This window comes from Mesocricetus auratus, unplaced genomic scaffold (genome assembly GCF_017639785.1).
Source record: "Mesocricetus auratus isolate SY011 unplaced genomic scaffold, BCM_Maur_2.0 Super-Scaffold_100008, whole genome shotgun sequence".
NCBI lineage: Eukaryota > Metazoa > Chordata > Mammalia > Rodentia > Cricetidae > Mesocricetus > Mesocricetus auratus.
In genome coordinates this window covers 69,748,873-69,813,553 of record NW_024429192.1, presented here as the reverse complement: position 1 = coordinate 69,813,553, position 64,681 = coordinate 69,748,873, and the positions used below count along the sequence as shown (strand labels likewise).

General features: G+C 40.5%; 1 protein-coding gene and 1 long non-coding RNA gene across 2 annotated transcripts; one reads left to right on the top strand and one right to left on the bottom strand.

Annotated features, from left to right (window-relative positions):
* Positions 1-6,203: 6,203 nt before the first annotated feature.
* LOC121142002 (rho GTPase-activating protein 20-like) lies at positions 6,204-50,034 on the bottom strand. Its single transcript, XM_040751083.1, has 14 exons — positions 47,095-50,034; positions 45,827-45,976; positions 43,406-43,447; positions 42,769-42,853; positions 32,976-33,053; positions 30,247-30,313; positions 26,191-26,376; positions 23,646-23,818; positions 22,085-22,246; positions 14,456-14,565; positions 13,361-13,550; positions 10,319-11,855; positions 8,477-8,649; positions 6,204-7,084 (listed from the first exon to the last, which is right to left on the bottom strand). The coding sequence occupies exons 1-14, from the start codon at positions 47,241-47,243 to the stop codon at positions 6,875-6,877; spliced, it is 3,312 nt and encodes a 1,103-aa protein (XP_040607017.1). The 5' UTR covers positions 47,244-50,034; the 3' UTR covers positions 6,204-6,874.
* Positions 11,904-26,192, top strand: LOC121142003. The gene is made up of 4 exons (XR_005879012.1): positions 11,904-11,931; positions 12,081-12,272; positions 20,940-21,026; positions 24,881-26,192. It is a non-coding gene; the product is annotated as an uncharacterized LOC121142003 (long non-coding RNA).
* Positions 50,035-64,681: the final 14,647 nt, after the last annotated feature.

The window sequence follows — 64,681 nt, the reverse complement described above, 5'->3', positions numbered from 1 at the left end:
ACCTAGAGTAGATTGTCATGGTGGTGGGGACGTAGATGAATCTCTTCCCAGATCAAATTTCCTCTAGGATGTTTGCAAAATCAGGTGCAAGTGAGACAGGCTGGTGCAATTGTGCAGCATGTATAAATCTTCAATAAATTAACATGTGCATTTTGTTTATCGCTTTTGAATTCAGCTTTTACTTCCTCGTCAGAAAAGTTCTAAGACAAGTGATCTAAATGCTGTCTTGAATTATAGGTGAGGACTAGACTGTCCTATGTTACCTGTGTTCTCCAGGAGTGACAGAAGTGCCATGATTCACTCCTTATTGTGTAAAGTTCAGTTCCTTAGGATTAAAGTAGCAGTTTGTTGGCAAAACATGAACAAGGTATTGTACAAAATATTTTCTAAAAAGGACAATCAATATTTACTCCAATCTCTGATTTGGACCACTAAATATCACTTTAAAGATATAAATATGCTCCACTCTCAGATCCCCTGGCTTGGGGACTGCAGCAAGGTAGATGCCTTCTTCCCAGATAGACTATCTAACTACCAGCAACTGCAAAGAGAACTGCTCCACTTCTGCCCAAACTCAGGGCAGAAGGCAGAGTTGAGCACCGGGTCCCCATCTTAGACCCGATTTCCTCCCAGTCGCCCTCACTCGGATCACCTGGCTTGGGGACTGCAGCTAGGTCGACTGCAGTAGAGCTGGTCCACTTCTGCCCACACTCAGGGCAGAGGACAGAGGACAGAGAGAAGAGGCAAGAGAATATTGGATTTGCTTACACCCTCTGAAAGGGAGCCCTGGTCGCCTGCACTCCAGATGAGGAAGAGACTCTTTCTACAAGCACTGGAAGAAGTGATGTGGAAGAGTCAATATAACAACACACTCAACAACAGAAAAACAAATATGACACAACCAGAGTATAGAGATTCTACACCAGTAAGAACTGAACACCCCAATGCAGATGAAGCAGAAGGAAATGTCCTTAAAAACACCTTCATGAAAATGATACAGGCCCTTAAAGAGGATGTGACAAAGTCCATTAAAGACATGGCAGAAGAAACTAATCACAAAATGCAAGAAATTGGAGAAAAAACAAAAATCCAACAAATGCAAGAAACGGAACAAAACACGAAGCAAAAATTACAAGAAAAATCTCAAAGAGTGCAACGGTTGAAAGCTGATATGGAGACAATAACATAAAAGACAGTCTGAAGGAATGCTGAAAATAGAAAAACTGGGGAAATGGTCAGGTACTACAGATGCAAGCATAACCAACAGAATACAAGAGATGGAAGAGAGAATCTCAGGTGTTGAAGACACACTAGGAGAATAGATTCACCAATCAATGAAAATCTTAAGACCAACAAACCCCTAACACAAAATATCCAGCAAATATGCTACACCGTGAAAAGACCAAACCCAAGAATAAAGGTATAGAAGAAGGTGAAGAAACCCAACTCAAAGGGACAGAAAACATATTCAACAAAATCGTAGGAGGTAACTTTCCAAACCTAAAGAAACACATGCCAGTGAAGGTACAAGAAGCATACAGAACACCAAATAGAGTGGATCACAAAAAGTCCCCTTGCCACATAATAATCAAGACTCCAAGCATACAGAATAAAGAAAGAATACTTAGATCAATTAAGGAAATAGGCCAAATAACATATAAAGGCAATCCTATAAGTGTTACACCTGACTTCTCCATGGAAACTCTAAAAGCCAGAAAGTTCTGGATACATACTCTATCAACACTAAGAAACCACGGATGCCAGCCCAGACTACTATACTCAGCAAAGCTTTCAATCACTACGGAGGGTGAAAACAAGATATTCCATGACAAAACCAGACTTAAACAATACATATCCACTAACCCACCCTACAGAAAGTTCTTGAAGGAAAACTCCATTCCAAGGAAGTTAGCTACAACCAGAAAAACATAGAAAATAGATAATTCCACTTTACCAACACCCAAAAACAGAAAAGGGGTGGAAATACACATACAATTTCACCACCAACAACCATTCCAAAACAAATGAGAATGACTAATCAAAGGTCATTAATATCTCTCAATATTAATGGTCTTAACTGGTCAATAAAAAGGCACAGGCTGGCAGAATGGATTCAAAGACAGAACCCATCCTTCTGGTGCATACAAGAAACACACATCAGCCTCAGACACAGACATTACCTCAGAATGAAGGGTTGGGAAAAGATTTTCCAATCAAATGGTCCCACGAAACAAACAGGGGTAGCAATATTAATATCTAACAAACTAGACTTTAAACTGAAATCAATAAAAAGAGATGAACAGGTCATTTCATATTCATCACGGGAAAAATCTACCAAGATGAAGTCTCAATTCTGAACAACTATTCCCCAAATCAAAGGCCTCCACATTCGTAAAAGAAACATTACCTAAACTCAAACCATAAATAAAACCTCACACATTTAGAGTGGTGGTCTTCAACATCCCACTCTAACCACTAGACAGGAATACAAGACAAAAACTTAACAAAGAAACAAAGGAACTAATAGAAGTTATGACCCAATTGGGTTTGACAGACAACTATAGAACATTCCATTCAAGCACAAAAGAATATACCTTCTTCTCGGCCCCACAGGGAAGCTTCTCAATAACTGACCACATCCTTGGCAACAGAGCAAAACTCAACAGGTACAAAAAATTGGAATAACTGCATGTATCTTATCAGATCACCATGATTTAAGGTGAGAGTTCAACAACATCACAGACTGCAGGCACCCTACAAACTCATGGAAATTGATAAATGAGCTATTGCACCACTTCTGGGTCAAAGAATACATAAAAAACAAATTAAAGGCTTCCTAGTATTCAATGAGAATAAACACACAACATATCCAAACTTATGGGATGGGACACTTTGAAAGCAGTGCTAAGAGGAAATTTCATAGCACTAGCTACCCGCATTAAGAAACTGGAGAATAGTTATATTATAGAATTAACAGCACACCTGAAAGCTCTAGAACACAAAGAAGCAAATTCATATAGGACGAGTAGATGCCAGGTAAAAATCAAATTGAGGGCTAAATCAATAAAGCAGAAACTAGGAAAACAAGACAAAGAATCAATGTAACAAAGAGTTGGACTTTGAGAAAAAAGCTATAAACAGCAAACCAACAGCCAACATCAAACTAAATGGACAGAAACTCAAGGCGATTCCACTAAAATCAGGAACAAGACAAGGCTGCCCCTCTCCCCATACCTCTTCAATATTGTACTCGAAGTTCTAGCTAGAGCAATAAGACAACAAAAGGAGATCAAGGGGATACGAATAGGAAAGGAAGAGGTGAAACTTTCACTATTTGCAGATGATAAGATAGTTTACATAAGTGACCCAAAAACTCTACCAGAGTACCCTTACGGCTGATTGACACCTTCATCAAAGTGTTGGGATACAAGATCAACTCAAGAAAATAAGTAGCCCTACTATATACGGAAGATAAGAGAGCTAAGAAAGAAATCAGAGAAACATCACCCTTTACAATTGCGACACACAAGATAAAATACCTTGGGGTAATGCTAGCCAAACAAGTGAAAAACCTGTATTGCAAGAACTTTGAGTCTTTAACGAAAGAAATCATGAAGACACCAGAAAATGGAAAGATCTCCCAAATTCTTGGATAGGTAGGATCGATGTAGTACAAATGGCCATCCTGCCAAAGGAAATCTACAGACTCAATGCAATCCCCATCAAAATCCCAGCACAATTCTTCACAACCTTGAAAAAACAATTCTCAACTTTATATGGCAAAACAAAAGACCCAGGATAGCCAAAACAACCATGCTCAACAAAGAAGCATCTGGAGGCACCACCATTCCAGACTTCAAGCTCTATTATAGAGCTGCAGTCCTGAAAGCAATTTGGTACTGGCACAAAAATAGACAGGCAGACCAATGGAATCAAACTGAACACTCTGAGATTAATTCACAAACCTATGAACCCCTGATTTTCGACAAAAAACTAAAATTATACAATGGAAAAAAGATAGCATCTTCAAAAAATGGTGCTGGCATAACTGGCTATTGGCATGTAGAAGACAGCAGATAGATCCATGTCTATAACCATGCACAAAACTTAAGTCCAAATTGATCAAAGCCTCAACATAAGACCAGTCACACACAACTTGGTAGAAGAGAAAGTGTTAGGTACTCTTGAACGAACTGGTACAGGAGACCACTGCCTGACCATAACTCCTGTAGCCCAAACAATGAGATCAACAATTAATAAATGGGACCTCCTGAAACTAGGTAGCTTCTTTAAGGCAAAGGGCACAGTCAGCAAGACAAAAAGGCAACCCACAGATTGGGAGAAGATACTCACTAACCCCACATCTGACAGAAGGCTGTTCTCCAAAATTTAAATGAATTCAAGAAGCTGTTCTCCAAAACACCAAAGGACCCAATTAAAAAGTGGGAGAATGAACTAAATAGAGAATTCTATTTGTAATAGCTAGATCCTGGAAGAAACCTAGATGCCCCTCACTGAAGAGGGGAGAGAGAAAATGTGGTACGTTTACACAATGGAATAATACTCAGAAGTGTAAAAAAACAAACAAACAAAACAAGGGAATTTTGAAATTTGCAAGCAAATATACGCCACTAGAAGAAATCATCCTGAGTGAAGTATCCCAGTCACAAAAGAACAAATATGGTTTGCACTCACTCATATATGGATTTTAGACATGGATCAGGGGAGTGTCAGCCTACAATCCCAAGGCCAGTGAGTCAGGGAAACAGGGAGTTTCCCAAGAGATATGCATTATATCCCAGAGAAGTGGCAAGAGGCAAGATCTCCTGAGCAGATTGGAAACATGGGGGGAGAGGAGAGGGAACCAGAAAAATGAGAGGCGTATAAGAGAAAGGTAGAAGAAGACATGGGGGAGCAGGAAGGTTGAGTCAGGATAAGAATAGAGGAGACCAGGATGAGCCATACCATAATAGTAGGAGTCATTATAGCTTTGAGGAGAGAGCTGACACAAGTGAGATTTCAGATGTATACAAGAATAACACCAACTGGGAAAATATGTAATAGGGGAGATACGATATGAAGAGCCCTACCTGATGATAAGGTTGATGACTACCTTATATGACATTCTAGAACCTTCATTCTGTGACTGATGGAAGCAGAGACAGATAGATACTCACAGCTAAACACTGAACTGACCCCCTGGATCCAAGTGACAGAGATGGAGGAGTGATGAGCAAAGGGGTCAAGACCGTGCTGGTGGAACCCACAAAGACAGCTGACTGGGCAAGGGAGAGCTCTTGAACCCCAGACTGATGCCTAAGAGTCCAACAGGGGACTGATCCAAACTCCATGAATGCAGAGTCAGTGAGGAGGCCTCAGAAATCTCTGGAGCCTTCTGTAGTAGATTAGTGTATACCATGGCATACAAATGAACTCTGGGAGCCCATTCCATGTAGATTGATGCTATCTCAGCCTGGAGACATGGGTCCTGCCCTGGATGAAATGATTATCTCTGGAAATTCCCCCAAGGAGGGCCTCAGCCTCCCTGGGGAATAATGTGGGGATTTGGCTGGGGGAGGATGGTGGGGTTGGGGTTGGTGGAGGAAGAAAGGGAGGACTTGGGACTGACATTTGAAGCATGCATGTTTCTATTTTAAAGAAAAATAATTTTAAAAAGATGTCAATATGCTGGCTACTTTAATGGCAACACGAAATATGTCAGTATGTAAAGGTGATGATGATTAAATCATAAATTAGCAAATCTACCTCCTAAAATCTGTGAAACTGAGGCAATTTTGGTACCATGCAGGTTTAAATCCAGAACTCAAGAAACAGAGGCAAGACAGCTCGACATAGATGCCAGCCTGAGTTTTCATCTTATCTCTTCAATGAAATGTTGATTTCCTATTGAGTTTTCAGATTCTTCCTGATAACCTGTTTATGCTGGTCCTTCTACATGTCACTGAAATGCTTATTATTGTCTATCTCCAGCAATGCCCTCGGATTAATTATCATGATTGTGTAACTTAGTAACTGCTCCGGCCATCAAACAGGTACGGCTGCCTCAGGTACTCATAACACGTGACTCAGCCCTCAGAGGGACCACCCTGCTAGCGTACATATTCCAGAAACAGACCTGTGGCTTATCTAGGGCATATGCTTAATAGAATGTGGAATGTGAAAGATAAGTTAGAATCTGTAGGTAGGTTACCAGAGGACACACTATGCCCTACCTATACCACTGACCTTCGCTCCGCCAGGTTCATCGCAGCTACAGCACATCACCCATTCCTTCCCCTCCTCCCTTCCATTATATAAATCCCTTTGGGATGAATAAGGTTGTCGCCTTGATCAGATTCTTGTCTTGGCATCTGTCCTTGTGTCCCCTGCCCCCCCATCTTTTTCCTAGGTGTTCATCAGACCCACGTTGAGTGTCCTGCGGGTCGGGACAATTCATAATAGTGTGAGCTGAGGGTATGTCATGATAGAAGAAGTGAGAAAACGAACATAACAGAGTGCATTTCCTATTAATGTAATACAAAACCATTGTAGAAGATAGAGTTCTGCCATGGTTTTCTTTATTTGTGGTCCCAGTGGTTGGAGGCAGAGAACCCAGTAGCCATGGCGACAGCTGAGAGTTTGGAAACATCAGATATAATTTTTCATCATGTAAATTAACATAAATCATCTCAGAGCACAAATCCCTCTTGTATGGATTTTTGGGGCAATGACTGCAGAGTTCATTGCTGAGACAGGAATCAATTTACTCAAAAAATTGTACCAAGATAAACTCCAGTGTGCCACTGCTTGTAATGAACTCAGGGCATGTTAGGAGTGCTGCTGACTGAGTACTCATTAGTGAGTTATGCAAACTCTAGCGCTGGCCATGCCGGTCGTCATTCTCAGGCACCTTCCCAAATACCTTTAAAACTGAAGACACAACAACAATGGATTCCTCCCTCAGATTTACGTCTTCTCCCAAATCCAGCTTGTCCTTAAGGTCTTGGCATTCTGCAATACTTCCTGATTTACTAAAAATGCCTTCAACAGCAGGTCCAGTTTCCTCCAGGAGAGACAGCATAGTCTGTGTGGGGAAAGATAAGAACCTGCCATTATAGATCCACACTTGCAGGGCAGCAGCATGAGTCTTCATGAGTCCCAGGGCAATGGGTGTGTGGTGGTTTGAATGGGAATGGTCCCCATAGGCTCATATATTTGAATGTTTAGTCACCAGGGAGTGTGCTATTTGAGACTATTAGGAGGTGTGGCTTGTTGGAAGAAGTGTGTCACTTGGGTTGGGATTGAGGTTTCAAAAGCTTCTGTCAGGCCCAGTCTCTTCCTGATTGAATCTAGTGATCCTACAGGTGTTCCTCTCTCAGAACCACTCTAACATTTCATGCTGAGAACTGGGAACACGTTGGAAGCAGATTTTCATCTGCAGTGATGGATGGTCTCAAATCAATCTGTCTCTAGACCTGGACACTGTTTCTTGTACTTTGCTGTTCTTCCTATGAATGCCCTTCCCCAGGGTGTCATCCTATTTCCCTTTGGAGTCTTTTCTGATTATGACCCTATTCCTACTTTCATTATGTCCTGGGCTCTAAATATAACAAGGCTCAAACTGACATTTACAGTGCCCTTTTCTACTTGTATTTCTTTGAGTCAGCCTTTCATCTCCTTCTGCTGTCTTCATAGTTTCAACTATGCCATGAAGCCATGGGAATCACAATTTACCCAGTCTGTGATTTACCATGGAAGCTTGGGTACCATACACAATGATACTAGGGCTTTTGGTGATTGAGTTGGCATAGGCTGGATGGTGACATCATGGGTTACTTCCACGTCTTATGACTTAATTAAGGTTACTCTACTATCATTCATGAGTCTGATAATTATAGACTGGTTCCTATGCAGTGTAAACATCACTACGGTGACGGTGTTGGGCATTCTTTGTTTCTACTGACAATTTGGTTACTTTCTAGAGTAACATAGTTCAAAATTTGAAAGACGTAATTCTTCAGGTTAAGAGGATTAATACATAGCAAATGGTAAGGTTTTATATTTAAGCTCTTGGTATGCAAACCAAAATATGCCAGATATTTAGATTAGAAGAGTGGTCAGGCTACAACGAAATGATCATATGGTTATGTCTGATGACACTGTGGGTTTCAAGAAAGAAACTGATTATGAGGTGAGGATGCTTCAGAGCATCACATCTTAGGGGCTGATTAGACTCAGAGAGTCAGTGTGTACCTTGCTGGACAGGAGAAGGAACTAGAAGGCATTTTCCTGTTGTGATTTCCATGATTCATCAAAACAATCTCGGGATACTTTTCCTAAATTGTGATACTTGGAGGCTTCCCCATCTAACTGATGTTTGCCTATAATGTCCTCTTAGTGCTACTCTAAGGAGAATGCTTTCCCATTTGTAGACTTTCCTGCTCACACGGCCACAGAGAAAAAACACCATGCTCACCAGAATTGAAGTCGGCAGATTGCCATCTTGACAAATAGCCCCTAGAGGGTTATTAAAGAGGCGACCAGGAGTTGGGGCTGGAGCACGAGAAGATACACAGTCATGGCAGGTGGACGCTCCACGGCGAAATATCTGACTTAGGAGGGAGCTTCTCCTAACCGTTGTCTCTGCATCTGAGGAGAACGGAGATCATCATTTCAGAATTCTGATGGTCTCACAGCAGAGCACACTAAGGTGTATATAAATGGTCACATGTGCTAAGTAGGTAAACCTGTACAGACAGGTCATGTAGAAGACGCTGCAATCCCACAAATACTATCATTTAAATGTTCACATGGCCTTTGGGGAGGTTACTCCTTAAATGTACTCTGCTCACTGTACAAGGCACTGCATAGGAGGGTAGTGCATCTTGGCTCTACAATCTAACAGTAAATTGGGTACTCAAAACTGTAGATAAGTGTAGTTTTTTTGGAATTGATATAGAAGCTGGGAACTAAGTAAGGACTTTGGAAAGGCATTTCAAAACAGAGTATATTAAACATATGGGGCAAAGGGAGTAATGTAACACAAAGGTTAAATAGATTAAGTATGAGAAGGTAGAATAGGAGAGTTTATAAAAAGGATAATTAATCCTGAACATGTTTTGAAATTGTGATATGGAAATATACTGCTTTATATGCTTCCTAAAATATATACATTTACTTACTAAAATGTTTAAATTGAGTTATCTTATGTTTTGGTGATATTGTCCCCAGTAGACTCCATAAGCTAACAAATAAAACCTCCAATGCCAGAAATAGGATAATGCTTGGAAATTGTTGGACTGAGAGGATCTCACAGAACCCCAAACCATACAGACCACTGCCAGTGATCTGGCTTACTCTCCAGAATTTGGGTTAGACTCTATTGCTGGACTCACAGAAGCAGAGAATACATTTGAAACTGATATAATGCTCTAACACAGCTCTACTGTGCTATGCACACTACGGGAAGAGTAAAGTAACAGAAATACCCAGTTGTGACCTTATGAACTACTATAACGCTGGCCTGGCAAGGTATAGTCAGTGGAGAAATAGGGTCACAGGTGACATGAGGCTTGCCAACCTCATTCTGAATGGGTTTGAGGTTCCAACAGGCAAGATAAACCCCATACTATAAACCTGTGTTGGTACATGGGTCAGGAGTTATACTGGAAATGCTAGTGCTTAACTGTGAATAGTATTAAAGTGACTGCTAATTGTGTGCCTTTATACTCATAGATCAGCCTATCACACAACACTGCCAGAAAAGTGTCTTTGCAGTTAATGGTGATTAACACAGATTTCCACAAATGGCCGATGTGCTGAGTATAAGAGTCTTTGGAAGAGGACTCTTGGTAAGAGAAACACAGGGAGTCAAGATGTAGCCCACCAGAGATATAAACATCTGGAACTCTTCTCCGGTAAGAGAAATACTTAGATTAACAATTATGGGATAAATACTTAAGTCGGAGCTAGCCAGTAAGAAACTAGCAAGGCCAACAGCTTCATAATTTGAAAAAAAAAGAGTCTCGGGATAGTATATCTCTTATTATGGTGCCTTTATCTGGGTGTTCTCTGGGACCACTGGGAAGAGAGAAGACAAATACAAACGTGTCTCTACCGGGCACCTCACATAGGTTTCAATAGGGCATATTGACCGTGCACAAGGCTGAGCTTCCATGTACAGTTTTATTGAGAAAAGTTGTCTAATCTATGCTGATATAGTATGTTTTGATGCTGCTGTCAGGGAAACAGCTGTTACTGAGTGTCTGCGTATCCTCTAACCCTGATTTTCATTGTCAGAGTGTAGATGAACTCTCACCTGTGTATTCACCATCATGAGGAGCAGCAGGTGGATGCGGTGGCTCTGCCTCATGACTGGGATGTGTCTTTTCACTAGCACAGGTTTTCTCATCTTCCTGGACAACATCCAACTCACGCAAATCGATGGAGTTATCCAAAACCTCCTCGCCTTTAATGGATATATCCAAAGTCTCCTCACTGTTAATGGAAGTATCCAAAGGCTCCTCTCCTTTAATGGAAGTATCCAAAGGCTCCTCACCGTTAATGGATGTATCGAAAGTCTCCTCACCGTTAATGGATGTATCGAAAGTCTCCTCACCGTTAATGGATGTATCGAAAGTCTCCTCACCGTTAATGGAAGTATCCAAAGGCTCCTCATGGTTAATGGATGTATCCAAAGGCTCCTCATGGTTAATGGATGTATCGAAAGTCTCCTCACCATTAATGGATGTATCCAAAGGCTCCTCTCCATTAATGGATGTATCCAAACGCTCCTCGCCATTAATGGATGTATCGAAAGTCTCCTCACCGTTAATGGAAGTATCCAAAGGCTCCTCTCCATTAATAGATGTATCCAAAGGCTCCTCATGGCAAATGGATGTATCGAAAGTCTCCTCACCATTAATGGATGTATCCAAAGGCTCCTCTCCATTAATGGATGTATCCAAAGGCTCCTCATGGTTAATGGATGTATCCAAAGGCTCCTCACCATTAATGGATATATCCAAATGCTCCTTGCCATTAATGGATGTATCCAAAGGATCCTCACCATTAATGGATATATCCAAAGTCTCCTCGGGGTTAATGGAAATATCAAAAGTCTCCTCTCCGTTAATGGATGTATCCAAAGGCTCCTCACCGTTAATGGATATATCCAAACGCTCCTCGCCATTAATGGATGTATCGAAAGTCTCCTCACCATTAATGGATGTATCGAAAGTCTCCTCACCGTTAATGGATGTATCGAAAGTCTCCTCACCGTTAATGGAAGTATCCAAAGGCTCCTCTCCATTAATAGATGTATCCAAAGGCTCCTCATGGTTAATGGATTTATCGAAAGTCTCCTCACCATTAATGGATGTATCCAAAGGCTCCTCTCCATTAATGGATGTATCCAAAGACTCCTCACCATTAATGGATGTATCCAAAGGCTCCTCACCATTAATGGATATATCCAAACGCTCCTCGCCATTAATGGATGTATCCAAAGGCTCCTCACCATTAATGGATATATCCAAAGTCTCCTCGGGGTTAATGGAAATATCGAAAGTCTCCTCTCCGTTAATGGATGTATCCAAAGGCTCCTCATGGTTAATGGATGTATCGAAAGTCTCCTCGCCATTAATGGATGTATCCAAAGGCTCCTCACCATTAATGGATATATCCAAAGTCTCCTCGGGGTTAATGGAAATATCGAAAGTCTCCTCGCCGTTAATGGAAGTATGCAAAGGCTCCTTGCCGTTACTAGGCATCACTGAGCTTTCTCCTAAATGTATATTCGTGTTGTCTTCAAATATCTTTTCAAAGTTCTCAATAAAGTACTGTACAAGAGAAATCTGTTGACAACAAAGGACAAACATGGCAGCTGTCATCTGATATGGTTGGGAACCACATTTCACATAGAAGACTGAGGTAGGGAACTTTGAAATTCAAATTTCTAATCAAAATTGCTATAAAATATATGAGTTGTTTTCTTTTAAGAGTAAACTGTGTAAGTTACAATAGTATCTAGAACAGATCTTAAAATACAATCAATAAAGTGTAATTTGTTAATGTTCTAGGTATTCAGTATGATGATCAAGCTTCGCTGTACTAGAATGGCATTATATTCACTGAGAAGACACAGCTCCGTGTCTGTCTCTGAAGGTGTGTACAGAGGATCAGTTAAAGACGAAGACTCATCCTGACAGAGGATGCACAACCTTTGCACATGAAGTCAGAATGAGCAGAAAGGGAGTGAATGAAGAAGCCAGGTTAGCACTCCTCCCCTTGTTCTCTGCTTCCTGACTGCACAGCCAATTGTACAGTACTTCAAGTCCCTGAACGTGTACTTCACATGTAATGGACTGTATCAGGTCAAGCTGTGAGCTAAATCCCCCACATTCTCGGGTGTTTTTGTCCTTACAAGGAGAAAGAGAACTAATAAACTAATATGGGGTGAGCTGGCCATTGGTAGCACACGCCTTTAATCCCAGAACTAGGGAGGCAGAGGCGGGCAGATCTCTGTGATTGCGAGGCCAGCCTGGTTCACACAACGAGTTCCAGGACAGACTCCAAAACAATAAAGAGAAACCCTGTCTCGAATAACGAAAAAAAAAAAGAGTATGGGGTGAAGAATAGAGTTTTTGTTGAGATTTACAAACCACCAAATGAAAGGAAAACAAGTGAACTCAGGTTTTACATGAATTGTGTATACTTTGGGCACCAAAGCTCCCTGGGTCTTCTTGGTAGGAAGAAGGCATCTGCAAAGAAACACCATCACTGCCTCCATGCATTGGTGTTCAGCAGCTGAATGTTTAGTTGAGCTTAGTCAATTGATTAGCCACTTTTACTTCCAGGAAAATCTAGAAAATTTGCTTGGCTTCTTCTTCCATTATCAAAGATGAAACGTGCCCTAGTTTAGTTTTCAATGTCCCCCAAGAGGCTTACATGTTGAAGGCTTGATCCTGGATTAACGTGGAGGTCTGATGGAAGAAGCAAGGCCTAGAGATGGATAGTAAGATGGGTCCCTAGCCTCTCTTCATTCTTTTCTGATTCCTCACAAAAGTACACAATTTTTGGATCAGGCAAACTATTTAAAATATTCTTCTCATGGGATGAAAATGTATAGGATCAATTATGGACAAGTTAGAAATTTGAAAAATGGGTGAAGATGAACAATTCATCTCCAGATAGAATAGTTTAATCTATTTTTGTTATAGAACGAGGAAGATGCCTAACTCAGAAATGGTTACTCTTCTGTCTCTCTTAAAGGGAAGAAATGAATAAGAGAACCTTCCTTGCAAAACACTAGGGCAGAATATTGTACTGAACCAAAGCACAAAGTTATACATATCATTACCTGTTTTGAGATTCCTTTTTCTAATTCCAACATGCTACGGTTAGGCACACACAGAAGACTGGGTGCCATACACACAGATAAGTTATAAGATGTCATATAGTTAGTTGACGAATGTCTCTCAATGCTGTGTAAGACCTGGAATAGCTGTCTCAAGAGGACCACGTTTGGTGTTGGCAGCTGCTCTAAAAGACTGAACAGAAACAAATTTTTTTAAATGGGAAATATTACTAATGAAGTTCTAAATATGGAAAAGAGGAACTGAAAAAAATTTGTATACCATATAAAGTTAATTGAGATTAAAAAGAAACAGTAACATGTCCTAAAATATTGCTTTGTTTTCATTTGAACAAAATTTATCCAAATATATTTTTTGTTTTTTTTTAGAAGGGTTTCTCTGTGGCTTCGGAGACTGTACTGAAACTTGCTCTGTAGACCAGGCTGGTTTCAAACTCACAGAGATTGCCTGCTCCTGCCTCCTGAGGGCTGGGACTAAAGGTGTGCACAACCACCGCCATATTTTTGGTAAAATGCATTTCTGTGTGGAGATTAGAACCCAAATCTTATCTGGTATCTGAGAGTTCATTCCAGGAGTTCATACACACAGAAATGTTTCATAGAATTCAGTCCATATTTGGACATGGACCTGTCTGTTCAATAATCATTTAAGACTATTTAAATCATTCACTAACAGACTGGAAGACCAAGTATGTCCTGTGGGACAGTGAATTTCTTTTTCACTGTGTCATTTATTCAGGCTGTATGTATTGGGTTATGTTCTATAATAATTGTACTAGGAGAAAATCAATATAATCATAATAGTAAGACATTGGTTTTGTTTTCTGAGACTGTCTCATAAAGTAGCCCCAGCTGTCCTAGAATCAGTGAATAACTCTGAGGATAATCTTCACAATCGTCTGTCTCATGCTTAGATTACAGGGTTTGCTACTCTGAAGTGCTTAGACATTAGTTCTCCTTTAAAAAGATGCACATTATGTGTGGACTAAATAAATCTTTGTTGCTGAGCATGACTTTAGTCATATTTATAAGAATACATTGTCTGCATTTTGTTCTTCCAACTCAAGAGTGCATTATTACCTCTGGATGGAAGATATTCTTTCCTTCTCATTGTCTAGATCAGTGACTGCCATCCATTTATCATAAAGGCTAGATGAGAATACTCCTCCAGGGATGTTTCGAAGAAAATCCTTACAAAGATGAAAAATTCACATTTTACTTATGAAAGTTTACATTGGAAAATTCTGAGAGAATTGTCAATTGAAGAATTAAGTTTAACCCCAATCCTTTCAAAACTCCCCAGGTTCTCCCCACACAGAACCTTATCTGAGATCTACTGACTGGCACAGGCAGAAGAGGGGTTTGGATTCACTGTACTGAACATAGAGACCTAAGAGTACAGTGTGGTGGTGGTGGGGACATGGATGAATCTCTTCCCAGGTCAAATTTCCTCTAGGATGTTTGCAAACTCAGGTGCAAGTGACAAAGGCTGATGCAATTGTTCAGCATGCATACATCTTCAATAAATTAACATGTGCATTTTGTTTATCCCTTTTGAATGCAGCTTTTACTTCTTGTCTGAAAGTTTCTAAGGCAAGTGATCTAAATGCTGTCTTGAATTACATGTGAGGACTGGACTGTCCTATGCTACCTGTGTTTTCCAGGAGTGATAACAGTGCCATGATTCACTGCTCCTTGTGTAAAAGTTCAGTTCCTTAGGATTAAAGTAACAGTTTGTTGTCAAAACACCAACAAGACATTGTACAAAATAATTTCTAAAAAGGACAATCAAAATTTTGGCCAATCTCAGATTTGGACCACTAAATATCATATTAAAGATGTCAATATGCTCCCCTCTCAGATCCCCTGGCTTGGGGACTTCATCCATGTCGACCCAACCCCGCCCATGGACTACTAAACTACCAAGAGCTGCAGAGAGAGCTAGTCTACATCCGCTCACACTCAGAGCAGAAGGCAGAGGTGAGCACCAGGTCCCCATCTTAGACCCGATTTCATCCCACTCGCCCTCTCTCGGATCGCCTGGCTTGGGGACTGCAGCCAAGTCAACTGCAGTCGAGCTGGTCCTCTTCTGCCCACACTCAGGGCAGAGGGCAGAGGACAGAGAACGGAGACAAGGGAATATTGGATTTGCTTACACCCACTGAAAGGAAACCCTGGTCACCTACACGCCACTTGAGGAAGGGACTCTTTCTAGACCCACTGGAAGAAGTGACGTGGAAGAGGCAATGTAACAACACACTCAGCAACAGAAAAACAAATATGACACAACCAGAGTCTAGAGGTTCTACACCAGTAAGACCTGAACACCCCAAAGAGGATGAAGCAGAAGGGAATGACCTGTAAAGCACCTTCATGAAAATGATACAGGCCCTTAAAGAGGATGGGACAAAATCCATTAAAGGGATGGAAGAAGAAACTAACCACAAAATGTAAGAAATAGAAGACAAAAAATAAAAAATCCAAAAAATTCAAGAAATGGAACAAAACACAAAGCAAATATTACAAGAAAAAGCTCAAAGAGTGCAAGGGTTGAAAGGTGATATGGAGACAATAACATAAAACACAGCCTGAAGGAATGCTCTAAATTGAAAACCTGGGGAAACGGTCAGGTACTACAGATGCAAGCTTAACCAACAGAATACAAGAGATGGAAGAGAGAATCTCAGGTGATGAAGACACACTAGGAGAAATAGATTCATCAATCAATGAAAATCTTAAGACCAACAAATCCCTAACACAAAATATCCAGGAAATGTGGGACACCGTGAAAAGACCAAACCTAAGAATAATAGGTATAAAAGAAGGTGAAGAAACCCAACTCAAAGGGACAGAAAACATATTCAACAAAAAATAGGAGAAAACTTTCCCAACCTAAAGAAAGAAATGCCAATGAAGATACAAGAAGCTTACAGAACACCAAATGGAGTGGATCACAAAGAAGTCCCCTTGCCACATAATAATCAACACCCCAGCATACAGAATAAAGAAAGAATACTTAGAGAAATTAAGGAAAAAGGCCAAATAACATGTAAAGGCAAACCTATAAGAATTACACCTGACTTCTCCATGGAAACATCTGAAAGCCAGAAGGTCCTGAATAGCATACTCTATCAACACTAGGAGACCACGGACTGCCAGCCCAGACTACTATACCCATCAAAGACTTACAATCACTACAGATGGAGAAAACAAGATATTCCATGACAAAACTAGATTTAAACAATACATATCCACTAACCCACCCTACAGAAAGTTCTTGAAGGAAAACTCCGGTCCAAGGAAGTTAACTACAACCAGAAAAATATAGGAAATAGATAATCCCACTTTACCAACACCCAAAAAGAGAAAAGGGGTGGAAATACACATACAATTTCACCAACAGCAACCATTCCAAAACAAATGAGAGTGACTAATCAAAGGTCATTAACATCTCTCAATATTAATGGTCTTAACTGGCCAATAAAAAGGCACAGGCTGACAGAATGGATTCAAAGACAGAACCCATCCTTCTGGTGCATACAAGAAACACACATCAGACTCAGAGACAGACATTATCTCAGAGTTAAGGGTTGGGAAAAGATTTTCCAATCTAATGGTCCCAAGAAACAAACAGGAGTAGCAATCTTAATATCTAACAAATTAGACTTTAAACTGAAATCAATAAAAAGAGATGAAGGAGGTCATTTCATATTCATCACAGGAAAAAATCCACCAAGATGAAGTCTCTATTCTGAACATCTATTCCCCAAACACAAAGGCATCCACATTCGTAAAAGAAACATTACCAAATCTCAAACCACATATAGAAGCTCACATATTTATAGTGGGGGATTTCAACACCCCCTCTCACCACCAGACAGGAATACAAGACAGAAAGTTAACAAAGAAACAATGGAACTAATAGAAGTTATGACCAAATTGGGTTTGACAGACAACTATAAACATTCCATTCAAACACAAAAGAATATACCTTCTTCTCAGCGCCACATGGATGCTTCTGAATAACTGACCACATACTTGGCAACAGAGCAATCCTCAACAGTTACAAAAAATTGAAATACATCCATGTATCTTATCAGACCACCATGGTTTAAAGTTAGAGTTCAACCACAACACAACCTGCAGGAACCCTACAAACTCATGGAAATTGAATAATGTGCTATTGCACCACTTCTGGGTCAAAGAATGAAGATAAAATAAATTAAAGGCTTGCTAGAATTCAATGAGAATGAAGACACATCATATCCAAACTCATGGGACACTTTGAAAGCAGTGCTATGAGGAAAGTTTATAGCACTAGGCGCCCACATAAAGAAACTAGAGAACAGTTACACTAGAGAATTAACAGCACACCTGAAAGCTCTAGAGCACAAAGAAGCAAACTCTCCCAGGAGGAGTAGACACCAGGAAAAAGCCAAATTGAGGGATGAAATCAATAAAGCAGAAACTAGGAAAACAAGACAAAGAATCAATGTGACAAAGAGTTGGTCCTTTGAGAAAAAAGCTATAAACAGCAAACCAACAGCCAACATCAAACTAAATGGACAGAAACTCAAGGTGATTCCACCAAAATCAGGGACAAGCCAAGGCTGTCCCTGATCCCCACACCTCTTCAGTATTGTACTCGAAGTTCTAGCTAGAGCAATAAGACAACAAAAGGAGATCAAGGGGATACAAATAGGAAAGGAAGAGGTAAAACTTTCACTATTTGCAGATGATATGATAGTTTACATAAGTGACCCAAAAAAACTCTACCAGGGAACACTTAAGGTAGATTAACACCTTCAGCAAAGTCGTGGGATACAAGATCAATTCAAGAAAATCAGTAGCTGTACTGTATACAGAGGGCTAAGAAAGAAACCAGAGAAACATCACCCTTTAATATTGCCACACAAAACATAAAATACCTTGGGGTAACGCTAGACCAACAAGTGAAATACCTGTATCACAAGAACTTTGAGTCTTTATAGAAAGAAATTAAAAAGACACCAGAAAATGGAAAGATCTCCCATGCTCTTGGATAGGTAGGATCAATGTATTACAAATGGCAATCCTGCCAAAGGAAATCTACAGACTCAATGCAATCCCCATGAAAATCCCAGCAAAACTCTTCACAGACCTTAAAAGAACAATTCTCAACTTTATATGGCAAAACATAAGGCCCAGGATATCCAAGACAACCCTGCTCAACAAAGGAGCATGTGGAGGCATCCCCATTCCAGACTTCAAGCTCTATTATAGAGCTGTAGTCCTGAAAACAGTTTGGTACTGGCACAAAAATAGACAGGCAGACCAATGGAATCAAATTGAACACTATGAGATCAATCCACAAACGTATGAACACCTGATTTTCGACAAAGAAACTAAAATTATACAATGGAAAAAAGATAGCATCTTCAACAAATGGTGCTGACATAACTGGTTATTGGCATGTAGAAGACAGCAGATAGTTCCATGTCTATAACCATGCACAAAACTTAACTCTAAATGGATCAAAGGCCTCAACATAAGTCCAGCCAAACTGAACTTGTTAGAAGAGAATGTGGGAGGTACTCTTGAACGACTTGGTACAGGAGACCGCTTCCTGAACACAACACCAGTATCATAAACACTGTGATCAACAATTAATAATGAAACGTTCTGAAACTGAGTAGCTTCTGTAAGGCAAAGGGCACAGTCAGCAAGTCAAGAAGGCAACCCACGGATTGGGAAAAGATATTCACTAACCCCACATCTGACAGAAGGCTGGTCTCCAAAATTTACAAAAAAACTCAAGAAGCTATTCTCCAAATCACTAAAAGGCCCAATTAAAAACTTGGAGACTGAACTAAACAGAGAATTCTCAATAGCGGTGTCTAAAATGACTGAGACACTTGAGAAAGTGCTCAACATCCTTAGCCATTAGGGAAATGCAAATCAAAACAACCCTGAGATATCATCTTACTCCTGTCGGGATGGGTTAAATAAAAAACACGAATGACAGTTTGTGCTGGAGAGGATGTGGAGAAAGTGGAACACTCCTCCACTGCTGGTGGGAGTGCAAACTCGTACAGCCACTTTGGAAATCATTATGAAGTGTTCTCCAGAAAATGGAAATCAGTATACCGCAAGACCCAGCAATTCCACTCTTAGGCATATACCCAAAAGATGCCCATTCATACAACAAGGATGTCTGTTCCACTATGTTCATAGCAGCATTATTTGTAATAGCTAGATCCTGGAAGCAACCTAGATGCCCCTCAACTGAAAAGTGGATAGAGAAAATATGGTACATTTACACAGAATTAAAAAAAATATATGGTACATTTACACAGAATTAAAAAAAAACAATGGAATCTTGAAATTTGAAGGGAAATGGATGGCACTAGAAGAAAGCATCCTGAGTGAGGTAACCCAGTGACGAAAAAACAAATATGTTTTGTACTCACTCATATATGGATTTTAGACATGGATCAGGGGAGTGTCAGCCTACAAACCTAAGGCCAGTGAGTCAGGGAAACAGGGAGGTTCCCAAGAGATATGCAATTATACCCCAGAGAAGTGGCAAGAGGCAAGATCTCCTGGGCAGATTGGTAACATGGGGGTAGAGGAGAGGGAACCAGGAAAATGAGAGTGGAATAAGAGAAGGGTAGAAGAAGACATGGGGGAGTAGGATGTTTGAGTCAGGGTAATAATAGAGGAGAGCAGGATGAGCGATACCATAATAGTAGGAGTCATTATAGCTTTGAGGAGAGAGCTGACACTAGTAAAATTTCCAGAGATATACAAGGATAATACCAACTGGAAAACTAAGTAATAGTGGAAAGACGATAATAATATGCCCTACCTGATGATAAGGTTGATGACTACCTTATATGATATTCTAGAACCTTCATCCTGTGACTGATGGAAGCAGAGACAGATAGATACTCACAGCTAAACACTGAACTGACCCCCTGCACCCCAGTGACAGAGATGGAGGAGTGATGAGCAAAGTGGTCAAGACCGTGCTGGTGAAACCCACAAAGACAGCTGACTGGACAAGGGAGAGCTCTTGAATTCCAGAATGATGGCTAAGAGGCCAACAGGGGACTGATCCAAACTCCATGAATTTAGTGTCAGTGAGGAGGCCTCTGAAATCTCTGGGGCTTTCGGTAGTAGATTAGTGTTCACCATGGCATACAAATGAACTCCGGGAGCCCATTCCATATAGATTGATGCTATCTCAGCCTGGACACATGGGCCCTGCCCTGGATGAAATAATAATCTCTGGAAATCCCCCCAAGGAGGGCCTGGCCCTCCCTGGGGAATGATGTGGAGTTTTGGCTGGGGGTGGGCAGGTGGGGTTGGGACTGGTGGAGGGAGAATGGGAGGAGTTGGGATTGACATTTGAAGCATGCATGTTTCTAATTGAAAGAAAAAAATTTTAAAAAGGTGTCAATATGCTGACCACTTCAATGGCACACAGGAAATATGTCAGTATGTAAAGTTGATGATTAAATCATAAAGTAGCAAATCTAGCTCCTAAAATCTGTGAAACTGAGGCAAGTTTGGTACCATGCAGGTTTAAATCCAGAACTCAAGAAACAGAGGCAAGACAGCTTGACTTAGAAGCCAGCCTGAGTTTTCATCTTATCTCTTCAATGAAAAGGTGATTTCCTTTTGAGTTTTCAGATTCTTCCTGATAACCTGTTTATGCTGGTCTTCTACATGTCACTGAAATGCTTATTATTGTCTATCTCCAGCAAAGCCCTCGGATTAATTATCGTGATTATGTAACTTAGTAACTGCTCATTCATTGTCAGGGACCTCCAGCCATCAAGCAGGTACGGCTGCCTCACATACTCATAAGACGTGACTCAACCCTCATAGAAAGTAGGTGACTCGGGACCACCCTGCTATCTGCCAAATTCCAGAAACTGACCTGTGACTTATGTAGGGCATATGCTTAATAGAAGGTGGAATGTGAAAGACAAAGTTAGAATCTGCAGTTAGGTTACCAGAGGACACAGGATGCCCTACCCATCCCACTGACCTTCGCTCCGCCAGGCTCATGGCAGCTACAGCACATTGCCCATTCCTTCCCCTCCTCTCTTCCCCTATATAAATCCCTTTGAGATGAATAAAGTTGTCCCCTTGATCAGACTCTTGTCTTGGCATCCGTCCTTGTGTCCCCTGCCCCCATCTTTTTCCTAGGTGTCCATAAGATCCACGTTGAGTGTCCTGCGGGCCGGGACAATTCATAATAGTGTGAGGTGAGGGTATGTCATGATAGAAGAAGTGAGAAAACGAACATAACAGAGTGCATTTACTATTAATGTGATACAAAACCATTGTAGAAGATAGAGTTCTGCCATGGTTTTCTTTTTTTGTGGTCACAGTGGTTGAAGACAGAGAACCCAGTAGCCACGGTGCCATTTGGGAGTTTTGGAAACATCAGTTATAATTTTGCATCATGTAAATTAACTAAATCAACTCAGAGCACAAATCTCTCTTCTATGGATTTTTAGGCCAATGGCTGCCGAGTTCATTGCTGAGACAGGAAGCAGTTTACTCAAAAAATTATACCAAGAGGAACTCCACTGTGCCACTGCTTGTAAAGAACTCAGGGCATATTAGGGGTGCTGCTGACTGAGTACTCATTAGTGAGTTATGCAAACTCTAGCTCTGGCCATGCCGGTCGTCATTCTCAGCCACCTTCCCAAATACCTTTAAAACTGAAGACACGACAAAGATGGATTTCTCCCTCAGATCTACTTCTTCTCCCAAATCCAGCTTGTCCTTAAGGTCTTGGCATTCTGCAATACTTCCTGATTTTCTAAAAATGCCTTCAACAGCAGGTCCAGTTTCCTCCAGGAGAGACAGCATAGTCTGTGTAGGGAAACATAAGTACCTGCCATTATAGATCCACACTTGCAGGGTAGCAGCATGAGTCTTCATGAGTCCCAAGGCAATGGGTGTGTGATGGTTTGAATGGGAATTGTCCCCAAAACTCATATATTTGAATATTTAGTCACCAGCGCGTGATCTATATGAGAATACTAGGAGGTGTGGCTTGTTGGAAGAAGTGTGTCATTTGGGTTGGGATTGAGGTTTCAAAAGCCTCTGTCAGGTCCAGTCTCTTACTGATTGAATCTATTGATCCTACAGGTGTTCCTCTCTCAGAACGACTCTAACATTTCATGCTGAGAACTGGGAACACGTTGGAAGCAGATTTTCATCTGCAGTGATGGATGGTCTCAAATCAAACTGTCTCTAGACATGGACACTGTTTCTTGTACTTTGCTGTTCTTCCTATGAATGCCCTTCCCCAGAGTGTCATCCTACTTCCCTTTGGAGTCTTTTCTGATTATGACCCTATTCCTACTTTCATTATGTCCAGGGCTCTAAGTATAACAAGGCTCAAACTGATATTCACAGTGCCCTTTTCTACTTGTATTTCCTTTGAGTGAGCCTTTCATCTCCTTCTGCTCTGTCTTCATAGTTTCAACTATGCCATGAAGCCATGGGAACCACAATTTACCCTGTCTGTGATTTACCATGGAAGCTTGGGTACCATACACAATGAGACTAGGACTTTGAGTGATTGAGTTCGCGTAGGCTGGATGGTGACATCATGGTTACTTCCATGTCTTATGACTTAAGTAAGGTTACTCTACTATCATTCATGAGTCTGATAATGATAGCCTGGTTCCTATGCAGTGTAAACATCACGATGGTGAAAGTGTTGGACATTCTGTGTCTCTACTGACAGTTTGGTTACTTTCTAGAGTAACATAGTCCAAAATATGGGTCTTTTTGACATAATTTGTCAGAGTGAGAGGATTAATACATAGCAAATGGTAAGGTTTTATATTTAAGCTCTTGGTATGCAAACCAAAATATGCCAGATATTTAGATTAGAAGAGTGGTCAGGCTACAACGAAATGACCATAGGGTTATGTCTGATGACACTGTGGGTTTCAAGAAAGAAACTGATTATGAGGTGAGGATGCTTCAGAGCATCACATCTTAGGGGCTGATTAGACTCAGAGAGTCAGTGTGTACCTTGCTGGACAGGAGAAGGAACTAGAAGGCATTTTCCTGTTGTGCTTTCCATGATTCATCAAAACAATCTGCGGATACTTTTCCTAAATAGTGATACTTGGAGGCTTCCCCATCTAACTGATGTTTGCCTATAATGTCCTCTTAGCGCTACTCTGAGGAGAATGCTTTCCCATTTGTAGACTTTCCTGCTCAGATGGCCACAGAGGAAAAACACCATGCTCACCAGAATTGAAGTTGGCAGATTGCCATCTTGACAAATAGCCCCTAGAGGGTTATTAAAGAGGCGACCAGGAGTTGGGGATGGAGAACGGAAACACGCACAGTCATGGCAGGTGGACCCTAGACGGCGAAATATCCGTCTTAGGCGGGAGCGTCTCCTAACTGTTGTCTCTGCATCTGAGGAGAACGGAGATCATCATTTCAGAAGTCTGATGGTCTCTCAGTAGAGTACCGTAATGTGTATATCAATGGTCACATGTGCTAAGTAGGTAATCCTGAACCGACAGGCCATGGAGAAGATGCAGCAATCCCATCAAATACTATCATTTAAATGTTCACATGGCTTTTGGGGAGGTTACTCCTTAAATAAACTCTGCTCACTGTACATCTTGGGTCTACAACCTTACAGTGAGTTGGCTACTCAAAACTGTAAATAAGTGTATTTTATTTGTAATTCATATAGAAACTGGGAAGCAAGTAAAGAATATGGCAAGGCTTTTCTAAACAAGTGATATTAAACATATGGGGCAAAGGGAGTAATGTAACACAAAGGTTTAATAGATTAAGTATGAGAAGGCAAAATAGGAGAGTTTATAAAAAGGATAATTAATCCTAAAAATGTTTTGAAAATGTGCTATGGAAATATATTGCTTTATATGCTTCCTAAAATATATACATTTACTTATTAAAATGTTTAAATTGAGTTATCTGATATTTTGGCAATATTGTCCCTACTAGACTCCACAAGCTAACAAATAAAACCTCCAAAGGCAGAAATAGGTTAATGCTTGGAAATTGCTGGACTGAGAGGATCTCACAGAATCCCAAAACATACAGACCACTGCCAGTGATCTGGCTTACTCTCCAAAATTTGGGTTGGACTCTATTGCTGGACTCACAGAAGCAGGGAATCCATTTGAAACTCATATAATGCTGTAAGTCAGCTCTACTGTGCTATGCACACTACGGGAAGAGTAAAGTAACAGAACTACCCAGCTGTGACCTTATGAACAACTATAACACTGGCCTGGCAAGGTATAGTCAGTGGAGCAATAGGGGCACAGGTGATATGAAGCTTGCCAACCTCGTTCTGAATGGGTTTGAAGATCCAACAGACAAGATGAACCCCATACTACGCACCCGTTTTGGTACATGGGTCAGGGGTCATAGTGGAAATGCTAGTGCTTAACTGTGAATAGTATTAAAGTGACTGCTAATTGTGTGCTTTTATACTCATAGATCAGTATATCACACAACCCCTGTCAGAGAAGTGTCTTTCCAGTTGATGGTGATCCACACAGATTTCCACAACTGGCCGAGAAGTGTCTTTGGAAGAGGACTCTGGGTAGGAGAAACAGAGGGAGTCACAATGTTGCCCGTCAGAGAAGTAAGTGTCTGGAACTCTTCTCCGGTAAGAGAAATACTTATATTGGCAATTATGGGATAAATACTTAAGTCAGAGCTAGCCAGTAAGAAACAAGCAAGGCCAACAGCTTCATAAGTCAAAAAAAAGAGTCTTTGGAAGGCAAATCCCTAAATATGGTGCCTCTATTTTATTTTCTCTTATCAAGGTTCAAATATCATCACACAAAGAGGGGCAGAAAGATGGTCAGAGATGTAATAGTTTTGTTTTGAAGTCAACAAAACCTTTTCTGTGCATAACATTGCACTTCCAGCTATGAACTCTGAAGAGTTGTTACAGTACATCCAAGGTGCTTTGCATCAAGGAGGGAGGGAGATAAAAAGTCCCGGGCCTAAGTGAGGCAGTGCAGGCCATTGGTTGCTGCTACAATACGAGATTCTGTTTTTCTTAAGGGTTTGCCTGTAGTAGAAGTGGACCATGTACCAGGGAATGACCCCTACCAAAGGGCACATGGGAAACACAAATCTCATTTGATATTATTATGTTTGAAGACTTTGGTTCTCAATTTTAGGGTCAAGACCCATTTGATGTCAATTTTAGATGTTTAGATTATGATTCATAACAGTATCAAATTTACTGATATGAAATAATTTTATGGTTGGAGTCAACACAACACAACACAAAGAAGTGTACTAAGTGCTCACATTAGTCAGGTGGAGAACCACTGTTTTAAGGTGGGGGAAGTGGACAACAGTTGAGTATTCTTGTAGAGGGGAGTTGATCGTGGAACACTTGGGAGAACGTAATTCAATTTGGTAAAACACACTGTATGAAACTTTCAAAGAAGTAATAAAAATCGGGCACTATTTATACAGTTCATCTAAATCATTGCTTAGCTCAATGCATGGTCATAGAATTCTTTGTAATAATAATGTTCACCACAGATCCCGTTGTCAACCTTAACAATGTCTGCACTAATATAGATGGGTTTAGATTCACACGTAATTGTCATCCCACAAATATATTAAGGAGTATATCTGTTCTTGTGAAATATATCCCAAGCTAATACTACCTTTCATTAGAAAAAGTAATTATCAGTTGGGTATCATTGGAAATGTCCCAGGGAAAAGGCAACAGAAGGATTTAAAAGCCATGGAATATGAAAACTTAAAGGGATGATACTCACTCCTCTGCTGATGGTCTCGGGGTGATTCCTTGGGCTTTAGAATGAGTTTTCCTGGCACATGAGGGGCCTGCATATCCTGGATCACCTTTTGGATGTTGAGATAAGCGGTGTAGTTGCTTGGACCCAGGGCCATAAATGCATCATTTTGATGTTCACTCATTTTGATAGCATATGGATTCTCATGTCCTGTACAGAGAAAATTCTCAATATAGATTGATGCGAACAGTGATGAGTAATCACACCTCCCTGCCTGTGTGTGGACACACTATGAGGAGATACAGTTCTCCCCATGCTCTTGGAATTAGAAGGCTGTTGTCCCTAAAGTATCTGGTATCCTCAGTGAGGATGCTCTAGTAAAGCAGGTGTCTAAGCACAGGGCTTTCAAAACACAGAGGAGAAAAATCTGAACCTATTGGCTTGCACGGAATGCACAGAACATGATAGCACCATATCATAGCAGAGTTTCTGCTATGACTATCCTTTAAACTCTCTATGGTGTCTACTTTTCTGACTTCCACTATGGGGAACCACGTGTACCTCCTACCTCTGTGTTAACCCTTTTAAACACTCATCCTTCTCATCGCAGCAGTTCCTCATGCAAGAAGAAATATGTTGCTTTTGTGTTACCTGGTATTCTTTCCACACCCTAGTTTACAATTTTCCATTTACCCGTTTGTGTTTTTCATTTCTCCCCGGATGAATATTCTCCAAGCTAGAAATGTTATGAAATGAGAGGTTGCAGCTGACCTTACTTTGTCCTGGGTACTCCTTGAATTCTAACAGGGACAACACACATTACATGAGAAAATTCTTATTATCAAGGTTCACTTCTTTTAACAACTTTCTTAATTATATTACAACGTGTGCATAGATGTGTTTCCAGGATAAAATAGAAGCAGGTTCTATCTATCATCTGTCTATCTATCATCAATCCTTCAATCTCTCTCTCTCTCTCTCTCTCTCTGTCTCTCCGTCTTTCTGTCTCTCTGTCTCTCTCTCTCTCATCTATCATCTCTCTAGCCATCTGTTTATCTAGTATCTATCATTTATCAATCAATCAACCAATCATGTATCTATCTACCATCTATGTATGTACGTATCTGTCATGTATCTATCATCTTTCAATCAATTATGTATCTATCATCTATCTACCCATCTACCCTTCAATCTATCAACTATCTATCATATGTGTTTCTTTCTACAATCTATCAGTTAATCATATATTGTTTCTTTCCATCAATCTATCATCTATCTACCCATCAATCTATCATAGACATATCTATCTATGCTCCTATCTTATTTCAATTTCTATCTACCTACCTATCATCTCCCTATGTATGTATTATGTATCTGTCTATATATTTATGTATGTATGTATCTATCTACTCACAAGTAACAACAGTTAACAACAATCACCACAAAAATGAAGATATGAATTTAAAATAGAAGGGGTGTTATACGAAGGTTTGAGGAGGGGAAACAAAAGTAGAAGTGTTGTAATTATATTTTAATTTCAAGATGAGATAAAATCAAGCAATGAAAATCTAAGAAAAGACAAATATCTCCAGATGCCCTCACTACAGTGTCACTGTTCCAATGTCTTTGTTTCGGTCAATCACAGGGAGGTCAATTAATAAAACAACATATTTTCATAGCTAAAATATTCTGAGATCTATTTTATAACATGTATGACCTGTCTATCAATCACACCAAGACCCACTATACAAAATGCAATAAAATAAAGGGTATGTTTTTCACTCGGAAAAATATTTAAGAGCGTGAATATTATGTCATTTAACTTTTGTAATGAGCAAAGACTCTGATATGAACATGTGTACAATGAAGATCTATCACAGACTCAGGACCATGGCTGTATTTTAGCATTTGAGGAGCAAATATAACAAAAATGATACATGAACACTAACTTTGAAAAATGAGTTTCTTAACACTTTTTTTTACTTCCAGAAGAGTAGAAGATCTCTGAGGGTTTTTCATTGTAATGCAGAAAAGTTCACATTTTCCCTTCAAGTAACCAGACTTTGTACATAAAGAGATTTATCATATGTGGAAATCCATAACTGGTTAGAGAAGACATGACTATGGCGTGCTCATCCCACCTGGTACATGCACAGTGCAACTTCTCCAAGAAAATTTCTTGAAGAAGGAAGGCTCTAAGAGAGGAGCATGGTGGGTAATGGGAGATTGTGTCTTCTCTATGTGAGGAAAGTCGAGCCCATGAACTCTCAACAACTTGATTGCCTAAATGGGATGAAAACACCAACGGAGAGGGCAGCGTGTGGGGGAATATCCCAGGCCTTGTACGTAGATGAAGTACCACAGGCAATGAATATTTGCAGAGAGAGGGAGACTCGGTGTTCTTCAGGGATGCACTCCTGAGAGGGTATCCAAACTCAAGTGGATTGGATGCACATTTGAGCAACACTGAATAGGCTTAGAGAGGTTTATATGCATACACATATAGCAAGAAAAATTAAAGAAGAAAATTTAATGTATTTGATGGGGAATGAGGTGGACATAGTCAGAGAAAAGGGCTGAAGAGGATATAAATCCATTACTCATATAATGCTAAATGAACCATGCCTCCCAGAAGGTGAAGTTAATTCCTGTTGCTGAAACTACTTTACACTTTGGACAAGGGGCTCTGGTGATTTGAACTGCATCTGATCTGAAAGTCTCCTCTGATTACACCAGTGGTTCTCAACCTGTGAGCTGTGACCCCTTGGGGGTTGAAGACCCTTTCAGAGGAGTTGTCTAGGCCATCAGAAAACAAATTTTTATGTCATTATTCACAACAGTAGCAAAATTACATTTATGAAGTAGCAATGAAAAACGTTTTCTGTTTGGTGAACAACACAACATGAGGAACTAACTGTATTAAAGGGTTACAGCATTGGGAAGGTACAGATTCACTGTTTTAGACTTTTTATGGTACTGGGACGCATTCAATAGTTCACACAGCAAAGGCCTGTGAACCACACCAATGACCAGCATGGTGGGATATCTGGAAGGCTGCCATAGGATCACTTATGACTTGATGACACCCACCAGAGAAAGTGTGTCTGATATTGTAAACTTAGACAACTCCATACTAATTTGGCCACGGGATACTAGAGGAGAACCTACTGCTGCCATTTTCTAAACTCTAATAACTACAACTGAATTCTCAACTTTGTCTTTACATCCACAGACCAGTGTAGGTCTCACTTGTCATCCGAGGTGCTTCCTTCTGCAATAGCAGGAACCTTTACTACGAGTCAAATGAAAAGAACAACTGATTTGGGGGGCCCAAAACCAATGGATGCACCTACAACAGAACTCCTATGCCTAAGACTCATGGGAAATCATGGGGAAAGATGCCTAAAGATGGTAAGAGCCAGATAATTAGTAATACTGCTGTAAGATTGTGTTTTCTCTATATAAGATTGCACCCATGAACTTGCAGCAACTCAATGGCCTAAAAAATGTAATAGAACAGCTGGCACGCCAATGTCAATCTAAAAATATAAACAGAACAGTTGACATGCCAGCGTGAATCTGGGAAATCTCATGAGGCCCCACAACTGCATGAAGAGCTACAAGCAATGAAACAGTTTCTGGGTGTCATTAGCCTTCCCCAGGGATGCGACCTCTGATTGGTTATCAGATACCAAGTATTCAGTCAGTCCTATAATATTTCTATTCTCTTGTACGCATATGTAACAAAGATGGCTAAAGAAAAGGAACCCCTTCATTTGGGATGGGGAGTAACAACTGGAAATGTAGAAGAAAGAATTAGGAGGAGGGAATGATGTAATTATATTTTAATTAAATAGAAAGATATTTAAAAAACCAATTACCAATTACAAAAACGAATTCCCAGAAATGTCTTCTTATCATATACCTGGGTTAGAGTAAGACTCTGTCATTGTGTCTTAGATGTGTAGAAGAACTCACATAGGAGATCTTCTTTAAGGCTATTTAATCTGGAGACTAAACAACAGCAACTTTGACAGGGTAGGGTTACAGTGTGGAGCTCAGTGGACACCACACACTTACCGAGGAGTGGGCATGGCGCTTCTTCCTTGCCAGAAGAGAACCACAGCTGGTAATCCTCCTCAGCATTCTGAGAGACAGGAGAACAAGTGTCACAAAGAACATTTCTCAGGAGATACATGAAGTGCAAACTTCCTTTCCATTTCCATGTCTCTAAAGCTAGAAAATATCGTGGCCAGCAATTCTGCTCTATGAAGTGGCCTCTGTCCCCTCCCTGAATCTGCAGAGATACAAAGGTCCCTGCTTTCTTCGTCCTGTGCACAAAGATCCGAGGAGCCACAAAGCAGTAAGTCTGTCACTGTTTTGTGACTCTCAGAATTTTTAAAATTCACTTCATTCCCAGTTACTCTGTAAGAAAAAGCATCCCAAGATCCCAGTCACTTGCTTCCCTATGCTCTTTGAGTAACATTGAGTTTTTTCATCACAAGAACCAGCTCTAGATAAATTATTGCCCAAGAGCCACACTTTCACCGTGACTGTGATGGCTGAGCCAAGTGATCCTTGAAAGCCTGGAATTTCAGCAAGTCTGAGCAAAAGAGACAAAGGCCGGAGAGGCCTGGAGGAGACTGGGGTGTGAAGTCAGCATGTGATTTCCTTCAGAGAATCCCCAATCTGCAAAGGGAAGGGGCAAGGGTCTGGCAGTGAAAATAGTCCCAATGCAGTAAATGAGTTCCACAGAATTACTGTCCACTGGGAATACATTTGAAACAAGTACACGTAAATTATATAGAACCTATTGGACTATATCACATCTCCACCAGAATGGAAAACATACTCCTCACAAGGTGTTATTGTTTATTACTGTATTAAGATGTTTTGATGCCCGATTAAAATTACAGCTTTGTTTTGCAGTAAGGACTCAATTAGAAGTGCAACTCACACATGTGCTCTTCAAGAACACACACAAATACAAACACACACACACACACACAGTGGGGGCGGGGGAGAGATACAGTAATGTCACCAAAATTGTTGCAGAAAGGAACTAAGATCTAATAAAAATACTTCCCTGCAGCATGCTAATAAAATGAGTTAGAATACCACAAATCATGTATACAAATATGAGCAAATAATCATGACTCTTGCAGGGTGTTGGTGGCTCTTGCCTTTAATCCCAGCACTCGGGAGGCAGAGGCGGGCAGAGCTCTGTGAGTTCAAGGCCAGCCTGGTCTACAGAGCAAGTTCCAGGACAGCCTCCAAAACAATACAGAGAAACCCTGTCTCAAAAGCCAAAAAAAGTCATGACTCTTTATATTAAAACACTGCTTTTCTTGCTGGAGAGACCAAACCATTTACACATAAGTATTCACGAATGTGAACAAGATGAAGTTCATTTCATTGTCAGTCAGTGTACACAAGGAGAACTATATGATTCACTCCCAATAGTCAATTCTTACAAAGACACATGTATCATGCATGATGGATATCAATGTTAAGATGTCTGCTATAAAATATAAAAATCTGTATGCTTAAAATAATTATTTCATTATACACATATATAGAAGTGACTAATTATGTCACATACTGACTCAAGAGATTTAATCTTATCACTCCAACAAAATTTAAATATAAGTTCTAGATATATTGTTATAACAAGGAATTTTCACAGGAAAGATGCTGCAAAAGTGGTTTTTTAAATGATTTGGTCCTGTTGACCTTCCTCTTTTGGCCTCCATCCCTCAGACATGCCCAAGTCTGCTATCAGCAATGCCAACCATGGATAGCGTCCCCTCAGAGCCTAAAGAGATGCTGTAAAGTATTCAAGCCAATGGCATAAGTGAGCGGGAAGATATGGCTCAGGAAATACAGGTGCTTGCCTCCAAACCCGGAGAACAAATCCACAAAGTTGTCCTTTGCATGCATTTCCACCCAATGATCACACGCCCCTACATACACTTGCACACATCTGCACACACATGTACACACACAAATTAAAATGTGCGAGTAAAGGAATAATTAAGTGGCAACATCCATGGTCTCTTTCAATCCTCATCACCCTCTTCACAGGTATCATCTGTTGGGTTTCCATGCTATAATGACTTTAATCACATGATAATTCAAGTTATGCATCAAACCTGTCATTAAGCAATTATTGAAACAGTCCTCAAGGAATAAAATAGTATAAAAAAGCAGGAAATAGAAAAGAAAATACAGAAAGAACAACTGAAAAACACATTTGGAAAGTGCTATTAACAAGTAGTAAATAGGTATATAAACATATGTACAAACATTGCATATATATGCCTATATATGTTCACATAAAATATACACATCAAAATTCATGTTGGTTTTGTACTTGACCATACACGTGTTTCATTTATTGTTCTATTATTTTTATTTTTATTGGCTCTTCTTTTTTTCCCTCTCTGGAAACAGGGTTTGTAGTGTAATGGCCCTGGCTATCCTGGAACTATGGAGACCAGGCTGGCCTTCAATTCACAGAGCTCTTCCTGCCTCTGCCTCCCAAGTGCTGGGATTTAAGACATGCACCACCACGCCCAGCCTGCTATGGGTTTTCATTCACATGAAAGTTCACAGAATAATAAAGTAGCCCCTACCTAGGGCCTTAGGTAGCATGCTGGCTGTCCGTGCTGCTTCAAGTGGAGATGAAAGAGCAGCAAACTGACACAGAATAGTCAGGAATCTGATAGCAATGTTTGCACGAACATTAAATGTGTATGGACCACAAAAATAAAAGTTGGTAAGTCAAGAAGAGTTTTGGAGTCACTCACGGGTATTCCCAGCAATGGTTGTAACTTCATGATTATATCATTCACTGTGTCCAAATGTGTTGCTGTTACAGTGAAAGACTGTAGAAAACACAGAGAAAAGTATTTTGCCAATTAACAATATAAAATCCTTTGATTTAATAGTTATTCACCCACTTATTACCACACATGACTAGAGCTTACTAGAAATAATGACAGAGAAAAGCATATAGAAACCATGAGAATTGATTATGATTTTCTTTCCTTCACATAGTGTGAGACCAGTAAGAAGTTTTAGGATATAATGGGTATCTCTCAAAAGCCTTGGTGCATTCAAAATATAATATGATAAGGACAATGCCTCAGCATGTAAAAATGCTTTTCTGACGCTTGGTGAATGAAATAAATTCCTGGAAAACATAGTAGAAAGAGAGAACCAACTCTGCTTATCCTCTGACTTATGCATACAGGCACACACACATAGACACTGGCACAGAAACACACACAAACACACATGCACGCGCTCATGCGCGCACATGCGTCCTCGCCAATGTTACATCTTAAAAGTTCACAGCCAAATAATAGTTATATAAAAGAATACTCCTATGCTTGGGAGATTGCTAAGCATTCAGAGCCATGGTAATTTATACCAGATCACATACACATAAGTGAATATTACCAAACAAGTGAATATATACTGAAGTATATGATGTTCTTTGTAATAGTTGTGCTTATTTGTATGTACATAATTGTGCCAACCTAAAGAGAAAACATTTAAAGCTAACTAAATGTCATTTAAAAGACATAGAATATTCCATTCAATCAAGCAATGTATATTCTATTTAGAAGCCCGCAGAATTATTGCTAAATCAGATGGCATGAAGGGTCATTACCAAATCTTCAGAAACTGTGAGAAACTGGCATAACTCAATGTATTCATTCTATCTGAGCATAATGAACTCAGATTTAAATGAATAGCAAACAAATAACTAGTAATAACAAAGGCTCATGGAGATGAAATATCTCAAAATTGAAGGATAGGTAGATAAAGTTAAAAAATCAAGAAATAAATAAAAGCGAATCCTGGAACTCAGTGAAAATAGAAAGCACAGCACAACAGAACATCTGGGACATACTGAAAGCAGTTATAGGAGCAACTTTATAGTTCTAATTGCATAAGATAAAAGCTCCAAATGAGCCATTCTTAAGCATTCAACATCCTTAGCCATAAGGGAAATGCAAATCAAAACAACTCTGAAATACCACCTTACACCTATCAGAATGGCGAAAATAAAAAAATACCAATGACAGTTTATGCTGGAGAGGATGTGGAGAAAGGGGAACACTCCTCCATTGCTGGTGGGAGTGCCAACTTGTACAGCCACTTTGGAAATCAGTATGGGGATTCCTCAGGAAAATGGGAATCAGTCTACCTCAAGACCCAGCAATCCCACGCTTAGGCACATACCCAAAGGATGCGCATTCTTACGACAAGGACATCTGTTCAGCTATTTTCATAGCAGCACTATTTGTAATGGTCAGAACTTTGAAGCAACCTAGATGCCTCTCAATGGAAGAATGAATAAAGAAAATATGGTACATTTACAGAATGGAGTACTGCTCAGAAGTAAAAAAAAATGACATCTTGAAATTTGCAGGCAAGTGGATAGAACTAGAAGAAACCTCCTAAGTGAGGCAACCCACACACAGAAAGACAAACATGAATAAAAAAATCATGACTAGACATTAGACATAGAAAAAAGGATAATCAGCCTACGATGCACAACTTCAGAGAAGCTAAGAAACAAGGAAGACCCTAAGAGAAACATACATGGACTCCCCAAGAAGGGGGAAAGGAGCAAGTAAATTAGGAGACCCCCCCCGGAGGGACAAGGGCAAAAGTAGAAAGAATAGGGGAGAGGGTAAGGGAAAGGAAAACATGAGGGATCAAGAAGATAGGGCTGAGGGAAGAACAGAAATGGGACTGAGGAAAGAGATATCTTAATATTGGGAGCCATTATGGGCTTAATGAGAAATCTGGCACTAGAGACGTTTCCAGAAATCCACAAGGATGACCCCAACTAAGAATCTAAGCAATAGTGGAGAGAGTACCTTAAATGCCCTTCCCCTAAAACGACATTGATGACTACCTTAAATGCCAACCTAGAGCCTTCATCCAGTAGCTGATGGAAACAGAAGCAGAGATCCATAGCCAAGTCCTGAGCTGAACTCCTGGAATCCAGTTGTTGAGAGAGAAGAATGATGAGCAAAGGGGTCGAGACCATGCTGGGGAAACCCACAAAAACAGCTGACCTGAGCAAGTGAGAGTTCATGGACTCCAGACTGGCAACTGGGGAACTTGCATAAGACTGATCCAGGCCCCCTGAATGTGGGTGTCAGTTGGGGGACAGGGTAGTCTATGGGGCCTTTTCCAGTGGAACCCGCATTTATCCCTAGTGCATGAGTGGGCTTTGGAAAACCATTCCCTATGTAGGAATATCTCTCAGCCTAGATGCACAGGAAAGGGCTTAGGTCCTGCCCCAAATAATGTGATACCCCTGAGGAGTGGATGGGGCCTGGGATGAGGACATGGTGGGGGTAATGGCAGGATGGAAGAGAAAGGGAACTGGGATTGGTATGTACAATAAGATTGTTTTAAATTTAAATGAAAATTAATTTTAAAATAATAAAAAAGTGCACAAATCAAGGACTTAGTGATACAACTCAAGAATATAGAAAAAGAACAAACCAAACCCAAATCTAGTATCTTGGGATGAATCTAACAGAAGGCTAAAGGGCCTAAATGAGAACTATAAATCTCTGAAAGAAAGGGATTGAGGCAGACATTAAGAAATGGAAAGACCAACATAACACCACTAGCACAGACAGTGAGATCAACAATTAATAAATGGGACCTCCTGAAACTGAGAAGTTTCTGTAAGGCCAAGGACACAGTCAGCAAGACAAAAAGGCAGCCCACAGAATGGGAAAAAAATGTTCACTAATCCCACATCTGACAGAGGGTTGATCTCCAAAATTTACAAAGAACTCAAGAAGCAAGTCTCCAAAACACCAAAGGACCCAATTAAAAAGTGGGCTGCAGACCTAAATAGAGAATTTTCAATAGAGGAGTCTAAAATGGCTGAGAGGCACTTGAGAAAGTGCTCCACATGCTTAGCTATCCGGGAAATGCAAATCAAAACAATTCTGAGATACCATCTCAATCCTGTCAGAATGGCTAAAATCAAAAACACCAACGACAATTTATGCTGGAGAGGATGTGGTGACACTCCTCCATTGCTGGTGGGAGTGCCAACAGGTTCAGCCACTTTGGAAATCAGTATGGGGATTCCTCAGAAAAATGGGAATAAACCTACCACAAGACCCAGCAACTCCACTCTTAGGCATATATCCAAAAGATGCCCATTCATACAACAAAGATGTCTGTTCCACTATGTTCATAGCAGCATTATTTGTGATAGTCAGAACTTGGAAGCAACCTAGATGTCCATCAACCGAAGAGTGGATAGAGAAAATGTGGTACATTTACACAATGGAGTACTATTCAGCAGAAAAAAACAATGGAATCATAAGATTTGCAGGCTAATGGATGACACTAGAAGACACCATCCTGAATGAGGTAACCCAGTCACAAAAAGAGAAACATGGCATATATGGATTTTAGACATAGACCTGGGGAGTGCCAGCCTACAATCCCATGGCCAGAGAGTCTGGGAAACAGAAACTTCATTCATGGCTGATTGAAGAAGAGGTAGACTCCCTCGGTTAAGTACTGAGCTGAACTCAAGAAAGCCAGTAACAAAGAGGGAGGACTGATGACCAGGATTAAGACTGGGCTGGTTTAACCCCCAGAAACAGCTGGCCTGACAAAGGTTAACTCTTGAATCCCAGGCATCAGCCTGGGAATCCAGCATGGGACTGATCAAGACCCCCTGAATGTGGGTGCCAGTGAGGAGGCCTAGGTAATCTATTGAGCCTTGGGCAGCAGATCAGTACTCATCCAGAGTATACACACAGACTTTGGACTCCCATCCAACAATGTGAGGTGCACTCTCACCCTGAACTCTTGGGGGAGGGTCTAGGCCCTGCCCTGAATGAAATGGCAGACTATGGACAACCACATGGAGGGCCTCACCCTCCCTGGGGAAATGAGGGGATAATGGGGGGTTGGGGGAGGGCACGAGAGTAGGGGAGGTAAAGGGAGAGGGACCTGGAACTGACTTGTGAAGCAACCTTGTTTCTTATCTAAATTTAAACTGAAAAATAAAAAAAGACTATTTATTCAGTCCACTTTCAAAAATGATAAGAGAAATTAAAAAAAATAACTGTTGCATGGAGAGTAACAGGACAAAATAACTTGTTTCCAAGAATGAAAATATGAAATGTCTAAAGCAATAAGCAACACCCACCCACAAAATTAACAAAGTATTTTGTTTCAATGTTTACTAAACTTCTCCAGTAATGAACTTGGAAGCATCGTATTGAACACAAAAATGCAACTGGGGAAGAGACTATAGAGTCAACATCCATGTGAATCCTGTGATAGCAGAGGGTAATAGGAGTGCTTCTTTGTAACATTCATTGAAATATATTGTCTTTCCTTATCATCAATAGCCACACACATACATTTATTGTCTACATTTAAATCTCTGTTATAGTATTATTTCAGTGTAGTAACTGAATGAGGAAAGAGATTCTCCTACAATAAGGACTATGAAGTGGAATTCTGTCTTCTTCTAGGCAAAATATTCCTTCAAATGGAATTTTCCTGATTAAAGAATCAAGACAATACAATTCATATTGAGAAAAAAATGGAAAGACCTCCCATGCTCATGAGTCACTAAAATGACTATTATGAAAATGTCCATTGTACACAAAACAACCTGCAGAGTCAATATAACCCATATCAAAGTCCCACAATGTTTTTCACAGAAATGTAAAACATACTAAAATTTATGGAATTCACAAAATATCCTAAATAACAAAAACAATTCTGTTCAAAAAATTAATGATGGAAGTTTTACCATTACTGATTTCAAGACAGAAGAATGCAGAGTAGTGACACAACACAAACTTGTAGAGCAACAGAGCCAAAACAAAGACCTCAACATGAGCACACACAATTACAGCCACCCTATGTTTGGCAAAGACATTAAAAACATCAACGATGGTGATGGGAGTGGGCAGGGGTGGCACATGCATTCATCCCAGCACTCAGCAGGCAGAGGCAGGAAGATCTCCGAGTTTGAGGTTAGTCCGGTCTGGACAGAGAGTCCCAGGACAGCCTTAACTATACACCCTGTGTCAAAAAACAAAGCCACAGCAAAACGGTGCTGAGAATGCTGGATGTCCTCGTGCATAAATAGAGAAACTATGAAGGGATCAATTACTCCCCAAAGTATCAAATCCAAATGGATTGAAGACCACAATGTGGCACCTGAGATGCTGAAAGTAGTAGCAGAAAGTGTAGGCAGTGCTTCATGATGTAGGTGTGGGGAAGGAATTTCTGACTAGGACTCCAGATGCACAGGAACTGAGACAACAGTGGATAGAAACCTCTGTACAGTTAAGGAATCCACCACTGAGTGACAACAGAGAGGAGAGGAAGGGGGAGAGCCACTGCCAGGAGTTCGCCTGGCAGACGACCAATATCCAGGTTATAGAAGATAGTTAGAGTCAAGAAAACAATCGACACAGTTGAAAGATGTGTCCCACATCTGAACAGAGTCCTCCAAAGAAGAAATAAAAATGGCTAAGGGATATCTTTAAAATTGTTCATTGCCCTTAGCAATTAGGTAAATGCAAAATGAAACCACCTGGTCAGAATGTCTAAAATAAAGAAAACAACTGACAACAAGTGCTGGAAATGATGGGGGAAAGGGAAGAACTCGTCACTGTTGTGAGATGGTAAACAGAAAAAGGGGAGCACTCATTCACTGTTGTGAGATTGCAAACAGAAAAAGGGGAGCACTCGTTCACTGTTGTGGGACTGTAAACAGAAAATGGGAGCACTCATTCACTGTTGTGAGACTGTAGACAGGGACAGCTGCCATGGAAGCCAGTAAGGATAATTTTTAAAGAGCCAAAAATAAATGTATCACATAAAAGATGCACCACTTCCTAGAATATACACAATGACCTAGCTATCCTACTCCACAGATAATTACTTGGCCATGTTCATTGCTGCCCTAGTCATAACACATGGAAAACAATGAAAATATCCTTCAACTAATAACTAGATAATTAAAATGTGGTATATACACACTCTGGGGTCTGGGAGCTGTGGGGCACACCTTTAATCCAAGATGGAGGCAGGCAAATCTCTGAGTTTGAGGCCAGCCTGGTCTACAGAGCAAGTCCTAGGACAGTTAGGGCTACATGACAGAAAAACCCTCTCTTGAAAAAAACAAGACCATAACAACAACAACAAAAGAAAAGCTGAATTCTGAAGGCAAATAGATGAAGCCATAAAATATTATATTTAGAGCTGTAACAGAGAACTGGAAAGATAAACTGCATGCTCTCTCTCATTTATGGTTCCTGACTCCAAACCTTTAGATGTGAATACATAACCTGGAGGAACTGTAGGAAACAGGAAAGTAAAGGGGGACCATGACAGGAGCTCTAGAGGGGACACCAGGACCATGACAGGAGCTCTAGAGAGGACAACAGGACCATGACAGGAGCTCTAGAGAGGACAACAGGAGGATACCTGTGATATGAAGGGGGGAATGGGGAAAATAGAGCAAGGTATACTACATTTGGGGGTAAGACACAAAAGCAGAGAGAGAGAGGAGGGGTAAATAACACTGGGGATGACTAAAAAGTCTAAGAATTGCATAGATTACATACATGTAAGAATAATAGGTATAGAAAGAAGTGAAGAAATACACTTCAAAGATTCAGAAAACATACTCAGCAAAATCATAGAGGAAAACTTCTCCAACCTAAAGAAGGATATGCCTATGAAAGTACAAGAAGCTGACAGATCACTAAATAGACTGGACCACAAAAAGAAGTCCCCTTGCCACAAATAATCAAAACACCAAACTTATAGAATAAAGAAAAATATTAAGAGCAGCAAAGAAAAACAACCAAGTAACATATAAAGGCAGACCTACGCAAATAACACCCAACTTCTAAACAGAAAGTCTGAAAAGCCAGAAGGTCCTGGAGAGATGTTCTACAAAAGCTAAGGGAACATGGATGACAGCTCAAACTACTATACCCAGCAAAACTTTCAATCACTATAGACAGAGAAAACAAGATATTCCATGACAAAACCAGACTTAAAGAATACGTATCCACAAATCCATCCTTACAGAAAGTACTGGAAGGAAAGCTCCAACCCTACTAAATTAACTACACTCACAAAATCATAGGCAATAGATAATCCCACTTTACCAAACACCTAAAGAAAAAATGGGAGGAAATCCACACACAATGCCACCACCACCACCAAATCAAAAACAATCAAGAATTAACAACCCATGGTCATTAATATCCCTCAATGTCAATGGCCTTAACTTGCCTATAAAAAGGAAACAGGCTAACAGAATGGATATGAAGACAAAATCCATCCTTCTGCTCTATTCAAGAAACACATCTCCACATCAAAGACAGATGTTTCCTCAAAGTAAAGGGTTGGGAAAAGATTTTCCAATAAAATGGACCCAAGAAACAAGGTGGTGTAGCAATCCTAATATCTAACAAATTAGACTTCAAACTAAAATCAATCAAAAAAGATAAAGAAGGTCATGTCATATTCATCACAGGAAAAGTCCATCAAGGTGAATTCTGAATTCTGAACACCTATGCCCCAAATATGAAGGCACCCACATTCATAAAAGAAACATTACTAAAGTTCAAATCACACATAAAACCTCACACACATATACTGGGAGATTTCAACATCCCACTCTCACCACTAGACAGGGCCACCAGCCAGAAACTTAAAGAAACAAAGGAACTAACAGAAATTATGACACAATTTGGATTAACAGACATCTATAGAATATTCCATCCAAACACAAAAGAATATATATTCTTCTTAGCCCCACATGGAACCTTCTCTAAAATCGACCACATACTCTGCAACATAGAAAAAAACTGGAATTACCCCCTGTATCCCATCAGATCACTATGGTTTAAAGTTAAAATTCAACAACACGACAAACTGCAGAAACCCTACAAACTCATGGAAATTCAATAATGCGCAATTGAACCATTCCTGGCGAGGAACAAATAAAAAAAGAAATTTAGGGCTTCCTAGAATGCAACGAGAATGAAACATAACTACCCAAACTTATAGAACACTTTGAAAGCAGAGCTAAGAGGAAAATTCATAGCACTAAATGCCCACATGAAGACACTGGAGAATAGTCACACTAGAGAATTAACAGCACAACTGAAAGCTATAGAACAAAAGGAAGCAAAGTCACCCCGGAGGAGTAGATGCCAGGAAATAATCAAATGAGGGCTGAAATTAATAAAGTAGAAACAATAAAAACAATACAAAGAATCAATGAAATACAGAGTTGGTTCTTTGAGAAATTCAACAAGATAGACAAACCTTTATCCAAACTAACCAAAGGGCAGAGAGAGAAAGAGAGCATGCAAATTAACAAAATCAGAAATGAAAAGGGGGACATAACAACCAGACACTGAGGAAATCCAGAGAATCATCAGATCATACTTTGAAAACCTGTACTCCACAAAATTCGAAAACTTATACGAAATGAACAATTTTCTGGATAGATATCACTTACCAAAATTAAATCAAGAACAGATAAGCAATTTCAATAAACCTATATATAACTCCTAATGAAATAGACGTGGTCATCAAAAGTCTCCCAACCAAAAAAAGTCCAGGGCCAGATGGTTTTAATGCAGAATTCTACCAGAAATTCAAAGAAGAGATAATACCAGCACTCCTCAAACTCTTCCACACAATAGAAGGGACATTGCCAAATTCTTTTTACGAGGCTACAATTACCATGGTACCCAAGCCACACAAAGGCATAACTAAGAAAGAGAACTGCAGACCAATACCCCTCATGAATATTGATGCAAAAATACTCAATAAGAAACTGACCAATTGAATCCAAGAACACATCAGAAAAATCATCCACCATGATCAAGTAGGCTTCATCCCAGGGATGAAGGGATGGATGGTTCAACATATAAAAATCCATCAGTAGAATCCACCACATAAACAAACTGAAAAAGAAGAACCACATGATCATCTCAATAGATGCTGGAAAAGCATTTGACAAAATCCAACAACCCTTCATGCTAAATGGCCTGGAGAGATCAGGGATAATAGGAACATACCTGAACATATTAGAAACAATATACAGCAAACCAACATCTGACATCAAACTAAATGCCTGCTTAGGAAAACGATTCTATAGGAACACCACCAGGGCTAGAGAGATGGCTCAGCTGTTAAAGGCTAGGCTCACAACCAAAAATATAAGAATACCACCAATACTCAGTTCGTTGTCATTTTGTATGACCCATTTTGCTATGTCTGTGTAATGTAGCTAGCAAGGCTTACTCTTGATTCATGTTAATTAGCAGTTGTTTTATACAGGCAAAGATGCATTTGTATACAAGAAAATACTTATTTCCTGGTAGCACTGACTTAACTTACAATGTCCTGCATTTTATCTCTCTAATTCTCCCCCTTTCATCCCACTTCTCCCCATTCTTCCACTAACATCTCTTCCTTGACCTCATCTTCCTTTTCTGCATCTATCATTATTATAACATCATTTTAGTCTGAGGTACATACAGTGTTCGAGCTCGGGATGTCATCTGTGAATATCTCCAGTGCAGTACTCCTCCCATGGTACTTCTCCTTTGTCTGTTTAATAGATCTGCTCACATTCAAGAAAAAGACAAAGATATGAAATAAACTTGTTCATCAATCCAGTTTGTCAATGCTTAAACATGTTAAAAGCAAATGGATGAACTAAGCAGAAATATCATTGCACATCAAATGAAAAACACGGTTTGGAATAACAGGGTAAGTTCTAGAAGACAGAGCTGTCTTAGGTTTTGACAATTAGGAAACAGTGCCAGTTCTCAAACATTCCTGTGTACATTACTGTAGACGACACTTTACAGAGTTTATGAACAAGGAGTAGCATTTGTTTTCAGTGATGTGTCTGAGCAGTACTATTATCTTTTGGAATAATCTTTGCTCCAACATAAAGGAGGGAGAAGAGGAACGTATGAGAATGGCAGCCACCACACTTCCTCAAACACAGAGAAGAGAGAAATTACAATAGTCGCCAGACCATCTAGCCCAGAAGATGACTAGGGACAGACTAAAAGCTCTATCAGAACAAGGGGAACAGGCCTGTATGTTGCACAGACTCTTATTCATTCATCACTGCTTACAGAATTAAAAATGCACAGCAAACTACCTTTCAAGGAAACACCACCAATCTCTTTTTTGGTCCACAGACCTGTAATATAAAGATGGAGAAAAGTTAAATCATATAAAGTCGAGTTTCTTTCATGACACAATATTAGAAGCCTGTGGTCTGTGGTTATCAAGTGAGTGTCCTGCACACATCTGGGAACCTGACAGACCTGCCCTTTGACAGAGGACCTCCTAGTGACGAGAAGTGGGCAGTGGTGGGGAACTTGGTGTGATCTGTGATAACTGAGACCTGTCTGGTGAGGCAGCTGCTCTGAGCTTGATGTTCACCAGATAAAAGGGAGATTGAGCCTTGTGGGTTCCTGCTGACTGAAGAGATTGCAAAGGTAGAAGATTTGTTTGCATTGGATCATACAAGAGATATATAAAATTGAACACTTCCTGAAAGTATTTCATTTCTGTTATCCATTTAATGGTTGAATATTTAGTTTCTTATACTATTGCTAGTAGTGAACTATGCTATTGAAATTTTTGTGCATAGTCTTTAATGTAGTGTGTTTTCATTTTACATGAGTCTACAAATAGGATCAGAGCTGCCGACTCACATGGAATAGTTGTTGGACTTCCTGTGGAACCATTCAATTGTCCTTTTTCCCAATGGTGAGCATATTTCTTGCTTACTTCACTAACAGCTCCTCAAGTGCTCCCGATTTCCCATCTGTATTATTCTGGGGATGCATTTATCAGAGAGGTCTACCAGCCATCCATACGGCCCCTAATGTATGAGTATACCACTTCTAATCCCTCAAAGTTACATAAGGAAAATAACAACAGAGATGAAATTCACTGAGTGACATGCATTGCTACAAATGAGTGATACTAGTGTTAAGAACTGGTCTGAACAACCAACCTAACATAATGAACATATCTAAAGTTCAGCCACTCAGTGTAAGAAGAACTCTTGGAAATTTCTCATCAAACTCTTTACATATATGCATTTAAACTGCTTCATCACATGTCAAACATAAGGGAACAATCAAAATAAAATGTAATAACCTGGCAAATCAGTGATACAATAGAAAGGACTGAGAGAAGGACACAATGATGGATTTCTCCCTAAAAATCTCTGGGAATGTTTTCCTTACGTAATGAGCTGAGGCTGTATTGAGTAATGTTACAAAGCATGAAGACATGTGTGTTAGCTGAGGGAACTCTGGGATGAGCTTGGGCTGTGGCCACATTTAGTATGTTACAGAGCATGAAGACACCTGTATTAGCTGAGGGAACTCTGGGGTGAGGCTTGAGGTCTGGAGGAAGATTGATGGGAGGACAGAACATTGTGGACCTCATGGATGAACTTTTCATATGGTAGCTAGTGTGTTTTCATATGGTAGCCAGTGTGTTTTCATATGGTAGCTGGATTGTTTTCATATGGTAGCTAGTGTGTTTTCATATGGTAGCCAGTGTGTTTTCATATGGTAGCCAGTGTGTTTTCATATGGTAGCTAGAGTGTTTTCATATGGTAGCTAGTGTGTTTTCACATGGTAGCTAGTGTGTTTTCATATGGTAGCTAGTGTGCTTTTATATGGTAGCTAGTGTGTTTTCACATGGTAGCTAGTGTGTTTTCATATGGTAGCTAGTGTGTTTTCACATGGTAGCTAGTGCGTTTTCATACTGTAGCTAGTGTGTTTCATATAGAGCTGCTCTGTGGCTGTCCAGAGTAGCATGTGCTTCCACACCATCACTGGGAGTCCCTCAGATCAGTGCCACTTGAGAGCTCTCTAGGACACACTGACAGTCCCTATCTACATGGTGGCCTGAGAATGGGAAACTAGCCTGCTCCCCACAAGTCACCTCTGAGAGTCTAATGATGCCAGTCTTGCCTCTTGTCTGTAGTCATCAAATATGTAATTTGATAAACAGACACTTGCAGTTCTTGACATTTATGACAGAAATATAATATAGTACAGTAAGATCCTGATCATTTGGGGGCATCAAAGGAATTTTTGATGCTATCTGGCATAATTAATATTACTGAAGAAAAGTACCTAACATATTCATCTATTAGGATAACACCTGATCATCTATCTAAGATTCTGGAAAAGAAGTCCCACAGCCTTCCTCCCTACACTTCCTTCCATAAAGGCTGCACACCCTTTTAGTCTCGCTACCAGGAAATTGACATCTGCTAAAAACCCAATGATCAATATCTTAGGATGTTCCTTAAATGACTCCCACTTTTGTTTCATTTTAAAATGAAAGCCTGTTGAAATGTCTCTTAGAAAATAATACAGTAGGTTATAAAGAGACAGTGTTCATACAATCATATTAAAATGTTTTTTTCTTTTAAGTTCTGAGAACAGATTTTACATTTAAACTGTCTGTGTGTACTGGATATTATAATGTCAATTGTGCCCTTCCATACACACCCAGTGCCACCAAAGGAACAAGTTCTGGTTATTACCGGAAAGCGGCGATGAAGTTCTCCATGGGCCAGCCTAGGAAAATGGATTTCCTGGCCTGACTGGGGCCTACAAAGTCTGTGTCAACACAGTCCCCAATCCAGAGGGATGTCAGAGGGATGACATATTTTATCTTAAAGGTTATCTTATACCTAAAAAAGAATTAAAGAAAATCTGTGTTAGTTTGTTTTGCTAATGGGGGAATCTGCGCTCATGGCATAAGCAAATCAGAACCAATTCATCTCTATTCCTCCAGGCACAGCCCAGCAAGTGGGCAGATAGAATCCAGTAAAGCCTCACTGAGGGCAGTGTGCTTCTGGGAGGATCTGACAGTACCCTTTCCACATCTGCATTGAGTATAGATTATACAATGTATTTGAAGCATGCTGTTTTAACTATTCATTCTCATATGTACAGAGAGGAAACATTCATTTCAATAATTTGGTCTTATTTCAATGAATTCAGGTTTCACGCTTCCTTAAACCCGAGTCAACAGTTGGATTTAAAGAACACATTACCCATTCTGCTGTGAGATGATGGATAGCTAACTGCCATTTTCTAAGAAACCTAAAAAATTATTGCTGTTCAATTTAACCTCAATAGCATCAGATAATCTCTATTGACCCCACTCCATGCGTGAGGAAGGGTCAGAATGGCTAATAGCCGAAAGCAACAGAGACAGGGTTTTGATCCAGGAAGTGGAATAGCCAACCACAGATCAGAACTGCTGAGCCTCCCCAACTCTTCATGTTCTCAGCATCCTTGTGGGAGCACAGCTCTGGGGAACAAGTCTCTCCTCCATCCAGTGTGGGCTTCCTCTTTCCAAGGGCCAGCATTCTTTGCACTGGGGTTGCTTTTTTATAGTTGGAGTGTGTGGATCAATTCCATGAACTTGTTAAGGGATTTTTAAATCTACAAGCTATCTTGGAAGTATGAATAATGTACCACAATAGAATTTTATTCTCAAAAATCCCCCCCGGTTGCCATTTGTTTCTTCCCCCCTTAATAGCCAGATCTATAGTTGGTTATGCTAATAACATCCCAAAATGTTTGTGTTATTGGTATGTGCAAACAAGCATGACTGTTAGTATAGATTCATCATTTTATTTTCTACTAGGGCATTAGACAAAACAAGGGCTCCATGGATTGTTAAATAAATAAGGAATCAAAACATTTGTAAAATCATAAGGGCAAATTCCCTTGGATTGTCCCACGGTAAGGGTGACACATTGTGACTTCTGGTAACTAGGAGTCTGAAAGTAAAGCATACCAACTATTCGTCACAACCAAGAAATCTCTGTACAGGTAGAGGTGACACTTCTTACTGACACCGCCTCTTCTGAGTTCCACTTCTCCATGGAACATCAGGGGTTGATTCTTGATTTTCGCATCTGTGACTTTCCCATTTAGAATTTCCATCTCAGTAAAGAGGCTTCTCCTGTGACAGGGCAAACACTAACAGAACAAAAGTCAGCAGGATAGTCAGAGGTCAACAGGAAAGAGGGCAATAGGATAGTCAGAAGTCAACAGGAGAGAGGGCAATAGGATAGTCAGAGGTCACCAGGATAGTCAGAGGTCACCAAGATTGTCAGAGGTCAATAGGATAGCCACAGGTCAATAAGATAGCCAGAGGTCAGTAGGATAGTCAGAGGTCACCACGATAGCCAGAGTTCAACAGGATAGTCAGAGGCCACAGGATAGAGGTCAATTGGATAGTCAAGAGGTCAGTAGCATAATCAGGGGTCAGGAGGATAAAGTTTATGAGAAATGTGAAGAGTGCCATAGACTCAGTTTTCTAACTCTAACTAAATCATTGATTCCATTCTCTGTCTTTTTCACTTGGACTTGCCAAGATACATGTATGTTTGTATATACGTGCATATATGTATATGTGATTTTTGTTTATATGTTTTCATAAATATATGTTCATAAAAGTCACTGTGATACAATCTTCAAGAAAGACTCAAATAAGACAGTTTTGACTAGGAAATATCTCAACAAGTGCTCATCTTCCTTATCAGTTCTTGAAGTGCCAATCAAAAACAAGTTTGTGATTTCATCTCACCCCACTCAGAATGGCTAAGGTCAACAAAACAAAGGCCATCACACACAAAAGTGTGGGGAACCAGGAAAACTCATTGTTAGTGGATATAAAAACTTAAGAAGCCACCCGGACAATCAGTCTGGAGACTTAGAGAAATCTGCCATATGGCCCAGCTGGCCAACCTCTCGGCATATGCACAAAGAACTTCAACTCTACTCCGCAGACACCTGCTGAGCCGTGTTCACTGTTGCTCTGTTCACAGCATTTAGAAAATAGAGCAACTGGAATATCCTTCAACAGATGAATGGACAATAAAATTGTGGTACATGCACACAAAAGAACACTGTTCAGTTGTATAGAACAACAGAGTCATGATCTTTGCAGTTACATGTATGGAAATCCAAAAAATATATAGTAAGAGTTAACAGAGACATCGAAAGACAAACAGCACATGTTCTCTCTCGTCTGCAGTTCTTAGCTCAAAATCCTCAAAAATGAATATACAACATGGAGTAACTGCAAAAAGAGCAGAAGTAAAAAGGGACCATGGGGGCAGGGACTGTGAAGGGGACCAGCAGGAAGCAGGTGATCTGAAGGAGAAAGTGGGAAGCATGGAGAGGGAGGCTCTGATTCCACGGTCACTACAGAAGCAGAGGAAGTGCTGAGAGACAAATAGAAAGTCTGATTAACCCTCAAGGAATCAAGTTAGCTTATGTTTACCTAAACATACAGTGCACATTTGTGTGTATACATATTCCTGTGTGGTTACACCAACTGGGGTGATAGTGCTCACCCAAAGAATTACAAGCAAGATATCACACAAAAAGCTTAAGGCCATGCATTGAAAACCTCTTCTCCTTGTGATGTTCAGAGTAAACAAATGACTACAGAAACAATACAGGCTGTTTCTGTGGCTTGCTTTCCTTTCAGCGGTGGAGGGTAAGTCCATAATGCTGAAACGCCCCGACTTCAGACACAAACTCAGGAGGAATCTGGGTCTGACCTGAGATACTCCTTCACACGCTGTAACTCGCATCACCAGCTGTACCCCTATATTTGTCATAGCGATGTTCATACGTCGTGGAAAGCAACAGCTGTCTAATTTGACTGAAGGCCAAAGTAATTCACACTTGGTTTCATGTAAATTCAAGTACATAAGGATGTTTGGAAAAGCCATTCCTATCTTAGGTAAAACAGAGTTCAAATTTGTAAAATTGGTGTTAGCAACAATAAATGTGGAAACACTAAAAAATTTCTGAGAACCAGAAAGTTCTTAGATGTTTGGTTGAGGTCCTACTGCTATTCTGTTGGCCTTCAAGCTCACACTGGGCAAAATGACCAAGCTCAGCAAAACATAAATCCTCCTTCCTAACTTGGTCAGGCATGTTCATTTACAAGCACTTTAGTCCCACGTGTCCTAGGACCTCTGTCCCCTGACACCGTGATATCTCCTTTCTGAGGGGATCAGCACTGAACTTCATAAAATGATTCGTTTCTCACGAGGGCTGTGCTGAGTGGAGAACAAGTTCACATGATCTGGAGAAAACAAGACAGAATAATTCGAGCCCACCCATCTATCATAAGGATCAGAACTAGTTCTTAAGAGAATACCTTTCCAGTGAAGCCTTGAATGGAGAGCCTTTCAGTAGACTAAACTTCTCTTAATCCTTGGCACTAGAAGCCAAAGGCAGCCAGAGCAGTTGGCAGACCAACCACTGAGACCTAAAGATTCTACATTAGTCATAGTGACTGACCATTGTGATGTCAAGCCTGGAAGGCTCATTTCATAACTGACAAAATGACATATTTACTGTCCATCTGTATGTTAGCTTTTAAAATTATGTTTGAGATATTTTTAAATTCACATTACTATATCCTGTATCCCAAACACTCTAAAGCACTCTCATAACCCTACACACTGGATTGTGGTCCGTCTTTAACTGTTTTAGTGGTCAAAGGACAAGAGGCAATATACTGTCTCATGAACATGGACTCAGGTCAGGGCCAAATTGTTGATGTCACACCACAGTAAATGACACCTTGGGAGAATATTTGAGAGAGATATCTTGAGGTAGGAAGCCAGAGTAACTGGGACTAGTCTTGCTCTCTGAAAAAAAAATCCTTCTGCAGGACTTGAGCAGGTTATAGGTAAAAACAAACTTAACTCCTGCAGGGAGCAGCAGTCCTATTTCCTGGGCCGCCACACTATATATAGGCCCTGACTCTTACAAGTAAACCACCTCTCAATATTGCCACATGGGGACCAAGCTGCCAGCATATTAGCCATTGGGGCAGTAATTGTGTACAAGGTAGGAGGGAAAAGTTGTTCAGTAAAAACCAATAGAATTAAGATTAGGACAGTTGTACTTCTACAATCATAGCCATAATTGCCAACCCATAACAGCTATCTTCTTAATTCCTGGCAATCAGTTTCTTCATTTGTCATGTCTATAATACTGTGTTTTGATGAATGCTGTAAAATCACATGAACTTTTGGGATTTTATACCACTCACATGGGGGTGGGGCATGGAGTTAAGCAGGTCAGGAGGTGGGGAGGATCTAGTAAGAGTTGGAGGAGGTTAAACTGCAATATCTTCTATTAATACAGTTTTAAGGAAAAAAAGAAATAGCCAGGCATGGTGACACATGCCTTTAATCTTAGCATTTGGGAGGCAGAGGCAAAGGCGGGCAGACTTCTGAGTTCAAGGCCTGGTCTACAGTGCTATTTCTAGAATAGCCAGGTGTACTAAGGGTTACTCTATCTAAAAGAAAAAAGAAAGAAAGAAAGAAAGAAAGAAAGAAAGAAAGAAAGAAAGAAAGAAGGAAGGAAGGAAGGAAGGAAGGAAGGAAAGAAAGAAAGAAAGAAAGAAAGAAAGAAAGAAAGAAAGAAAGAAAGAAAGAAAGAAGGGGAGGAGAAAGACAAGGTGGAGAAATTTATGTAATGCAGCAAACTGATAATATAGTTTCTTTACTGTATGTTTTATCTAGGAATTAAAATATCTGAAAATCTTTCTCTTAGAAACTTTCTAGGAAGACAATGAGCACTTAGGCAAGGCATTCACCATGTTGAGATAAAGACCTGGTTTCATAAAGAGAGACATAACACATGTCTTCATGTGTGTGCATGCACATGTGCTCATTTGAGGGTGTGGCTTTGACATACATGATGTGTGTGTATGCAGGTCTGGGGGGTCACATGTGGAGGAGGTTTGAGCCTAATTACGTGAGAGGATAGCATCCATATTTAGTTGTTGCCTCACTTCTTATCTGAGACAGGTTCTGTTTTATTCTCTGGCTAACTGACTCGCAGTGTGTGGTGATCTCTCTACCTGCTACCACTGGGGACATGATTCTGGCTTGGAGATGCTTGAGCCACAACGTCCTCATTTCTACTGTTATTTGTTTTGTCTGGAAGATCTGGTGATCTGAACTCAAGTAATCATGCTCAAGTCTCAAGTGCTCTAGACACTGAACCATCTCTTCATGCCCTGGGATATTTTCTCAAAATTTTAATTGTTAATTTCAACCTATGGGTCATTATCATTTATTTTTGTGTCAATTATACCTGGAATCATCTCTGAGACAAGACTCCAAGCACAACTGAGGAAAATATGGATTAAGTTGATGTGTGAAGAACCACACCCCAACTGGTCTGCACCAAGCCTTGTCCATGGAATGCACCAAGTCTTGTCCTGGAATGCATACAAGGAGAAAGCTGGCTGAGTGTCAACATTCGGTGTTCTCTGCTTCTTACCTGTATAACCTGAGTAACCAGCTTGATCAGCCCCATCATCTCCTGCCAACAGAATTTCTCCCATGATGATGTCCTCTGTCCTCATATGCAGTCACATAATTCAATGCTTATGTAAGTAACATGCTGGAGTATTCTGGGGCCACAGCTGTGACAGAAACTTTACACCAAGACTGACACTGCTGTTTTGGTAAACCTACTGAAATGAATCTTGGATTCCTGGGACTAATTTTGTATGTTGTAAAAGAGAATGTGGAGATTTGGGGTAAGTAAAGTCCTAGCATGTCGGAAGCAGAAATTCATTGACTATTCTCTTGTGAGCTTGGAAGACAAGAATGCAGAGAGATGATGGAGGTCAAGCTCATAAAACAAACAAACAAAATCATGAACCTGATCAGGAACTAGGCCAAGTGTTCTTTGTGTGACATTCTAGGAAGGATTCAGGTGCATTCAGCATTGTCATAAGAACCAAAGTCAAACACTAATTTATTTCCAGATGGAATCTCAATATGGTTTCCGTGGTGTGCAGCTGATATACCCTAAAACCATGCGGTTCCCTTTTCTGGGCTTGTTCATTCCATGGCACAAAACCCAGAGAGCCATGGGAGCCCGGCCATGGTGTGTTTTCTGCTTCTGGAACGGGGGTTTGTTGGCAGCAGCATCTTCCAGCTCCTGCCATGGTGCACTGTGGTCTTCGGCTGAGAGCCCATTGAGCCCCCTTCAGCCTTGATGTGAGGGTTTATGCATAGTCATAATTCGCTGTGCCATGTCTCGGTGATATCACTGGGAGGCCTACTCTTTTTTTTTTTTAAGGGAAATGGAGGATGGGTTTGGGAAGAGGGAGGTGGAGGGAGGGGAAATCTCTGGTTGGGATGTAATGTATGGGAGAAGAATAAAAACAACAACAATAACAAACAAAACTGCAATAAAATGCTTTGAAATCAGTTGCTTTCCCACCATTTGTTATCACATTAACAGGAAAAGAAACAAAGATGCTCCATGTTCCTGGCATGAAAAAAAAAGATGGTTTCTCAAGGACTTTGTATAAGTTCCTACATTTCCATTTGCAATTAATTTACATACCAATCCCAGTTCCTCTCCCTCCCATCCTCCCTTACCCCCACCATCTCTCCATCCCACCCCCCCCATCCACACCTCAGGAGGGTGAGGCCTCCCATGGGGGAGCATCAAAGTCTGTCATATCATTTGGGGCAGACCTAGGTCCTCCCCCTTGCATCTAGGCTGAGAGAATATCCATCCATAAGAAGGGGCTCCCAAAGCCCATTCATGCACAAGGGATAAATACTGGTTCCACTGCCACAGGCCCCATAGACTGCCCAGGCCCTCCAACTAACACCCACATTTAGGGGACCTAGTTGGGTCTTTTTTTTATTTATTTTTCAGTTTAAATTTAGATAAGAAACAAGGTTGCTTCACAAGTCAGTTCCAGGTCCCTCTCCCTTTACCTCCCCTCCTCCCGTGCCCTCCCCCCAGCCCCCTCATTATCCCCTCATTTCCCCGGGGGGGGGGGGTGTGAGGCCCTCCATGGGGGTATCCATAGTCTGTCATTTCATACAGGGCAGGGCCTAGACCCTCCCCCCAAGAGTTCAGGGTGAGAGTGCACCTCACATTGTTGGATGGGAGTCCAAATCCGTGTGTATACTCGGGATGAGTACTGATATGCTGCCCAGCACTCAATAGATTCCCTAGGCCTCCTCACTGACACCCACATTCAGGGGGTCTTGATCAGTCCCATGCTGGATTCCCAGGCCTAGTTCAGTCTTAATGCAGGCTCCCCATTGTCGTCTGGAATCTGTGAGCTCCCACTTGCACAGGTCAGTTGTTTCTGTGGGTTTCCCAAGCTGGTCACTGCTCCCTCTCTACAATAGATAGCATTAAGACCACACCACCAGAGGGCAGCATACATAACCACACAGAGGCCTAATTTACCACCAGAGGGCTGCATACACAGAGGCCCTATTTAAACATTCTGCTCTCTTTGAAAGTGTTACATTGAAAGTCGGTCTGTACAATTATGGCTAAGACAAGAATCGTTCATATCCAGTGGCTCCCTTAGACACTTCAATGATCATTCTCTAACTGATGGTAACAATTTGGTCACCTATGTTTTGAGGATATAGACCCTCCATTCATGTATAAGGCTCCATCTTCCTTGGGTAGGTCATTTACAATTTAGTGAGTACTTATGGCTTGCTTTGTCATCTAAGCAGTGATGGAACAAGTACCATAGATGTAATCATTTCAAGCTATTTTCTTGGCCTTTTACATAAATGTTTGTGCCATGAATAGTTTGTTTAATAAAGAGATTGATTTTAAACATTTATGCTGTAAATTTGCTTTCCTAAGACAAATTCCCTACCACTTTTGTAATAAAATCTGGATGATTAATATCAAATTGACAGTATCTGGACCCTGAAAGGAAGTAATGCTATAGGTACAGCTGTAAGTGATTAGTTCAGTTAGTGTTTGCCGATGCCATGAGGTGTTATCATGGTTAGGCTTGTAGAGGTGGGACTATTCACCCCAAAAGTCTCAGCATCCACACCTTAGCCTTGGGTCCTGGTCGCCTAACAACTGGAGGTGTTACCCAAGTACAAGGCTTCATCTCCCTCTTCATGTGATGAGAACAGCTTCCTCAAGTTCCTACCATGGTGGTGTCTCTGACATGATGGGCTTTCCCCTGGGGCCATGCACCAAATGCATCATTCTGTCTTCAGTTGTTTTTACTTAATCATAGAACTAGGATAACAGTCCTTTAAAACAGCCACCAAAATAGTGTATTGAAGGACATCGAGTAGAGAATGCCTATGATGATGGGGCCCTCCTCTCTCCTGCTTTTGTAGTTAGTTGATCTTGTGCTGTCTTTCAAGGTACCTCTGCTGTTTTCTACAAACTCGGTCATGGCTTTGTCCTCCAGAGCTCTGGGTGCTAAGTCAAGTCGTTGTTTTAATATGATTAAAAGAAAGAAAGAAGAGAGAGAGGGAGGGAGAACAGAAGAAAAGGAGAGACAGAGGGAGGGAAGGAAGGAGGAGGGCAGGAGGGAGGGAGGGAAGGAGTGAGAGAGGGAGGGAAAGTAATTATTCCTTAGGCCCCAGGTCCTCCTTGTCACAGAGACTAGAGGAAGAAAGAGAATCACACCAGCTAGTGTGCTAGGGTCCTCATGCAGACTTTCCCGGGAGCACACTCCATAAACATGTAGAGTTTCCATTTACAGTGTTGTCTGAAATGATTCCCCCACACTGTCATAACAGGATGGGCACTCGAGCTCTTTTGATGGCTGTGGCATCTCTGTGAAATGAGGGAACTGATGTCACCCTTTCATGACAGTATAAACCTTCTCCTACCTGGGTTCCTTCTTCATGAAGAGGATCATTGTCATTATCCATTGGACAGCTCCTTGCACATTGACAGCCACTGTCATCATGCCTGGAAGCCTCACATCACCAAAGTCAGTAGAATTACTCTGGGATCCTGAAGCCTTGACTGTAACTGCAACTCTGTGAGCTGTCCGTAGAGAATTTCCTGGTGTCTACTCCTAATATTTTCAGATTGTACCAGAGAAATGTCAAACACCAGAGGACACGCACACATCATACACTGTCATTCAGCATCACTAACATCACATATAAGAGTTCTGAGGTTTGAAATGACGAAAAATATAGAATCCAGAATTCTGAGAGAAATGTATATTCTATGAAAAGATAGGACCCTGACTGTCCCTAGGAAAGACTAAGTTATTTTCAGGAAGATAAGAGCATATTTAATAATATAATAAGTACAATAAATAAGAGCAGTTTCAATGCTCTCGTTGTGACAGCTGTTTGGGGGAAGTCCTGTGCATCTGTCAATAAAGCACTGCTGGCCAATAGGAATCTAGATAGGTGGGACTAGAACTCCAGGAGGACTCTGGGAAGGAGAAACACAGGGAGTCAAGATGTAACACCATGGGGTAGGAAGCCCGGAACTATTCTCCGGTAAGAGAAATACTTAGATTAACAATTATGGGGTAATTACTTAAATCAGAGCTAGCCAGTAAGAAACAAGCAAGGCCAACAGCTTCATAATTAATACAGCCTCCTGTGTGTTTATTTGGGACTAATGCGGCTCTGGAACCAGGCTGGCGGGAAGGTTTCTCTCAAGAAAAAGGCTTCTCTTTACAGACAGCTAATTGTGTGTAAGGGTGTGTGTTTTTACATGTGAGTTCATGTGCCAACTGAAGCCAAACTAGCACATCAGATGCCCTGGAGATGAAGTTTCAGGCAGATGTGCATCTCCAGATGTGTAATGAAGGATGTTATGTTAGTTCTTCTACAGGAGTGTGTGCTCTGCACTAAGAGTTATGTCTCCAGTCTCTGTGGACATTTATAGCTTTTATGCAACTAGTGCTCACATACACACACTGAGGTGTAGATGTATGGATGTTTCCAGAAATATGCAAACAAGGAATGAAGTGTCCCTTTGAACTTGGGTATACAATCTCATTGATTCATGTTCTAGATCAATTAAAAAGAGAGGAAAAATATGATAAAAATATATTGTCCTAAACTATATTTTGGCCAAGTGGTGGTGATGCATACTTTTAATCCCAGCACACAAGAAGTAGAGATAGACAGATCTCTAGGAGCTCAAGTATAGTCTACACAGTGGGCTCCAGGATAGCCAGGACTACACAGGGCTGTCCTAAATTTCTCAAAAAAAAAAGAGAAGAGGACAAATTGAGTTGAGAAAGAGTGCAAGAAGCCAGGCATGATAGTACTTAAGGCAGAGGCAGGAGGATCTCTGACTTCAAAGTCAGCTTGGTGTACACAGCAAGTTCTGGGATGGCCAGAGCTACACAGAGAAACCCTGCCACAAAGAAAACAAAACCAAACAAAACAAAATAAAAAGAGAAAAGAAAGATTAATACTTTAATAAAAAAGGAGAAAAGTGTCTAAGTACCAGCTTCATTCTGTTTGCTCTGAGACTGCAAACTCACTGTTCTTACTGTTCTCAGTCTGGACTGTTGCTGATAGGTTCTAACATCTTATTCAGAGAGTTTTTCTTAAAGGAACATAACAACTGTAAAGTGACAAGGAAACTACTCTAAATCAAAGTGACAGTGAAGATCTGACCCACTAACAAGAAAGTTTGCCACCCAAGTGAGAGAATTCTGGAGTCCTGATTATTCTCCGGAACTCCCCTCTGTGGGATTCAGGAGTTTGCTTGCTAAGCGGAATAACACAACTGATTCTCTGATTGACAACTGATTGGGTTTGGGAAGCCATCCCTCACTGCACACGTCTCTCCCAAGAGCACAGATGACTGGATGCATCAGTTAGTGACTAGTCAATTCTCAGGACAGGGACACTCAGAGGATTATTGTCTTCCTGCACATTCAATTAGTACTGGCTGGATTGGCCTTTTCAGCCTCACACCTGGACATAATATGGAACCTTTTCAGTGGAAATTTTCTACAGCAGAGGGATTGTTAATAGGGCAAAAAAACTTATTCCATTGCTTAGTGTCCAATGAATATGAAGTTTGATGCAGGTAGGAATCTCAGGTTGCCAGTAGCCCGATTAGTCCAAGAGTACACCAAGGAGTCCAAGGTGGTCATGGGCTCTACTGTGTCATTGTGAGCAGAGCACATCAGCTCCATGACTGTGCATTCCCTCCCTACGGGCTGTATCCCCAGAAACTACTGGCTGAAATACACCCTTGTTGCCTGAATTGTTTTGCCAACAAGAACACTGGCTAATTAGTTGCATTGCTATAATAGAAGTTTTAACTTAAAAAAAATATTTGTTGGTTCTTTGAGAATTTAGTCCGTCCCTTGACCCTAGTGATACTTCATATATCTTACCAGTTATACCTGTCTCTGTCCTCCAACATCATGTTCTTTCTTAACAAATATTAAGTATGAGAGGAGCCAGGGAGTCCAGGGAAGCAGCTGTTCTGATGGCAGCATCAGGTCCACAGGCCGGCTTCTGGGCCTGTGTTCCAGTGCCTGCGGATCACCTGGGAACTGCACAGAGCTTCCAATCCCAGCGGGAGCCAAGCACCCAAGACTCCAGGTCTTCTCTCTCACCAACGAAACCAGGAAACCAGAGGAGCCAGGGAGTCCAGGGGAGCAGCTGTTCAGGCCGGGCGGCCGCAGGATCAGGTACAACAGGATCCAGCATAGGGTCCAGGGGACCAGGTAGGAGGCTAAGCGCCCCAGATTCCTGTTCTTCTTCTCCACCCATGGGACCAGAACAAGGACAAGGAATAGAAGAACCACCACATTATTGGACTTGCTAGCACCCACAAAAAGGGAACTCTGGTCCCCTAACCACCAGACCAGTAGGGGCTCTTTCTGCACCCACTAGAAGAAGAGATGTGAAAGAGACAATCAAAAACACACTCAGCAACAGAAAAACAAATATGACACCACCAGATTCTAGAGACTCCACACCAGCAAGACTCCAACATTCCAATGCGAACGAAGCAGAAGAGAACGACCTTAAAACCACTTTCATGAAAATGATAGAGGCCCTAAAAGAGGATATAGGAAAGTCCCTCAAAGAAATGGAAGTAAAAACAAACCAAAAAATGCAAGAATTGGAAGAAGAAACATACCAAAAAAGGCAGGAAATGGAAGAAGAAACAAAGCAAAAAATGCAAGAAATGGTAGAAAAAACAAAGCAAAAAATGAAAGAAATGGAAGAAGAAACAAACCATAAGAGGCAGGAAATGGAAGAAGAAACAAAGCAAAAAATGCAAGAAATGGTAGAAAAAACAAAGCAAAAAATGAAAGAAATAGAAGAAAGAACAAACCAAAAAATTCATAAAAGGCAACAAATGGACAAAAAGATAAACCAAAAATTGCAAGAAGCAATGCAAACACTGCAAGGGTTGAAAACTGAAATAGAGACAATAAAAAAACACAATCTGAAGAAAGGCAGGAAATAGAAAAGCTGGGCAAACAGTCAGGTACTACCAATACAAGCATTACCAACAGAATAGAAGAGATGGAAGAGAGAATCTCAAGTGTTGAAGATACACTAGGAGAAATGGATTCATCAACCAAAGAAAACCTTAAGTCCAACAAATCCTTAACACAAAACATCCAGGAAATATGGTTCACCATGAAAAGACCAAACCTAAGAATAATAGGTATAGAAGAAGGAGAAGAAAACCACCTCAAAGGGGCAGAAGACATATTCACAAAATCATAGAAGAAAACTTTCCCAACCTTAAGAAAGCCATGCCAATGAAGGTAGAAGAAGCTTACAGAACACCAAATAGAGTAGACCACAAAAAAATCCCCTCGCCATATAATAATCAAGACCCCAAATATACAGAATAAAGAAAGAATATTAAAAGCAGCTAAGGAAAAAGGTCAAGTAACATATAAAGGCAGACCTATCAGAATTACACCTGACTTCTCCATGGAAACTCTGAAAGCCAGAAGGTCCTGGATAGATATTCTACCAACACTTAAGAGACCATGGATGCCAGCCCAGACTACTATACCCGGCAAAGCTCTCAATCACTATAGACGGAGAAAACAAGATATTTCATGACAAAACTAGATTCAAGCAATATGTGTCCACTAACCCAGCCCTACAGAAAATTTTGGAAGGAAAACTCCAACCCAAGGAAGCTAACTACAACCAGAAAAACATAGGCATTAGAGAATCCCTCTCTACCAACAGCCAAAAGAACAAGGAGTGAAATTCCACACATAATTCCAACAACAACCATTGCAAATTGAAGAAGGATGAGCAATCAATGGTCATTAATATCCCTCAACATTAATGGCCTTAACTCACCCATAAAAAGACACAGACTAGCAGAATGGATTCGAAGACAGAACCCTTCCTTCTGCTGCATACAAGAAACACACCTTACCCTCAAAGACAGACATTACCTGAGAGTTAAAGGTTGGGAAAAAAATTTTCAATCAAATGGACCCAAGAAACAAGCAGGGGTAGTAATCCTAATATCTAACAAACTAGACTTTAAAATAAAACCAATCAAAAGAGATGAAGGAGGTCATTACATACTCATCACAGGTGAAACCCACCAAGATGAAGTGTCTATCCTGAAAATCTATGCCCCAAATACAAAGGCATCTACATTCATAAAAGAAACATTATTAGAACTTAAATCACATCTAAAGCCCCATACAGTTATAGTGGGAGATTTCAACACACCACTCTCACCACTAGACAGGAATATCAGACAGAAACTCAACAAAGAAGCAAAGGGTCTAATAGCAGTAATGACCCAACTGGGATTAACAGACATCTATAGAACATTTCATTCACATAAAAAAGAATATACCTTCTCCTCACCACCACATGGAACCTTCTCAAAAATCGACCACATACTTGGCAACATATCAAACCTCAGCAGCTACAAAAAAAATTGGAATAACTCCATGCATCTTATCAGACCACCATGCTTTAAAATTAGAATTCAACAACAACACAAATTGCAGAAAACCTACAAACTCATGGAAATTGAATAATGCTCAACTGCACCATCCCTGGGTCAAAGAAGAAATAAAAAAAAGAAATTAAAGACTTCCTCGAATTCATTGAGAATGAAGACACAACATATCTAAACTTATGGGACACGTTGAAAGCAGGGCTATGAGGAAAGTTCATAGCAATAAGTGACCACATGAAGAAATTGGAGTTTAGTTATACTAGAGAATTAACAGCACACCTTAAAGTTCTAGAACACAAAGAAGCAAACTCACCCAGGAGGAGTAGACGTCAGGAAATAATCAAATTGAGGGCTGAAATCAATAAAGTAGAAACTAGGAAAACAGTACAAAGAATCAATGCAACGAAGAGTTGGTTCTTTGAGAAAATCAACAAGATAGACAAACCTTTGTCCAAACTTACCAAACAGCAGAGAGTGAACATGCAAATTAACAACATGAGAAATGAAAAGGGGGACATAACAACAGACTCTGAGGAAATCCAGAGAATCATCAGGTCATACTTTGAAAACCTGTACTCCACAAAATTTGAAAATTTAAAGGAAATGGACGACTTTCTGGATAGCTATCACTTGCCAAAACTGAATCAAGAACAGATAAGCAATTTAAATAGACCTATAACCCCTATGGAAATAGAAGCAGTCATCAAAAGTCTCCCAACCAAAAAAAGTCCAGGTCCAGATGGCCTCAGTGCAGAATTCTACCAGAAATTCAAAAAACAGCTTATACCAATTCTTCTTAAAGTATTCCACACAATAGAAGCAGAAGGGTCTTTGCCAAACTCTTTCTATGAGGCTTCAATAACCTTGATCCCCAAACCACACAAAGACACAACTAAGAAAGAGAACTTCAGGCCAATATCCCTCATGAACATTGATGCAAAAATAATAAAATACTGGCAAATCGGATCCAAGAACACATCAAAACAATCATTCACCACGATCAAGTAGGTTTCATCCCAGGGATGCAGGGATGGTTCAACATACAAAAATCCATCAGTGTAATCCACCATATAAACAAGCTGAAAAACAAAAATCACATGATCATCTCACTAGATGCTGAAAAAGCCTTTGACAAAATCCAACACCCCTTCATGATAAAGGTCTTGGAGAGATCTGGGATAACAGGGACATACTTAAACATAATAAAAGCTATATACAGTAAACCAACAGCCAACATCAAACTAAATGGACAGAAACTCAACGCAATTCCTCTAAACTCAGGAACAAAACAAGGCTGTCCACTCTCTCCATACCTTTTCAACATGGTACTTGAAGTTCTAGCCATTGCCATATGACAACAAAGGGGGATCAAGAGGATACAAATTGGGAAGGAAGAGGTCAAACTTTCACTGTTTGCAGATGATATGATAGTTTGCATCAATGACCCAAAGAACTCTACCAGGGAACTCTTTCAGCTGATTAACACCTTCAGCAAAGTGGCAGGCTACAAGATCAACTCAAGAAAATCAGTAGCCCTACTATATACAGATGATAAAAGGGCTGAAAAAGAAATCAGAGAAACATCACCATTTACAATTGCCACAAACAACATAAAATACCTTGGGGTAACGCTAACCAAACAAGGGAAAGACCTGTATCGCAAGAACTTTGAATCTTTAAAGAAAAAAATTAAAGAAGCCCTCAGAAAATGGAAAGATCTCCCATGTTCTTGGATAGGTAGGATCAATGTAGTAAAAATGGCAACCCTGCCAAAAGCAATCTACAGATTCAATGTAATCCCCATTAAAATCCCAGCACAATTCTTCACAGACCTTGAAAGAACAATAATCAATTTTGTATGGAAAAACAAAAGACCCAGGATAGCCAAAACAACCCTGTTCAACAAGGCAACGTCCGGAGGCATCACCATCCCTGACCTCAAGCTCTATTATAGAGTTATAGTCCTGAGAACAGCTTGGTATTGGCACAAAAATAGACAGGTAGACCAATGGAATCTAATTGAAAACCCGGATATTAACCCACACACGTATGAACATCTGATCTTTGACAAAGAAGCTAAAAATATACAATGGAATAAAGATGCTTATCTTCAGCAAATGGTGCTGGCATAACTGGAGGCTGGCATGTAGAAGAATGTAGATCGATCCATGTTTATCGCCATGCATAAAACTTAAGTCCAAATGGATCAAAGACCTCAACATAAATCCAGCTACACTGAACCTCTTAGAAGAGAAAGTGGGTGGTACCCTTGAACGAACTGGTACAGGAGACAGCTTCCTGAACATAACACCAGTAGCACAGACAGTGAGATCAACAATTAATAAATAGGACCTCCTGAAAATGAGAAGCTTCCGTAAGGCAAAAGACACAGTCAGCAAGACAAAAAGGCAGCCCACAGAATGGGAAAAAATATTCACTAATCCCACATCTGACAGAGGGTTGATCTCCAAAATTTACAAAGAACTCAAGAAGCAAGTCTCCAAAACATCAAAGGACCCAATTAAAAAGTGGGCTGCAGAACTAAATAGAGAATTTTCAATAGAGGAGTCTAAAATGGCTGAGAGGCACTTGAGAAAGTGTTCCACATGCTTAGCTATCCGGGAAACGCAAATCAAAACAATTCTGAGATACCATCTCACTCCTGTCAGAATGGCTAAAATCAAAAACACCAACAACAATGTATGCTGGAGAGGATGTGGTGAAAGGGGGACACTCCTCCATTGCTGGTGGGAATGCCAACTGGTTCAGCCACTTTGGAAATCAGTATGGAGATTCCTCAGAAAAATGGGAATAAACCTACCACAAGACCCAGCAACTCCACTCTTAGGCATATATCCAAAAGATGCCCATTTATACAACAAAGATGTCTGTTCCACTATGTTCATAGCAGCATTATTTGTAATAGCCAGAACTTGGAAGCAACCTAGATGTCCCTCAACCGAAGAGTGGATAGAGAAAATGTGGTACATTTACACAATGGAGTACTATTCCGCAGAAAAAAACAATGGAATCCTGAGATTCGAAGGCAAATGGATGACACTAGAAGAAACCATCCTGAGTGAGGTAACCCAGTCACAAAAAGAGAAACATGGCATGTACTCTCTCATATATGGATTTTAGACATAGATCTAGGGAGTGCCAGCCTACAATCCCATGGCCAGAGAGTCTGGGAAACAGAAACTTCATTTAGTGGCTGATCGAAGAAGAGGCAGACTCCCTCGGTTAAGTACTGAGCTGAACTCAAGAAAGCCAGTAACAGAGAGGGAGGACTGATGACCAAAGGGATTAAGACTGGGCTGGTTTAACCCCCAGAAACAGCTGACCAGACAAAGGTTAACTCTTGAATCCCAGGCATCAGCCTGAGAATCCAGCATGGTACTGATCAAGACCCCCCTGAATCTGGGTGTCAGTGAGGAGGCCTAGGTAATCTATTGAGCCTTGGGCAGCAGATCAGTACCCATCCCGAGTATACACACGGACTTTGGACTCCCATCCAACAATGTGAGGTGCACTCTCACCCTGAACTCTTGGGGAAGGGTCTAGGCCCTGCCCTATATGAAATGACAGACTATGGACACCGCTATGGAGGGCCTCACCCTCCCTGGGGAAATGAGAGGATAATGGAGGGGGTTGGGGGGAGGGCACGGGAGGAGGGGAAGGAAAGGGAGAGGGACCTGGAACTGACTTGTGAAGCAACCTTGTTTCTTATCTAAATTTAAACTGAAAAATAAATTTAAAAAAGAAAAAAAAAACAATGAACAAAGAAACTTCAGAATTAAATGAGATACTTCATCAGACAGACTAACAGATCTACAGACATCACACAAACACCAGAGTATGTGGTCCACTCAGCAGCTCAAGTTTCTCTAAGTACAGCAATACTGGGATACAAAACAAATCTCATTAAATAAAGAAATCACCCTGAGAATTCTATCTTCCTATAGCACAGCTCAGTTTAAAATTAGCAGCAGAGTGATAGCTAGTAAATGTGGGAACTCACAGACTGAGCAACACTCAATGGAACAACAAGTGGGTCAAAGATAAAATCAAGAGAGAAAGTGTAAATGACCAGAAATTAAATGAAAACACAATTCACAATTATCAAGGGAATATTTATGACTAAGCACCAAAAAAAGTAAACAAAAGCACAGATAAATGTCTTAATGATGTAACACAAGACACAAGAGTTTGGAAAGACAAGAACAGAACAAACCAAAAGCTAGCAGATGTGTATATATATATATATATATATATATATATATGAGAGAGAGAGAGAGAGAGAGAGAGAGAGAGAGAGAGAAGGGAAAGAGAGACAGAGAGGGAGAGGAAGAAAGAAGCGAGGAAAGAGAGAGGGAGAGAGAGAGAGAGAAGAGAAAGGATATATAGAAGGGCGAGATGTGAGACAGGACACAGAGTATTGTAGTTATTGAAATGTACATTAAATATTTTGTAGGTACAGAAGGAAAGGGCTGTCATAAAATTTTCTGGAATGGTAAAATTACAACAGAAGAATAACAAAATGTAAAGCTGTCAAAAATAATAAGCATAAAAATAATCAAAAGTAAAGACTAACAAGAACAAAAAGATAATATGCCAACAACACA

Coding starts and splice junctions, on each gene's coding strand:
- LOC121142002 (XM_040751083.1), bottom strand. CDS start 47,243: ATGGAAATTCTAAATGGGAAAGTCACAGATGCGAAAATCAAGAATCAA. Junction 43,448..45,826: donor AACTTCATCGCCGCTTTCCG/GTAATAACCAGA, acceptor TTTATATTACAG/GTCTGTGGACCAAAAAAGAG. Junction 42,854..43,405: donor TGGTGGTGTTTCCTTGAAAG/GTAGTTTGCTGT, acceptor GAATGTGAGCAG/ATCTATTAAACAGACAAAGG.